The sequence below is a fragment of the Callithrix jacchus genome, chromosome 1 (genome assembly GCF_049354715.1).
Source record: "Callithrix jacchus isolate 240 chromosome 1, calJac240_pri, whole genome shotgun sequence".
NCBI classification, from domain to species: domain Eukaryota; kingdom Metazoa; phylum Chordata; class Mammalia; order Primates; family Cebidae; genus Callithrix; species Callithrix jacchus.
This window is the reverse complement of record NC_133502.1, coordinates 27,695,129-27,767,066: the sequence shown is the minus strand read 5'-3', so window position 1 is coordinate 27,767,066 and position 71,938 is coordinate 27,695,129. Positions and strand designations below refer to the sequence as shown.

The 71,938-nt window shown below is 50.2% G+C and overlaps 1 long non-coding RNA gene across 1 annotated transcript; it reads left to right on the top strand.

The window, feature by feature from the left end:
• The first annotated feature begins 48,422 nt into the window (after positions 1 to 48,422).
• LOC144577155 (uncharacterized) lies at positions 48,423 to 66,207 on the top strand. Its single transcript, XR_013520507.1, has 2 exons — positions 48,423 to 48,904; positions 65,563 to 66,207. It is a non-coding gene; the product is annotated as an uncharacterized LOC144577155 (long non-coding RNA).
• The last annotated feature ends 5,731 nt before the right edge of the window (positions 66,208 to 71,938 follow it).

The following is a 71,938-nucleotide window of genomic DNA, read 5'->3' as shown; positions in this document are numbered from 1 at the left end:
CGTCGGGGTGCTGACCCGACATATCCACCACGCTTTCAACTTCCCAGGCCAAGCAAGTCTCGGGAGTTAGGAAACAGATGAGGGCAGGGAGGCCAAACTGTCTGCTGCTTTGCTGCTGACTTCCAGCGCGGTTTCAATCAACGTTCAGGTGTGTTGAGAATGATGGGCTGTCAGCCCTGTACGCCTCAGAATGATGCAATTACATCGCATGACAGTGGTGAATTTGACTTTGACATTATGGAATATGAAGTAACCACTGTAACAGGAATAGTTTTTTAAAAAGAAAGAGATGCAGAAAGGAATGGTCATTGATATTAATTTCCTCACAGAAATGGAGGCTTGGTATAAGAAAAAATTGCATCCAAAATTATAATTCTGAGCATAAAACAATGATTAGTATTGCAGTCATTGGAGAAGGCATGCAAAAAAAATACCACGAACATTTCAGGAGACTATTTTCCTCATACGAAGCTTATTCTTATAATATTACTGCATTTCAAAAAATACAATTTTAGAAAAAAAATGAACTCTAGCTCTTTGCAGTGATAGGCGACAGGTCAGAAAAGCATTTCAGAATAATTTTACACCTTTTAACCTTAAAAAATACTTTGCTGACAATTGAGAAAGGGCCTTAAAAGAAGCTCTGATAGGCATTCTCACAGCGGGGTTGCCTGTCCCATCACAGAGCTGGCGTCTGCATAATGCACCCCATAATAAGACGTGCTGCAGATCACTCGGCAGAGGAGAGGCTGTGAGAGTCAGCCTTGGCAAGAGCGGCTATTAGTCATGACACTGAAAGTTTGTTACATAAAACTCTCGGGAAGACATAAAGGAGGTAAACTCTTTAAAATTTTGATTTTAGCTGGGAAATAACGACTTTGTCATAGGATTTTTGTCTGCATTTAAATATCGACTGAGCATTCTCTGTTTCTCATTTCTGCTCATGCTTGGGCAGTCTTGCTAAGTGGAAACTCCACTCTGCTTTGCTAAATGAAGGTATCGTCCTCAGATTCTATTGCTCAAAGTGGTAATTGTTAGGAAACTGTGGCAACAATTCCTGGTGATAGTTATGGATGCTAATAACGATGGCTGATAGTTATACATTTCCCAGTTGCAAATCCCAGTCAAATTTCGGGGAAACTCAGCAATATTTCATCACAACAAAAACAAAAAACATCCGTCAAGGAAAGATACACCCTTAAATCACCTTTTAATGCCATTATAAAAGGAATGGATTCTGAGTCAGGTAAAACTGGCCTCCTGGAACTGTGGCAGGAAGGGAGAGGAAAGAGGAAGACAACAGCATTTCTTGTGACTTTCAACAAAAATCTTACTGAAGAACAAGAGAGGGGAAAGGACAAGACTTGTTTTTCTGCGGAGAGATCAAATTCATGATGTGTTTAGTTGTCCTGGGGATTGCTTTCAGCTGTGCTTTCGTGAAGAATGACTTAGCTGAGGTTCCTGTCTTAGGTGAGGTGACTTTGATTAGAACAGAGCTAGCTGATCTCAGGACTGGCTCTGACCAGCTACTCAAACACGGTGCCTTCTATTGTTTCAGAGAGGAAAGAAGTATTTGGCTGTCAGGTCTGGATCCTACTTGAATCACACTTTAGGAGGGTGCAGAGAAGTTGCAGCTAATGCTCTTTCCCTCCCTCCCTCCCTCCCTCCCTCCCTTCCTTCTTTCTCTCTTTCTTTCTTTCTCTCTCTTCCCTCCCTCCCTCCCTTCCCTTCTCCCTCCTTCCTTCCTTTTTCCTTCCTTCCTTCCTCCCTCCCTCCTTCTTTCCCTCCCTCTTTTTTCCTTCTCTCCTCTCTCTTTTTCTGTCATCCTTTTTTTCTTCTTATTTTTAACTTTTCCAGTTTGAATGACAATTTCTCTTTCAAGTCACACAAAAGACTTTCCAGATTTTCTTATTCTGGCTCCATGTGGCCACTCTCTGAGCAGTTGTCCTTGGGAACATGATGTGATCTCAGTGTCTCTTGGGAAAGGACTTTCTCCTGGTCTGCTCCCTGTCTGTGAAGGTGATGGGGGTGCCAGAGTGCATCTGCAGTCAGGGTACAGCTGGCAGCATCCGTGTCCCATGAGACATTTGCTCCATAATGAGCTCGTGGCTTCTTTTCAGCAACTAGTTCAATTAACAGCGGGTTCTGTACATTGTAAACAGAGAAACGGGGACCCAGAGGGGTGAAAAGGAATCCACTTTTGGTGGGAGAAGACAATGCCGTTACGGGGTTGCCCTGACTGGGTTGAGGGGTTTACCCACACAACCATCGGCCGGGGCCTCCTAATTTTGTGTTGTTTTGCTGCTAAGAAAAGGAAACTGATGAGTGAGAACTGTGATTTTACAAAGTGATTGGTGATTGTTCTTTGTTATTTACATTATATTTAGTAAGTTGTTTTTTATGCTGTTCTATAGATTCAGGCACTTTTAAAATTTCTATCATGGCTTATCCCACCCCTCAAATATGTAACTTGCATATGATTTCATTTTAATATTCTCAAAGCTCAGGTTCTACATGTTTGGTCAAATGTGGAGACAAGGAGTTGACTTGTGGAGATGACTATTGAGAAATAGTCAATTAAGTGACTGGAACTAGCAATTTTTAACCACATCCGGACACTGTGTGAATGTCACCCTAATCAGATGAAACACTCACTGACAAGATGAATGACAGTCACAAAAAAGTCCTGCCATCTCAGCTTTCCACAGTGTGTGGACCATGGTGGTTACCATGGTAATTACTGTTTTCCAGAAAAATGGATCAGTTTTCCTTGTATTGTCAGGGAGCGCCAGATACCCATGCACACATGCAAACACACAGAAACATGCACGTAAATGCATAGCAACACACACATAAACACACACGCACACATACAGGCATACATAGCAACACACACGCACCCATGCTTGCATACATGCACACACACAAATACGCATGCATACCAACACACATGTGCACCCACACACGCACACATGTAAAAACACACTACATGCATAGCAACACACATGCACATGTGCAGACACACATATGTGCATGCATAGCAACACAGACAAGCACCCACACTTGCACACATGCAAATGCACACACACATGGGCATACATAGCAACACACATGTGCATCCACACATGCACACATGCAAATACACACAAATACACACGTGCATTATAGCAACACACATGCACACAAATGCATACATGCAGACACATGTGCATGCATATCAACACATGCACCCACATGTATGCAAACACACACATGTGCATGCATAGCGACATACATGCATGCAAGGCAACACACGCACGCACCCACACTTGCACACATGCAGAAACACATGAAAGCATACTAGCACATATATGTACATATGTATGCATGTGTGAAAACATACATGTGCAAGACACCCTGATAGGAAGCCCTCCATGACTGCTGGGGTCTCCAGCTGACCTTTCCCTGTCGGAGCAGGCTGGGGAGCAGCACACTCACATTTGCTGGAGTGGGGAAACTGCAGCTGCACCCATTCATTCTTTGCTAATATTTTTATTTTCCAGAGAAATGAAAATGATGCACGGCACTTGGTATCTATTCTCCGAGAATTCTTGGATCCTGAAAAATGCCGGTTTGCTCTGACAGCATTCTAATCTCATGAATAGTCTCTGTGCTGTTAATGAAGACATGAGGGGGAAATCACTGGGGGTGAGTCTTTTCTTAGGGCTAAGCTCCTTGCACAGGCCAACAGCCAGAGAAGGAAGGGGCCCCTCCAGTTTGCCAGCTTTTCTCCTGCTTGCCCTCCATTTCTGATGTCAAACTCACCTGTCACTTTCTGACATCTCCCACCATGTCAGAAGTAGACAGAGAATTGGCTGGACTTGTTTCTTAGTAGAAAGTGTGAGATTTGGGGTGCTCATAATTTTTATTTGCTAACGGCATATAATTTTGACAGAATCACAGGGATGAATAATTAGCTTCAGGAGGTAAAGCGCTGACAAAGGACCATTGATCAGACGTTGATCGCACGGCCTTGCTGTGGGTATTTTCCATGCTCTCCCTGCTCTGCGGCCTCGCCCCTCCTCACCCTCTAATGCCTGGGGACTTGAGAGAGCTCAAAAGTGACATGAGCATCAGTCCGTTTCTGTATGTACTTTTCTGTATTTTTCCCAATATTTTTAAAGGGTAGCCATTACTTTTCTCTCCTAGTAATTTTAATGTGAAAAATAACAGAATTTTAAAAATGCCCCAGCTTTCTTTCCTATAGTCGCTTGTCTCTCCTGCCCCGTGGACCAGACGCTGTCAGTGCAGCCAGCGAGGCAGTGGGTTCAGCAGGATTTTCCTGGCTTGCGTTTTCCCTCCAGAAATGTCTCCTGCTCCTTTCACGCCCTGTGTTTTCTCAGTTGCACCATCCTCCCCACCTGGAATTCTGTCCTCCACCTGACCAAGTCTGCAGAGCTTTCAGGACCCAGCTGAGGTTCCTCCAGGTCCCCGAGTCCCCCACCCCCTCATCTCCCACCACAGTCTCCTGGGCACCTGCCTCATCTCCCTCCCTGCTCCAGCCTTCACCACCTGCCTCCTCTCCAACCCTGACCACCTCCCTCCCTCCTTCCTTCCAACCCTCTCCATCTCCCTTCTCTCCAGCCCTCTCCATCTCCCTCCCCTCCAGCCCTCCCCATTTCCCTTCTCTCCAACCCTCCCCCTCTTCATCCTCTCCAGCCCTGATCATCTCCCTCCCGCCTCCATCCCTCTCCATCTCCCTCCCCCTTCCATTCCTCCCCATCTCCTTCCCCCCTCTAGCCCTCCCCATCTCCCTCCTCCCTCTAGCCCTCCCCATCTCCCTCCTCCCTCTAGCCCTCCCCATCTCCCTCCTTCCTCTAGCCCTCCCCATCTCTGTCCTTCCTCTAGCCCTCCCCATCTCCCTCCTTCCTCTAGCCCTCCCCATCTCCCTCCTCCCTCTAGCCCTCTCCATCTCCCTCCTCCCAGCCCTCCTCATCTTCTTCCCCTCTCCAGCCCTTCTCATCTCCCCCCCACTTCAGCCCTACCCATCTCCCTCCTTCCTCCCCTTCAGGATCTGCTGGAATACTGGGCAGGCCAGTCCACTGCCTGTGAAGGTGCCAGAGGTGCCAGAGTGTACCTGCAGTCAGGGCCCAATGGAGAGGTACCTATACCTGATGGAGAGGTATGCGTGGAACTCAGGTATCTTAACCTCCATTGGTAACTGAGTGGAAGCGTGCTTGGAGCTCTGTGCACAGTGCCCTGGGTCCTGTTTCTGGGCTCCTTTGTGTCCTCCTACTGGCCTCATCTCTGCAGAACTTAATTTTATCTTTTACTTTATTTGTGCAGCCAATTTGGGAGCAATGCAATTAAGTTAAACTCTGTGGACACTGGAGACCCTTCTGTGCAGAGGGCTTTAAACAGACTGCTGGTGAAGGTGAGGACTGGGGCAGTGTGTCTACATGTTTGGATAAGGGGTGTATTTGAGGAAGGCGCTCAGGCCACAGGCGCCTGAGTCACCGTGTGAGGGCTAAGTCCCAGCTTTTGCCCCGAGTCCAAGAGCCGCGGGTCTGTCTCCCTGTGGCACTAAGGAAGACGTACCTGTGCCCATCTTTTTATGGGAGCTCAGGAGGACCCCATGGAAGCACAGAGGCTTCATCCAGAATGCGGCAGTGTGGGCTCACAAGGGGCATGAGCCTGGCCCCCACCTCACCTGCGTCTGCAAGGGGAAAGGAGCCATAGAGAAAGCAGATGGCAGGGCCTGCAAGGAGGGACTGGTGCAGCCCAGCCACGCCATCGCAGTGGCCCCGAAGCCCCCAGCTGTGGCCAGACAAGGAAGGCAGGAGTGGCGGCCTCTTGTCTTGCTCTGTGGTCTGTGGGGCCTACTGCGGTCTGTAGCACATGTGGGGTGAGGTGACGGATGATCTGGTCTCAGAGGGTCAGTCCAGGACCTTCCATGAGATGAAGTGGGTCGTGGCAGCCCGCAGGGCCCTGCAGGACTGAGGTCATCGGTGTGAGGCGCCCCACACCTGCCGGGCAGTGACTGACATGAGCCAGGAGTGCCTGTGTCCACCCTGATGGCATCATTCATGAGAGATCAAATTCGAGTCAGGGCCATTACATTTAAACACATCGCATGCTGCAGCTGGATTCCAGTCAGTGCTGTATATTCAAACGCACTGCATGCTGCTGCTGGATTCCAGTTAGTGCTGTATATTCACACACGTCACACGCTGTAGCTTGATTCCAGTCAGTGCTGTATATTCACACACACTGCACGCTGCTGCTGGATTCCAGTCAGTGCTGTATATTCACACACACTGCACGCTGCTGCTGGATTCCAGTCAGTGCTGTATATTCACACACACTGCACGCTGCTGCTGGATTCCAGTCAGTGCTGTATATTCACACACACTGCACGCTGCTGCTGGATTCCAGTCAGTGCTGTATATTCACACACACTGCACGCTGCTGCTGGATTCCTGTCAGTGCTGAATATTCACACACAGTGCACGCTGCTGCTGGATTCCAGTCAGTGCTGTATATTCACACACACTGCACGCTGCTGCTGGATTCCAGTCAGTGCTGTATATTCACACACACTGCACATGGTTGCTGGATTCCAGTCAGTGCTGAATATTCACACACACTGCACACTGCTGCTGGATTCCTGTCAGTGCTGAATATTCACACACACTGCACATGGTTGCTGGATTCCAGTCAGTGCTGAATATTCACACACACTGCACATGGCTGCTGGATTCCAGTCAGTGCTGTATATTCACACACACTGCACATGGTTGCTGGATTCCAGTCAGTGCTGAATATTCACACACACTGCACATGGCTGCTGGATTCCAGTCAGTGCTGTATATTCACACACACTGCACGCTGCAGCTGGATTCCAGTCAGTGCTGTATATTCAGACACACTGCACGCTGCAGCTGGATTCCAGTCAGTGCTGTATATTCACACACACTGCACGCTGCTGCTGGATTCCAGTCAGTGCTGAATAGTCACACACACTGCACACTGCAGCTGGATTCCAGTCAGTGCTGTATATTCACACACACTGCACGCTGCTGCTGGATTCCAGTCAGTGCTGAATAGTCACACACACTGCACGCTGCTGCTGGATTCCTGTCAGTGCTGAATATTCACACACACTGCACACTGCTGCTAGATTCCAGTCAGTGCTGAATAGTCACACACACTGCACGCTGCAGCTGGATTCCAGTCAGTGCTGTATATTCACACACACTGCACGCTGCTGCTGGATTCCAGTCAGTGCTGTATATTCACACGCAATGCACACTGCTGCTGGATTGCAGTCAGTGCTGTATATTCACATGCACTGCACGCTGCTGCTGAGGGATGTGTGTGTGCCTTTCTCCTGTGTTGTCCGGGAGGACTTATGATTGCAAGAAAAAAGTCACTCCTTCTCAAGCAGCAGGATAATGGCACATTCAGTTTCCTCCAAATCCACATGAGCGTGGCACCGGGAAAGAGGTTGCTGGGCCGTGTTGGAGGTGTGTCCATGCCAGGGTGCACGCAAAGCTGTGGACACTCACACAGGAACAGTCATGGACCTGACCGGCTGTTTTCTGTGCAGATCTCCCCTGGCTAAAGGTGTGTTGCTGGGTGAAATGATCTCAGACTCGGCCTCCTGCTGCCCCCTCCACCCTGGAATGGGGCAGGTGCCAGGTTGGCGTGGCTGCAGGTGCTGGGGAGGTGAATCACAGCCACAGGGAAAAATGTTTCAGAACTCAGTGTCCGTCCTTCAAAGTGGCTTCTAACAAGGAAATCACTGCCTAATCACTGGCACTAGTCAAATTGGAACCTCATTTCCCAAGGACCCACCTAATCTACATTGCTTTCCCTAAGGCAAACGGGGGCAAAGACAGCCACAGCCTCACACCATTCCCTTATGTTTTTTTAAACCAATACTCCTCTAATCAGCTCAAAATAAAAAGAATGATTTTCAGAAAGCTTCTGATTAACTTGAAAGTCAGAGCAGGTGTACACCCAGTGACTGGCATGAATTAGGTGTCCATTAATTGCTGTAGGAACAGAACTGAAAATCCTGATGAAAAAGGGGGAATTCTGTCACTTAACTCAATGTCCTCCACTTATATCCATGTTGCAAAAAGCAATAGTATTTCATTCTTTTTTATGGCTGAATAGTATTCCACTGGATATACAGACCACATTTTCTTTATTCTTTCACCTGTTGTGTGGTAGGGTGACTATAATTAACAATATTGTATTGTATGTTTCAAAATAACTAGAAGAGAGGATTTTGGATATTCACACCACAAAGAAAAGATATGTGTTTGACATGATGCATAAGCTAGTTACCCTGATTGATCATTACACAGGTCTGCATGGACTGAAACATTACGCTGTACCCTGTAAATAACTGCACTGTTATGTGTCAATTAAAAATAAAATAGAGCTTAAGGAAGATGAGGGCTGGAGGGCAGTGGCATGCACAGGTGGTCTGCCCGGGCCGCCGCGCTGAGGGCGTTCCTCAGGATCCCCCAGGCTCTGAGAATGAACACGGGCTCCACGGACCTGCAGCCGCCACCGCGCTGCCCTTACTGATGTCCGTAGCAACGCATGCAATCCGTCACTCAAGCGTCCACTCATTCACTGATTCAAAAGCCATCGAGTAAATTAAACTCCCTCTTCTGTGAAAGTTCAATTTGACTTCTGGCCTCCAGACAAGACCACTGCTCAGCAGCCTGGAGACCCTATTCCGTTCCTTGGAAATGTTTAATGAACATTGATTAAGCAAATATTTGCTGAATATACCAAGATCTCATTTTTCATCTGTCAGACAAAAATGTAAACACATGAAACATATTCTATTTGCTCACATGTTGCCCGCAGCAAAATGGTGCAACCACTGCCCAGTGAATCAGGCAGGATCTTGGAAAAATCCCGTGTCCCGTTTCTAAGAATCTGTTCTGAAGCAGATGAACGCGTGTCTGTACTGATGAGACGGTTTTCAAAATAACATAGGAGGCTTTGGCAGAATCGGGTAAGAGTGGTCGGAGGAGGTGGCTTTGTGGTGGTGATTACGGCGCTGGGTGATGAGTGTGCGGAACCTCGGAACCTTTTGCACTTTTCTCTCTACTCTTGGTCGTGCCTGATTTTTCCGTAATAAAAATTAAAGACGTGTTGAGGGGGTCAACTTGCCTGAGTGCTGGCCAGGGATGCAAGGCTTTTATTTTAACTGCATTTCTGCCTGTAGACTCTCACACAGCGTCAATGTCTCGCCTCACACCGGCACCCGGCCATGCTGCCTGCGTGGTGCCTCTGTGTACACGGGGAGTCCCTGCACTCAACCCATAGGCTCACATTCACCACTGCCCACCTCAGATGCCCAGGGACCTGCCCGGATCACCCACCGTAAGCAACAGGGACTGAGCTTGTGGCATCACTTTCTTCCTTATCAAGTACCTAATTGCACACCAGCCACGGCACGCTAGGAATTTAGCACAGTGTGGAGCCCAGCTGGAGGCCAGAGCTCTCATGGAGGCGTGTCCCCGACTGTCTATGCGTGAGTGTGCTGTGGCCAGGACCTTCTCCTAGGCCCTCCATGCATGTCCTCGTAAAACCCAGTTTTACTGAAAAACCCTGCAAAGTCAGCTTAGCAAGGACCCCACCCTCGGTGTCTGAGATGCCTCCCAGGCCTCCTCGGCCTCCACCGTTCCTGGTGAGGTCAGCACCCTGTTGTCCTCCACAGGAGCCCACTGGGTCTCCTTCACCCCTGACATTCCCTCTTAGCCATCTTCCACCTGCTGCAGGGCCCCGCTCTGGGCTCTTCCACCAATGCTGCTTCTCTCTGTGCTGTTCCCAGGAGCCAGCTCAGTGTATCCCTGTGTTCTCAGACCAGCGTCCCCCACAATACCCCCCCTCCCCCGGCACATCATTCAGCAATTGGCTCAATGAAAAGGAGAAAGGAGAAACGGCCATGTGCTCCCTCAAATGCACAGGAGGGACAGGGATGCCCCCAGGAGCCTGTGGAATGTGGCAATGCCAGGCCCTGGAGAGGCAGGAGGCAGGACTCGACTCAGAGGTGGAGACCCAGACTCTGGACGGGACTGAGGTCTAGCTGAAATAGGGAAGGGGCGAGAGCACCTCTCCACAGGACACGCCCACCAGTGCCACGTTGGTTTACCATCTCCGTGGCAACATCCAGGTAGCTCCAAAGTTACCACTCTATTTCTAGACATTGCTGAATAATCTGCCCCCAACTGCATGTCATTAAAAGTAGGTATAAATCTGACTGCAGCACTGGCTGCCCTCAGCACACTGCCTCTGGAATTGCCCGCTCTGCAGGAGCCTCACGGAGCTGTGCCACAGCTGCTGCCATGGAGCCAGCTTCCACCACCGGCTCGCTCTTGAGCACTTTCCAGAATGAAGCCAAGAGCCCTCCCTGGCTAAGCCCCACTTCAGGGCCTGCCTGTCCTATGTCCCTGGGACCCATGTGCACTCTGAACCCTGAAATTTACCCAAAGGTAACTGTTCACGATTTGAAAACTGAGTCTCCTACACTGCCTTATGTATGAGGAGGAACCGTAGTGAGTAGCCACCACATTCTGGAGGAGAGGAAGCCTGACCTAACTGTTTAAATTAGTTAAAGAGACACAGCAGCTTCCCATGGCTGCTGTAACAAACTGAGTGGCTTTCACCGTAGCATTTGATTCGTTCCCAGCTCCAGAGGCCCCCAGTGCAAGACCAGGATGTGGGCAGGACTGGCTCCTCTGAAGGTCTGTTCCAGTCTCTCCCAGCTCCTCTGGAGCCCTTAAGGGTCCGCCCCAGCCTTTCCTAGCTTCTAGCTTCTCTGAGGCCTCTGAGGGTCTGCCCCAGCCTCTCACAGCTCCTCTGGGGCCTCTGAGGTTTTGCCCCAGCCTCTCCCGGCTCCTGTGAGACTTCTGAGGGTCTATCCCAGCCTCTCCCAGTTCCCAGCTCTGGTGGGGCCTCTGAAGGTCTGCTCCAGCCTCTCCCAGCTCCCAGCTCCTCTGAGGGTCTGCTCCAGCCTCTCCCAGCTCCTAGAGCTGCCTGCTGTCCCTGGTGGTCCCTGGCTGGTAGCCACACCCCTCCAGCCTCTGCCTCCCACATCATGTGGTTTTTCTGCTCTGTGTCCAATATCCTCTTTGTAGAAGGACACCAATCATATTGATGTAGGACCCACTGACTCCACTGTGGCTGCATGTCTGCAAATGACCCCTGCAGCAGTCCAATTCCCAAATACACTTCCCGCCTTATCCCCAGGTTCTGCATCTATGGACTCAACGAGCTGCAGATTGAAAATATTAACAACAATACAGATAATACAGATAAAAAGCTAGCACAACATAACAACCATCTCCACATCACATACACCGTATGAGGTGCTGGAAGTAATCCAGAGCTGACTGAAAGCACACGGGAGGAGGCGCCCGGCTTCCATGCGAACACCATGCCATCCTATGCAAGGGGCTTGGGCATCCCTAGGTTTGGCACCTGAGGGGGTCCTGGAACCACTGTCTCTCGAGTACGGTGGGGCCTCCTTCCACGCTGCCTGGGCTCGCACTTCAACTGTGAGTTTTGGAGGCTTGCAGTCCAGCCTGGGAAAGGAGGCTGCAGACTGAGATGCCTCGGGAGGTGGCCAGGGAAGCTGGGGAGGGAATGATGCTGCAGAGTGTAACAGATCTTTAGACGAGGGCACCAGACAAGAGCCTTTGAATTGGCATGCACGGCTGTTGGGTGTCAGTGAGACACACACACGTTTATAGCGAGAACTCTTCCCGGGAAGGGGGTCCCAGTAACCCTGAAAAAATGAACATCACCATGGCTTTCCTTGGGGCACTTAAAAATATTCTTTGTCCATTTAAGATGACCCAGAATTTCACCCAGTTTGCTGGATGCAAAGCGAGACCCAGGAAGTGAAAGGGACGAGGCAGTGGCCTGCAGGCTTCAGGACCCAGCCCCGGCCAGGCCGCTGTGCTGTCTGCGCTGTGCTCAGCCTCCTCTTACCTGACCGCCGTCCCACACCCCATCTTGTCTCCTCGCTACTCTCCACGGGGTCTCACTCTTTGGATAACTTTCTGGGGACATTGGGTGGGTAGCCAAAAACAGAGGCATTTTCAGCATGGAAAAAGCCCTCAGAACTAACACTTCAGTTCATTTGAATTTTAAAAAAACCCAAGATAGCACAGGCTATTAAACGAGATCATCTTTCTAAATATGATGCTCAGATAATCTGCAAGGATGACGCCGAGGAGCTCTCGAGAGAGGTGGCTGCGACCCCACTGAACTGGTGAAGAGTCGGGGCAGAAGTAGAGGAAGGAGCAGGAGTGAGGATGAACGATGTCTTGTTACGTTTCACAGCACGGTTAACTGCCCTTCAACTTCTCTTTCACAGCCGTAGGCCTGTAAGCTGGATCTGGGAGGCTTTGTCTCTGGAGACTTCTGCTTTCTCTGGAAGTCAGGCTCAAACCCTGTCCTCTATACAACTGTCCCACATTGAATCTGGCCGGTCTGAAAACCCAGCCGTGCTGGCGAGTGAATGAACATCACGCGTGTGCTTCAAAGGCAGAGAGCCGCGCTCTCCGAGTCGTTCTGCACCTGCCTCCTTCCTTCCTTCCTTCTGGCCTGTGCTGAAAAGAAAGAGAACATCCATCATCGACAAAAGAAATACCTAGTTTCTATTTTTCTCTGTCCCGGCATTTTAAAACTTGTTTTCCCGTATATAGAGAGCAGCTCTGGACACGGACATTCTGAGACTGTTTAGAAAGATGACCAGTAAAAAAGTCAACAGGAAGCTCAGCTGCAAAACGTTAAGGGTGCAGTTTTGGGCTTCATTCACTACTTCCAGTGTCTTCAATTGTGAGCCCAAGAAACCACCTCCTGCAGTAGAAGTAGCATTGTAAAAAAAAAAAAAAAAAAAAAAATGATGTCTGCAACGTCTCCTAAGTTTGCAGAAGGAAGAAAATTCAATGTGGATGAATACAATTCCTGAATCTTTTTTTTAAAAAAAAAAACTGTTAATGATGATATATTTGCAAAACCGTCCCAAAATGAGTTTTGTGAGAGAATAGTATACTCCTGTACTCTTTATTAAGTTTCATGAAACAAGGCATAAACTTTTAAAGATTATTTTAGAGGTTTTCCGGAAAATATGTGAGATAATTGCTTTTCTCCCACATAAAACCAAGCTCACCACCTTGTTCTTTTAGTTTCAAATTATAAGTAGCAGAACAAAGCCTGAAATCCTGCCATTGCAGGGGGACAGTGTTTGGGAAAAGAACATAGATCATGGATGGGAATCGTGTTTTTAGTTTTAAAACTATTTACACACAAAAATTTTATTAAAACCTGCTTTTTTTCTCATACAAACTAAAAGTGTGAAGCATGAATGTGTCAGGCACTTCCTGCTCCGCCAGCAGGCGTCTGGAAGAAATTGCGTTGTTCAATTTCTCTCTAAATTGTACCTGAAAGCAGAGACTAGAATTATGCCGTTTATCAGCAACACGAAGAGTGCTCCTGGGAAACAGAAGCTGCCTGCCCTGGAAAGGCAGGACTTTCCCACTTTCCAAAGGACGCTCAGAGAATGGTGGTTCCTGCTGCAGAGTGCATGTCCATCGCCGTCGTCCATCCCACAGACACTGGGGACATGGTTTTCTTGCTCAGGGACCCAGGGCCACCGCTGTGTTATTATTTTTAAAGTAAAGTGACCTGTAGGGAATTTTTTTTTTAACACCTTTTTGTTTTAAGGGGAGAAAAGGATGTTTGGCTGTCAGAACAGAGTGGCCTTTTGTTGTCTTAAAGATCTGTGTTACATCATCGGAAGCTCTTCTTTATCAATTTGGGGATTTTTATTGGTAGTGTTCTACCTCCACAAGGATTTTTCTTTTTAATTAGATTCCAAATAGATGAACACAAACCGTCGAATCAGTTATGTGAAGTTAAAACATGCTCTTAGGAAGTGGAAACTTCACAGGATGAAGTCACAGTGTTGCAGTTTCTCTTTTCCAGATGTCAGCGTCAGCAAATGTTGTTTTCGGAAACACTTTTCATTGTTCTAAGCAACTTGCTGAGCCCGTGTGTCCCGGCACTTCCTAGTGGGATGGCGAGGGCAGCCTGGAGGTGCTCAGAGGAGGGGAGAGACCCCTCCCTCTGGAGGTGCACTTGCTCAAGCTGGGCAGATAGTTCATTCATGGCTCCCAAGACTTTCTTGCATTTTTTTTTATCGCAAATCAGATGAGACTGGAATGGATGTTGACTCCGGCCGGAAGGCTTGGTGCCTCATGACTCTGAAACAACAGGTCACTTCTCAACTGCGATTCCGCTTTAACCTGAAACGATCTTTGTGCTTGTGAAGACTTGCTTCCCTCCGGAGTTCCAACTCTGATTTTCCTCCTCAGAGCAGGGTTCAGCGCGTAGCCACTTTCTTCCCACACACACAAGAAAATGAAACACGCTTCTGCGCTCAGGAAAAGCACCCTTCCTGCCCTTATGTGGATGATTCTGGAGCAGAACGCATTGTCTCGGTTTGCAGAGCACAAAGGAGGTCACCGATGGATCGGATCAGGGTGGAGGTGTGCCCCAGATGAGGTCAGAATATTTGCAGCAGAAGAATGTCAGCTCTTCTCTGCCAGGAGCGGGCCTGACACTTCTATGCTGCGAACTCCTCCCCTACATTCTTCTGGTCCGGTTCCCACAGACAGACGGGGCACGGGAGGTCAGAGTGGACGGAACAAAGGGGACCCCCTGTGGCGAGGCCGTGCTGGGCTGTCCGCACCACTAATTCATGAGTGCACCTTTCATCTCGCAGATCCATTAGGGGTTAAACAGAGACCCATTTTACAGCTGACAAGATTGAAAGGGCTAAGGAGTGGGAGGGAGGCAAAACACCCTAAAATTTTTAGTGTTCTAACCACCTGCTAAAAATAGACCCATGCAGGTTCTCCTTTCTTTCCGCCTCACATAATGGGATGCGTGTTTCAGAGGCAGGATAATAAACAGGCAGTGCGTGGTCCGGGGTGTTTTCACAGTGTGTGGTTAGAGAAGGAGAGAGGAAGAACTGGAGGAAAGAGAAAAAATGAGGCAAAAACGGCAGCTCCAGCTCCCGGAGGGCATGGGGCTTTGGGCCGCTCGCCCACAGCCGAGAGGCCAGCTATGCATCTGAGCCTTGCCACACCCAGGAGGAAAGGAAGACCTTACAACGTCAGGAATGTGAGAATGGAGTGTGCACTGCAGCATCCAGCACTGTGCACATGTGCACGTGTGTTAGGTGTGTGTGTGCGCCATGTTGATGGAAGAACAGCACACAGGGAAGAAGCCGTGTGGCTTTTTGAGAGATCCTATTTGTAACAGGGTTTCCCCAGCGACTCCTCATCTGTCTGCTCCGAAACCAGCAAATGAATCAAGTTAACACACGTTTAACTATGATGGACATGATGTCTCCCACAATAATTCCGTCTACTTTTCTTTTAATCAATAGAGCCATCACCTTCTGTGAGGGGGTTTGCTCAGTGTTTCTGGGTGGTATTTTAAAGGAAGTTGAAGGAGGCGGTCTCCCAGTGAAGCAACATTTGTCAAGGGAAGTAAGGGAGACCTGTGGGGATCGCTCCTGTGTGAGGTCCCTAGGAAATGGGCCTCGCCGTAAGGTGAGCTTGAGCCCGGACACAGATCCCTGGTTGGGGGAGTTGAGCTGAGGGAAAGCAGGAACCAAGAGAGGAACTATATGTTATTCAAAATAATCAACCGTCATTACTTTATGGATATGAGGACTTGGGAGGCATTGTGTCTACTTTCGGCTTCTTATGGTTTATTGTCTCATCGTGTTCATTTTGGACCCTTGTTACCTTTATTGTAAAATATTAACTTAAATATTTACACTTGGTAACTTACTTACCGTAACTTACAGGGCGTAACTGTAACTTACTTACCATAGCTTATAGGGCGTGACTGTAATCTACTTACCTTGACCTATTGGGCGTAACCTACTTACTGGAAGTAACCTACTTACTGGGCATAACTGACTTACTGGACTTAACTTACTTACTGGGCGTAACTTAGTGGGCGTAACTTGCTTACTGTAACTTAAGTACGTTAATCTGGCGTAAACACCTTTAACTTCAGAAAAGTATATAATGAAACACATTGCAAAAATAAAATTGCTGCATGAGCATAGCGCATGTAGCCCTCCAGACCTCGCCTTTTCTATCTCCTTTTTTCTGGCGCGCGCTCTCTTCCAGGTTTGGGACCCTCTCGCAGGACGAGATTCCCGGGCTCGCGTTCAGTTCACAATAGGAAGGAAGTCACAAGGCACAGTGTGTGCATGTATGTTTGTGTGTGCACACGTGTGCTCACTGTGCATGCATGTGTAAGTGTGCACTAGTCCAGGCCTATGTGTGCTTGTGCATAGGCAGGTGTGCACTTATAAGTGTGTACATGTGTGTTGTGCGTGCACATGGATGTTGCCTATATGGGACACACGTGTGTGTGTGCATGCATGTGTGTTTGTTTGTGCTTGTGCAGATGTGTGTGTGCATGTGTACATGTGTGTGCTTGTGTGATGTGCACACACATATGTTACCTGCATTGGGCACGGGCATGCTGCCTTAGGGGGCATGTGTGTACTTGTGTGCATGCATGTGGGCATTTGTGAGTGTGCTGTGTGTGCACATGTATGTTGCATGTACTGGTGCACACGTGTTTGTGCATGCATGTGTGGGTTTATGTGTATGCATGTTTGTGCATGTGTGTTGTATACATACATGTATGTTGCCTTATGGGACACATGTGTGCTTTTGTGTTGCATGCACATGTACATTGCCTATATGGGTGTACATGTGTGTGTATATGTGTGCTTGTATGCATGTGCTTGTGCATGTGTGTGCTCATGTGCATGTGTGTCTGTGTGTCTGTGTGTGTGTTAGCTATTAGTTTAGCCCAGGGCAGGGTGAAGATTCCCCGACTCACAAGTGGATTTGGACTTGCCCTTGGCATGCCACACGGGGCCGCATGGAGTCCCAATGCTTAGTCCTGTGTGCTCAGCAGCTCCGTGGGTGCTGCCTGGGGATGTGGTCCCTAAGGAGAGTGTGCCAAGGGCCTGGCAGCTCTGATGCTCATGGGGGGTTTGTCCATCATCAACTCCGAATTTGGTGAGTTTTCAGAGTGGCTGCACAGCCCTGGCAGATGCTTCCCCAGGATGTCACGGCTCCCAGAGCCTCAGGATTTCACTGCAAAGCCCCTGCTTTCTGCCTGCTACATCTTCACTTTGGGGGCACAGCTGATAAAACAACAGAGGCCAAACCTTGTGCCTCCTCTTTTCTTGGCAGAAAGGACGGGACAAGGAGGCCCACAGGAGGGACCCTTGCTCTTCCTGCTGGCAGTGATTTCTCTCAAGTGCACGCATCCTTCACCCATTCCCTTCCCAGAGGCCTCTCTGTGATCCCTTCCACAGAAGCCCACTTGGGCTCAGCCTGCATAATGACTTCTGTTTCTTCTGGAAGGCCCCACAGCCTTCACCAAGTGACACTAAGCGCACAATGGGCTTTTTGGTGTGGCCACACACTGGTGCTTGGTCAGCAGGGAAGCTAAGGACAATGTGGAGCCCAGGTACTTGGGGCAGAAGCACTAGGATGAATAGCGACCCCCACATCTGCTCTCCCACGGGGTCCTTGGGGCCAGGTGGGCCTGCCTCCAGCAGGGCAGCCCCTCCGGTCATTTGTGTTGTAGCAATGCTCCCGCCTGCAGTGGAGGCTGTGGGGGGTGGCACCTTCCCTACACCCCCCACCCCTTTGTCATCCGTGGAATCCCCGCCGGTTGCTTAGAGAGGAGGAGTTTTAGGGGTGAGTGACCAGGGCTCAGATGTGGGAGCTACAGAATGAAGGTCAAAGGAACCCTGTGGTCTGCGCTTCCCATGTGACTGGTGGCCGCTGGGCAGGCAGCCTGTGAGTGGAAGCCCTGCCTCTGCATCCTTCGCAGTTCAGGGTCTGGAGGACCTGCCGGGACCTAAGCTAATGCTGCTGAGGCCTGGGAGCTTTGAGGACAGTGTGCCCCCAGCAGCTCAGCTGTCCCTGTGCCAGTTAGGCTGCGGGGCAGAGATGGGCGTGCTGGGTGGGCAAGCGATAGAGATCCAGAGAAGCCCCCGTGTCACCACTCAGTGTCTTCCTCCAGGAGCCGAGCCTACTGTCACCAAGATGCCACTGTGTGCCTGGCTGTGGATTGGAGCAACGTGACTGTCCTCCGGACACTGCGGATAGCACCACATGGTGCTCACCACTCAGCCCTGCCCCTTCATGTCGACACAAGGAAACGCATCTCTGCACAGACACCGCTCCTTAAAGTATCCAGAGCTCCTGAGCGCTGACTCACATTCCCCTGCCTGGCGTCTGCAGCTGAGCTCACCCGCCAAGACCCTCAGGGGCTCATGGGCCCTTTAAGGCAGCCCCTCCCGGGAAGCCTGCCCTGGGTCTCCTTCACAGCAGCTGTCTGGGACACTTCACTGGTGGCAGAGATTCTCAGGAAGAACAGTTGTGACCCAATCACCAAACGAGAGGGTTGTTGGCCACTGCGGAGCTGGGAGGAAGGGCTCTGACTTGCAGGGGTGTCTCTGCCACTTGACTCCTCAGACATGAAGAACTTGGTGCCACCCTGCCCTGGCTGAGAGGGCAGAGAAGGGCCTGGATGATGCCACAGGTCTCCGGTGGGAAATCGTCTCCCTTGCCCCCGGTCCCTCCCGTGGGCCCAAACAAATGACAGGCCCAGCTTCCAACACGTGCGCAGGCTGCTGGGTGGCCAGCTGCCCAGGGACAGCCTCTGGTCCCCGATCAGTGTGGTGATGGAGGATAAGGCCCTTGGCTTGTGGCGGAGCACCGGTGTCAGCAGAGGAGACTGACTGTAGAGGCCTGTGTGTCCTCCCAGCTGTGTGACTGTGGGCAGTCCCTGAGATGGGGGATTTGTTTGTTCAATTGCACAATGGAGGCCTGGGCAGGCTGTGGAAAGAGCTCAGTGCCCGACGTCCTGGCATCAGTGGACGCTGGGTGGCACACGGTGAACAGACAGGCACCAGATCCCTTCCTGTTAATCTCATTTCACAGGGAGGATGAAGCAGGACCCAGCATGAAGGCCTTGAAGTTGGAAATGGAGGTGGAGGGAAATAGCCCAGACGAACTGGAGGTGCTGATGAGGGCTGCCTAGGTCTGGTCCATCAGCCATCCTGGGTGGGTGGGCATTTAGGACATGGCCGGGACAGAATATTCACACCTCATGTTTGTAATCACCAAGTCCCTTTGCTTTCTGTGTTTTTAAACCCGTGACCATTTTGAAGTATAGGCCCAGTGGGCAAGTAGCTTGTCCCATTTTATGGATGAGGAAGCTGAGGCCCAAGGGACCACGCTCGCTGCTACCAGGTAATAGCAGAGCAGAATGAGAGCTGGTTTTCCTCTGTGCCACCTTCAGAGCCGGAGTCCTCCAAACCTGGGGAAAGACACATGCTCCCGGGATAAAAATCAGTACAATAAGTTTTTATTGTGTGATCTTTAAGGTGAAGTAAAGTTGAAATCATGTTGAAGCACAGTTAGCATGAGTCAATTCTTTTAATTGAAAGGCATTTAAAATACATTGCAGTTGTATAGCTCTTTAAGAAACACGGGGATGAACCTTTTGTAAAGTGGCAAATCCTTTTGACATGTGAACAGTCACTCTTAATGTATCTTTCTTTTTTTTTTTGAGACAGAGTTTCGCTCTTGTTACCCAGGCTGGAGTGCGATGGCGCGATCTCGGCTCACCGCAACCTCCGCCTCCTGGGTTCAGGCAATTCTCCTGCCTCAGCCTCCTGAGTAGCTGGGATTACAGGCACACGCCACCATGCCCAGCTAATTTTTTGTGTTTTTAGTAGAAACGGGGTTTCACCATGTTGACCAGGATGGTCTCGATCTCTTGACTTCGTGATCCACCCGCCTCTGCCTCCCAAAGTGCTGGGATTACAGGCTTGAGCCACCGTGCCCGGCCCTTAATGTATCTTAATGTGTGGATTTCATTTTTTCAAATATCACGTTTCTTGAAGCAGGTCACGCCTTGGCGAAGGGTCTGGAAGGGAGCGGGTTTGGCAGCCTTTGCATCGGTTGCAAATCTTGCACATAAATCTCCTTAGGGGCAGATCACATGGGGAGAAATGCCAGTTACAGGTGGGGGGGGGTGGAGGAAGCAAATCACCTTGCCAAGTATGTACCTGTGCAACAATCCTGCATGATCAGCACACGTACCCCAGAACCCCAAGTACAATAAAAAATGAATAAATAAGAAATAAAATTTGTAGCAGTGTTTCTCTCCTGTTTTCTTTCTTGGCATGTCAGTATGTTGATGGCTTGGTCCCTACGAACGGCAAATCATCCCATAATCAGCCAAAATGCCCCGGATGTGTCTCCCTCAGCGGTAACTTCTTCCTTAACGACAGCAGCCAACCGTTGATTGGTTATTTGATCTGAGAGACACACTTCACCCAAAGCTTTTCAAAGAGCGAAGATGAAGGGCCAGCCTGGAGGTGGCTTCCTGCCCTGGCTCTGGTGGGCACCCTGGAGCTGGGAGCCACTATGAGGGTGGAGGCGCGGGTGCTATGGGCTCCTGATAGCTTTAAAAAAAATACGGTACTTACCTCTCAGATGACCTTTTACAACGGGATTCAAGAAAGCGGATTTTCATTTGAGAACTGTGTTAATCCATTTGGAAATGAATTTTGTCGGTTTGATGCCAAGCTGTGGTTTTTCAGAGACCTGAATCTCACCTATCGGCCTGAGTCCTTGTGCAAACTCATTCCACAATAAAAGCAGCACTGGCCACTTGAGGAAGGAAGGAAGAATTGTGAGGCTTTATCTTCTCCTGTTTTTATGTCGATAAGTAATGTCCTTGGGTGCTAAAGTCTCTCAGGGAGTCTTGGAAACCCAGCTGTGTGCGTTTAAACGAGATCCAGGCACAGCACTTCTTGTCCTTCTCTGGTAACTCCTGCCACCCCAGCATGAAAGGGACATGGCGGGGTCCTGGGAGTTCACAGGTAAAGGAACTCAGCTCAACCACCTTACTTTTCAGGTAGAGAAATTGAGGCCTGCAGAGGGAATGACATGAATTTCTAAGCTGCTGAATGATAGAAGAAAGGTTAAACTGGGCCTCAGACTCCTAGAAATACAGCTATCCCCTTGCCTTTTGGGACACTCCTCTGTGACCTTGTACCTCAGGGAGGCTTGACAACCAAGCAGCAACGCCCCCAGCCATCAGCTCCAGGCAATGCCACCCAGCCATCAGCTCCAGGCAGCAACGCCCCCCAGCCATCAGCTCCAGGCAGCAACGCCCCCCAGCCATCAGCTCCAGGCAATGCCACCCAGTCATCAGCTCCAGGCAGAAATGCCACCCAGCCGTCAGCTCCAGGCAGCAACGCCCCCCGGCCATCAACTCCAGGCAGCAACGCCCCCCGGCCATCAGCTCCAGGAAGCAACACCCCCCCGGCCATCGGCTCCAGGCAGAAATGCCACCCAGTCATCAGCTCCAAAGCAGCACCAGCTATATACCTTTAACTCGTCAATTCTCTGATGTGTCCTGGGTGCCTGGAACTGTAGTATTCATGGTACTATTTACCTGTGATATTGGCAGATGGGTTGATGGACAAGACAGATGGAGCAATGCTGGGATAGATTGTGGATCTATCACAGACTCCAACAGGGATTCAGTCTCCTGGAGCAGCCACGGGGCAGCTGGGTCTGGGCTGCCCTCCCTGCTTCCTGCCAGTGTGCCCAGGCCCCGCACATCTGGCTGACAGGGGCCATCCTGTTGAAGGAACGTGGTGGGCTGGATAGGGGGCTGCCCCAGCCTCTGGCAGTGTGGGAAGCATTGGGAGCTGCCCTGTGCTATAGTCTGAATGTAGGTGCCTCTCAAATATGTACATTGGAACCTAAGCCCCATGAGATGGTGTTAACAGGTGGGGCCATCTGAGAGGAGGCTGAGTGAGGGGGATTCCTCCTTCGTGAACAGGATCCATGCCTTATAGTGGAGGCTGGAGGGCATGCCCAGCCCCTTTTCCTCTCCCACCCCTTTCCCATGCGAAGATGCAGCTGGAAGGTGCCATCTTGGAAGCAGAGGCTGGGTCCTCATGGGCCAGGAACCAGCTGGTGTCTTGATCGTGGACTTTGCAGCCTTCAGAACTAGAAGAAATAAATTTCTATTGTCTATAAATTGCCCATTCAAAGGTATTTTGTAATAGAAATGTGAATGGACTGGGACACCTGGGCTTCCAGTGTGGCTTCCCACTGAAGCAGTGTACCAGGTCACAGCAGAGGTAACAGGCCACTTGATGCTTGGATGTCTTCCTCTTTCAAAAGCCTCTCTCCACCCCTTTGTCTTCCCGTCTCTGTCTCTGCCTTTGCACAAGAGTGTCCAAGCCCCTTGGTGAGTAACAATGCCTGAAGATACTTGAGATCCACCATTAGTGCTTTCACCATGCCTGTGGCCAAAGCAGTGGGGCTGTGTGAGGCTGTGAGTGGCTGCGTGTGGCTGCGTGACATAAGGGAGCTGGGGCTGGGGCCACGTCCGAGGGCATCGGCTGCTGGCATCCTGCCTCTAGACCCTGAGCACACCAACGTCCGTGTTATTCAGCCTGTGTTAGCCAGGTGAGGACCCGTGAGCATCGAGAAGGTATAGTCTGTGTTTGAAACGGAACGTGACCAAACTCTTCTCCTTGATAGGAATTTATTTTATTTCACTTTATTGTACTCGAAGATCTCAAGCCCAGCAGCCACATGGCACATTGTTAGGGTTATTGACGTCTCCTTCGGCAGCACCCTGACAGGAAAAAGATGACTTAATTCCCATTTGTTTTCCTTGCCAAAATAATGAAGACCGTGATGAGTGTGTGTTTAATATGCACCCCTCACACTTTTCGTTTTGGAAGAGAGAGCAAAGAAAGATCAAAGGAGGAGGAGCACCCATCACCTTCATGGAACGGGAGGGGCACATGCATAATAGATGTGGCAGCCATGGGAACAAAAACCAGGGCACCAGGGCACCAGGGAACCAAGGAACCAGGGAACCAGGGAACCAGGAAACTGGGGCACCGTGGAACCAGGGAACCAGGGAACCAGGGCACCATGGAACCAGGGAACTAGGAAACCGGGGCACCAGGGAACCAGAGAACCAGGGAACCGGGGAACCAGGGAACTGGGGCACCGTGGAACCAGGGAACCAGGAAACTGGGGCACCAGGGAACCGGGAAACCAGGGCACTGGGGAACCAGGGCACCAAGGAACCAGGGCACCAGGGAACCAAAGAACCAGGAAACCAGGGAACCAGAGAACCAGGGAATCAGGAAACCAGGGAACCAAGGAACCAGGGAACCAAAGAACTGGGAAACAGGGGCACCAGGGAACAAGGGAACCAGGGTGCTGAGGAGGCAGGAGCAGGGAGGAGGGAGGGAGGGAGAGAGAGTGTAAGGGTGGGAGGAGGGAGGAGGAAGTAATGAAGAGAGAGGAAGGCAGGGAAGGAAGGAGAGAGGGAGGGAGAGAGAAAGGGAAGGAAGAAAGAAAGGAGGGAAGAAAAGGAAAGAAAGAAGGAGGGAAGGCAGAGAAAGAGGGAGGGAGGAAGGAGGGAAGGAAGGAAGGAGAGGGAGAAGGAAGAAATGAAGAGAGGAAGGCAGGGAGGGAGGGGAGGGAGGGAGGGAGGAGGGAGTAGAGAAAAAGGAAGGCAGGGAAGGAGGGGAGAAAGAAAAGCAAGGAAGAAGGAAAGAAGAAAGGAAGGAAAAAAGAAGGAAGGGAAAAGGGGAGGGAGACAGGAAGGATGGAAGGAAGGAAGGGAAGGAGGGAGGGAGGGAGGGAGGAAGAAGAATTGGTATAACATTCCTGCAGTGCCCAGGCACTCTTCCCCTAGTGGGCAGGGCAGAGAAACTGCAGGGTGGAGATGAAGGAGAGTCCTTGTCATTTCACCGTGAGAAAGAACGGAGCGGGCTGTGTAGAAGAGTTGGGGTCTGGGATAAATGGGAAAGGTATCAAAAGTTAGGAGGGGAGACATGTTTCCAGCAAGTCTCCTACTGCTGCTTCCTCGAATGCAACCAAGGTAAGATTTATGTCTTTATTAACTGGGGCTTTGCTTTCATGTTGATATTGAAAGTGCATATCTTTTGAGTTACTTTTATTTTTAGGGAGGAGAAACTCATTTTGCATTTTCCCGGTTCTCAGGAGCTGCTTCAGCATGATAGAGTCTTTATGGATAAAAACCTCCTTCAGGTCAGAGGAGCTCTGAACCAGCATTCGGGGCAGAAACAGACACCGGGAGACCCCGCTCACCTCCTGGGAATTGGAATCAGCCTTCACAGCATCAGGGGGTGGGCTGCCATGTCTGTGAGGTTTTAAAAAGTCAGAATGCACACAGTTCTTCCAGAGCCTGTTCTGATTCCTCCTGCTTTTTGTTCATGTGAGATAATATCCACCTGGAGAAGTCTTGATGGAAAGCCAAGGATCCCCTGCTGGCTGCAATAAGGCAGAATGCAGCCTCTTCGGCATGCGCCGGACACCAGGCCGGGATGCAGGGGCCTAGTCCACGCCCAGCCAGGGCCTGCAGGGACAGTGGGGTGAGCACAAAGATGCCAGCGTGTGTGTGGGTGTGGGTGCATGGGGGCGGAAGGAAGCTTACTCTGGGGTTCTGTGGGTCTGTGCTGGCCACACAGATGCGCTGTGGTCACTGAGATGTGGTTTCTGGGACAGTGGTCTGGTCCCGCTGAGCACCAGGGAGCCAGCGAGAAAGGATATGAGCCTCGGGGGCTTCCCTCTCTTATTTCAGCCGAAACAGAACTTTACATTGGAAAATAACACTGATTTGGGCTGTATCCAGCCAGCACGTGCTGCTGGGAGAGTCTTTCTTCCATGGGGGCTTCACTGGTTTCCCTGAAGCACAAGCCACCTGCAAGTGTTAGATTTCGGACTCCGTACAACGTGTGTGGGACTTGGACTCTGTGCCATGTGTGTGGAACTCCACATGTGCCATGTGGCATCTCTGTGTGACCCTTGTGGCTCTCAGGCTGGTGGGGCATTGTTTCTTGCCCCTTTGTTTCAGTCTGGGCATCGGCCCTGGGGTTTAGGACGCAAAAGAGGACAGGGAGAGTGTTCCACCAGGGGCTCTGGGGCTCAGGACACACAGGAGGATGGGGAGAGTGTCCCACCGGGGGCCCTGGGGCTCAGGACACACAGGAGGATGGGGAGACCGTCCCACCAGGGGCCCTGGGCCTCTGGGTTTACAGGAGGACTGGAAGAGTGTCCCACTAGAGGCCTGGGGCTCTGGGTTCACAGGAGGACGGGGAGAGTGTCCCACCAGGGGCCCTGGGGCTCGGGGTGCACAGGAGGACTGGGAGAGTTGTCCCATCAGGGTCCCGGGGCTCTGGGTTCACAGGAAGACCAGAAGAGTGTCCCACCAGGGTCTCAGGGCTCAGGACGCACAGGAGGACGGGGAGAGTGCCCCTCCAGGGGCCCAGGGCTTAGGACTGTGGTATCCATCCCATCTCTGTGTTGTTTCCTGCTTGACTTTCATAGGTCTGAGTGTCAGTTAGTTTATCTACAAAATGAGGAAGGTTAGGTCACATCATCTGCTAGGAGTCATGGAGCAATGATGGGTGTGTTTACAATTTTCAAGTGCAAGGTGCCTGGACTTTATTTTCGGTAATGTGATGGATTTGCTTTTCAAAAAAAACTAGCTCTGGTACAACACACTTAACATGCCAGATAGAGGAAAAGAAACAAAACCTCTTTTACTGAATGGCTGAGTATGAGGAAAAATAACAGAATTCATCAGAGTCAGAAACACAGTGAGAAAAGCAAGGTGTTCATGTAAACTAGCACTCTTCCCTGAAGTATCTGCAAGCACCTGTGGTCCCGGTCATCTGACTTTCAGTGGACCTCATGCTCGAAGGAAACAGAGCCTGAGGCCTGTGTGGGCAGCCAGGACATGGTACCTGAATCAGTGGAACAGAGACTTCTGCCCACAGACGGTGGCTCCAGCCTCAGCTCTGAGAGTAGCACAAGAAAAGTCTTCCCTTAGAATTCCCAGCCATCAGCCCGTGCTCCTGGGCTTTGAGGTCCAAATGTACACTAAATACATGATTTTTAAGAAAGATAAAAATTGGGCCAGGTGTGGTGGCTCAAGCCTGTAATCCGAGCACTTTGGGAAGCCGAGGCGGGTGGATCACGAGGTCGAGAGATCGAGACCAACCTGGTCAACATGGTGAAACCCTGTCTCTACTAAACATGCAAAAAATTAGCTGGGCACGATGGCACGTGCCTGTAATCCCAGCTACTCAGGAGGCTGAGGCAGGAGAATTGCCTGAACTCAGGAGGCGGAGGTTGCGATGAGCCGAGATCACGCCATTGCACCGCAGCCTGGGTAACAAGAGCGAAACTCCATCGCAAAAAAAAAAAGGAAAGAAAGATAAAAATTGAAGTGTCCCAGAATTGATAGTACTCCTGAATTCTTGGAAGAAACAAAATAAAATCCTCTTTGAAGAAACTCACTTTTAAGTTCTCCAAGAATTACTATAGATGAAATACAAAGACACATGGGCTCATAATCAACACCAAGAAACACACAGGAAATAAGATGTGAAGAAAAGAGTCAACTCCGAAGAACTGAAGATATAGAAAGTATTAGATACAGAACAGAAAAGAAGAATGTTTAATACAATGAAGGAAATAAATGAGGATATTGAAAGTATGAGAAAGCAACACAAGGTTGTCAAAATTGACCAGGAAGATTTCAACACCGCTCAAAAGCCCTAGAATTTTAAGACATATATTTGAAATTAGACTCAACAAAAAGGATAAGCAGCACATTTGATACAACGGCAGAGAGACTCAAGGAGCTGGAAGACAAAGTTGAAGGAATTACTCAGAATGCAGAGCTGGAAGAAAAAAGAGAAAGGAAATAGATACTAAGAGGCTGTAAGGATCAAGTGAGGATGATTGACACATTTATGATGAGAATGACAGAATAGTTATGGGAACAGTGGAGACAGATTGGGAATTTTCCAGAACAGACAAAATATATCCATCCTAAGAGCCGGGAAGTCCCCCAAATTATGGATTTTTTATAGATATGGAGAACCAAAATTTAAAATTTACCTGGAAAGTCAAAGAAAATAGAATGGCCAAATCATGTGTGAAAAAGGTGAATGAAGTTAGAGGATGACACTGCTCAGTTTTAAGGCACCCTAAAGACGTGCTGAAGGAAGCAGGCCGTCACAGAAAGGGTGCCCACCAGAGGGTCTAGAAATAAACTCACACAAATACGGGTATTTGGTTATTTACACTGTTACGAGGCAATTCAAGGGGAAAAGATGTCTTTTCAAAAATTGTGTTCGAACAATTGAACAACCATATGCAAAAAGTTAAATAAATAAAAAGAGACTTGACTTGACCCTTACATCTTTTACAAAACGAAACCAGCTCTTAGAACTAAATGTAAAACACAAAACTAAAAATTTTTGGAAAGAAGTAGAAGAAATTCTTTGTGACCTCGGATTAGGTAAAGAGCTGGTAGACATGACTCCAAGAGCATACTTGATAAATCAAACACAATCATTATTGGACTTAATCAAAAGTAGAATCTTTTCCTTTGCAAGAGGCACCACTGAGCAGATTAAAAGACAACCTACAGACTGAGAGAAAATGTTTGCAAGTCACATATCTAACAAAAGACTGGTATCCAGAATCTATAAAGAACTCTGAAAATGCAACAGTAGGAAATAAGCAACAGACATGTCACCAAAGAGAAAAAATGGAAAGCACCTTAGCACGTGAAAAGATACTCAGCATTGTTAGCCCTTTTGGAGATGGAAGTTAAGGCCACCGTGAGATATGATTGCACACCTATGAGCACGCCTGAAATACAACAGGTTCCAAACACTCAGTGCTGGCGAGGATGAGGAGCAACTGAGGCACTGGTGCACTGCGGGTGGAAATGAAGAATGCTACAGATGCTGTGGAAGACTGGTCACTTCTGACGAAGCCACATGACCTGCAAATCAAAAAGAAACAAACACGGTAGAAATGGACAAAGGACAGGAAAGAGTGTTTCACAGAAGACACGAATAGAAACATGAATAGTAAAAAGGGAAGAAAAAAAGAAAAGATAATCTCTTTAGTAATCAGAAAAATAGAAATGAACCTTTCTCCTGTTTACAAAAAAAAGAGCAGCTCACTGCCAGTGCTCATTTGCTTTTACATAAACACGCTCTTTGAGGCTGAAGCAAATATGACTGATTTTCAATGTGAAAATAAAATAGAAAAACTGTTGTTGGAATTATCTCTAAACAGAGCTAACATCAGAATAATCTGAATCATCAGAATCATCTCTTCTGGAAGACTTGGATTCATCAAACGAATCTTCGGCCAACAAATGTTTAAGAACGGTGTTAACATTACATGTAGGAATGCTACGTTTTCTAGGATTTGACATTTTCAGCAATCTACAATTACTGTATGTTGTAGATGGAAATACCACTACTAAAAGCAGAACGGCGGCAACGGGGTCTTGGGAAAAGTGCTGCAAACACAAGTAGCAGCAGCAAGTTTTCTTGGGGCAAACGGGAAAAGGGAGATAATAATTCACATGCACCTGATTAGCAACATTAACCCGACGACGAACATTGTAAGGATAGACAGTAAGTGCAGTTCTCAGAACTCATGTCATGAGAATTCAGTAGTAAAAGTCCCTTTTGAAAAGCACTTGGTATTATCCTCTCTACTGGGTTGAATAAGTCCCTCCAAAAAATACTTCTGTCTTAACCCCTAGTAACTATGAATGTTACCTTATTCACAAATGTTTCATGAAAGGATCTTTGCAGATAAATCAAGTTAAAGATCTTGAGATGAAATCATCCTGGATTTGGAGTCCACCCTCAATCCAATGACAAGTACCCTTAGGAGGACAGGACACAGTGACAAGGAAAAGTTGTGTGAAGATGGAGGCAGAGGTTGCAGTGATGCAGCCACAAGCCAAGGGATGCCGGGAGCCACCCAAAGCTGGAAGAAACAAGGAAAGATTCTCCTCTGGAGACTTCAGAGTGAGCATAGCTGCTGACAGCTTAACTTCTGACTCTGCATCCAGAACCGAGAAACAACACGTTTTTGTTCTTGGAAGCTACCTACTTTGTGTGATTTGTTATGACCACCCCAGGAAACTACACCTCTACTCATGTTGACGAGTTTTGCATTCCCAATGATACTGTGATGCTACTTTTAGGTAAAGTCCCATTTTGAAAAACATTGACTAATTTTTTTTAACTGTGTTCCACTGTATATTGGCTCTGCCATAAAGAACCATCTGAGACTGGGTAATTTACAAAGAAAAGAGGTTACATTGGCTCATGGTTCTGTAAGCTATACAGGTTTCTGCTTCTGGGAAGGCCTCAGGAAACTTACCACCATAGCGGAAGGCAAAGGGGAGGAAAGAACGTCTTCACATGGCTGGCAGGAGAGAGGATGAGCGAATGCGGATGTGCTACACACATTCAAACAAGCAGATCTCAGGATAACTCACTATCACAAGAACAGCAAGGGGAAGTCAACCCCCATGATCCAGCCCACCAGTTCCCTCCTCCACCACCAGGAATGACAACTTGACTTGAGATTTGGGTGAGGACACAGAGACACACCATGTCACACTGTCAGAAGACATTTCACATTACGATCGGTACTCAGATGTAGGTAGCTGGAATAAAAGTGCTACTTCTGCTTTAGGGATGCTCCTTGTATCTTGTTTTTTTTTTTTTTTAAATTAATTATTATTATTATTTTTTGAGACAGAATGTTACTCTTTCTCCAGACTGGAGTGCAGTGGTGCAATCTCGACTCACTGCGACCTCTGCTTGGGTTCAAGTGATTCTTCTGCCTCAGCCTCCTGAGTAGCTGGGACCACAGGTGTGTGCTACCACGCCCGGCTAATGTTTTGTATTTTTAGTAGAGACGGGGTTTCACCATGGCCAGGATGGTCTCTATCTCTTGACCTCGTGATCCGCCCGCCTTGGTCTCTCAAAGTGCTGGGATTACAGGCGTGAGCCACCGCGCCCGGCCTGTATCCTGTTTTCTTATGCTTCATTCTACACCTTTTTCATTAGAAAACAGAGTTCTGGTTGTGTTTCAAAAAATTGAATTATTAATCCACTCTGGGTAACTCGTCATTTGAAAACACTGTGCTGAAATACTCTCGCACATCTGTACATCAGGACCTGAAGTTCAGGAGTGCTCGTGACTCCGAAGCTTATTATGTGAATCAGTGGAAACAGCACAACGTCCATCTGTAGCTGAAATACACACGTAGACAAGGCGAATGAAGGAGACGGGAACATGAAAACAGAGTGGAAATGGACGAAGTACAGCTCTTTGAATCAACATGAATAAATCTCAAAAACATAACAGTGAGTGATCAAAGGAAGTCATGGAAGAGCACATACGTGATGTATTTGCATAAAGGTCAAAAAGAAGGAAAAGAAAATTAGTTGGTACTTGGTGACACAATCATATGCAGGGAAACGTCTTTAAAAGGCAAGAGACAATAAATCAAAGTCCAGGCTGGAAGTCAGTGCTGTGGCCTGGGGAGGGGGTGCTGAGGAGGGGCACCGGAGCATCCACCAGCGTCTGGCTTCATTCCTCTCAATTCCGTGCTCCCGGGGCAGTGCCCTGCACTCCATTTGCTCACTGGGTGGAGTGGGTTGCATCTTCCTCTTGTGCCTGGTTCCTCTTGATTCCGTGCTCCCGGGGCAGTGCCCTGCACTCCATTTCCTCACTGGGTGGAGTGGGTTGCATCTTCCTCTTGTGCCTGGTTCCTCTCGATTCTGTGCTCCCGGGGCAGTGCCCTGCACTCCATTTGCTCACTGGGTGGAGTGGGTTGCATCTTCCTCTTGTGCCTGGTTCCTCTCGATTCTGTGCTCCCGGGGCAGTGCCCTGCACTCCATTTGCTCACTGGGTGGAGTGGGTTGCATCTTCCTCTTGTGCCTGGTTCCTCTCGATTCCGTGCTCCCGGGGCAGTGCCCTGCACTCCATTTGCTCACTGGGTGGAGTGGGTTGCATCTTCCTCTTGTGCCTGGTGGCAAGCCGCTAGTTGCCAATCTCATGTGCATTCTCTTCTTCCTCACAAGTGACCGTGACTTCTTCTGGAGCAGCAACTGTCCCAGTCTCAAATACCCTGGAACAGGGGAGTCTGGCGCACTCACACCGGAACGTTTCTGCTGAAGTGAAATCCATTTACAGCGCCCCCAGAGGCACCCTGTGCGCCTCTCACTCCTTCATTTCTTACTCACACCTGCTTCATGCCCCACAGGCACAGCAGAGCACTGCCAGACCCTGACCCTGGGCAATGCTGAGAGCAGGCAGGATGGGCTGTGTCAAACCAAACGGGCACAGTCATTGCTCTCACAAACATGACGAAGACCCCAAGGGAATGTTCTTCGATCTCATACAGGAAAGAATTTGGGGCAAGTCCACAGAGTAAAGTGAAAGCAAGTTTATTAGAGAAGTGAAGAAATCAAAGAACGGCTACTCCAGGGCAGAGCAGCCTAAGGACTCTGAGCCCATACAGCGTAGTGTCCTGACGCTGCCGTGGCGTTTGTAAACTGTCATAGCGCTGGTGGGAGTGTCTTCTCACATGCTAATGCATTATAATTAGCATATAATGAGCAGTGAGGGTGATCAGAGGTCACTCTTGGTTTGGTGGTCACCGTTTGGTTTCAGAGGGCTTTAGGCTGCTTTCTGCACCACATCCTGTTTGATTAGCAGGGTCTCTGTGGCCTGTATCCTGTGCTGACCTCTGATCCCATCCTGTGACTAGGAATGCCTACCCTCCTGGGATGCAGCCCAGCAGGGCTCAGCCTCACTTTACCCAGGCCCTCTTCAAGATGGAGTTGCTGTTGTTCCAGTGCCTCTGACGTGATGACCTTGTGCTTCTGTTATTAGTACTGCAGCAATAAAATTAACATGTGTTTTAATTCTATGGCTGCAACACAGGAATTATTTCACATTTTCTTAATAATTGGAAACTTTAAACATACAAACACATCTTTCAGGGTAGCAGTGTCTGGGCTCCGTTTTGTGATTCTGGCTGTTTTCCTTACTGGTCTCTGTCCCTGCTTGTTCCAGCCATTGGACGCCTGAGCTGTGTGTGTGGCAGGAACAGTCAGGTGCTCCTTTCACAATGGGCTCAGGCTCTCAAGCCAGACCAGAAGTGAGAGGCGGCTGCCTTTCCATGCCTGCTCTTGCCTGGCTTTCTCTCCACCCGGTTCAGAGTGCAGTTTTGTATAAACTTAGAAATCAACCCCCAACACACACACACAAACACACACACACAAACACACACACACAAACACACACACACGCTCCCCACACACCCTGCAGCACACACACACCCTGCACACATACACTCTGCACACACACACCCTACACACACACACCCTGCACACACACACACGCCCCCCCCACACACCCTGCGTGCACACACACACCCTGCACACACACACACCCTGCACACATACACTGCACATACACACACACCCTACACACACACACCCTGCACACACACGCCCCCCCCACACACCCTGCGTGCACACACACACCCTGCACACACACACACCCTGCACACACACACTGCACACACACACACCCTGCACACACACACACACACACACCCTGGATTTCTTTATTTTAGTTTGGGATGATTTTGAGCCTTGTGTGTTGGCGACCTGCCACTCACAGGTTGGGTTGGAGCAGCTCAGTAAAGACTGTCCATCAACGTCAGAGCAAAGTCTGCCTCTCAGCAGAGCATCAAATCCCTTCACAATTGGGAGCTAGCCCCCAGTCCCTCTTTCCTGCACTTTACGCACCAGCTGTGCCAAGCATCCTGTGAATCAGCAGTTAACTCAAACCTCTATCCAATATGTGGTCAACCAACGGGCAAGCTGATGTTTACCGAACTGAGTGCAATTAATGACTTAAATACAGAGGGTGGGCCAGACGCTGCACTGGGTCCTGTGACAAACGGGATGGAAACTACAGGAAAACCTTTGATTACTGTGGACTGAAGGAACCAGAACACTTGTCACAGAGGCGGTGACAACAGAAGTGTTACCCTGTGTCTGCTCAGCATTTCAGTACAACACGAGGCTGGCATCTGTTGTCCTATTTTACAATGAAAACATTAAACTCTGAAGACGTCAAGAGATTCTCCTGAATTACGGCAGTTCCACTCATTGGTTCTGGACTCTCCGATGGCCCGGGAGCGACACGCATCCAGCAGAGACTGTACTTCGAGTGCCCATACAACTGTGCGCGTCTCCCTTTCAGTACGGCACTCAGAGAATTACATGGCGCCTTCAGGACGCTACTGGAAGAAGGGCTTTCTGTGAGATGAACTGGCCGAACCGCAGGCTAATACGAGCGTTCTGTGCGCATTGAACACAGCCTGGGCTGGACCGTGATATTCCACAGTTTAGGTGCATTTTTACACTTACGATATTGTCAACGGAGGATGGTTGCTTGGGACTTAACCCTCTTGTAAGTATAGGAAAAAGTGTGGAGGCAAATGCAGATACCGGGGTTCCAAGTTTCTGAAAGTCCCTCTTCTCTGTTCCATCGATGACTCACTGAGCCAATCAATCAGTCTGCCGTGAACAAACGCCTTTTGAGCTCGGACAGGCACTGTTTTCGGGGCTAGGGCTGCAGCGGAGGACATGGCAGGTGGGGCTGGTGGACGGCAGGGCCTGTGTGGAGGACTGGGGGCTTCTGTGTGTCTAGCTAGAGAAGACGCCAAGGACAGGTCTGCAGCCCCACGCCTCAATCTTCGCAGTGCGCCAGAAACCCCTGGGAGTCCTGGCTGTCTGTCTTGTTCAGCCCTACAATTCCCTCCCAGACTAAGACGTTGGCAGGCGCCTCCAACCCACAGCTGGGTTCCAGGTGCTCTCCCTGGAAAGTGGGCACCTTTACCCTAGATTCCCAGAAAAAAATCTGTATTTGCAATATTTTGTATGCACATCATACAAATTCATTGAAGAAAAATTTAAAGACAAATGTTACTCATAATTTCACCATCCAAAGATGACCAGTATGGATGTATTTTTCTATGGCCTTTTGTAGACACGCCCACACGCCCACAGGAGGGGCTCCTACATCCTGGTTGTGACCTGCCTCTGTCCCCTCATAAATCAGCATAAATATTTGCTTACCAATAACACGTCTGGGGTTGTATTTCACTGTATGGACATATGTTTTATTTCCTTCTTCATTTTTGCTCTTAAAATAACTCTGAGAAATATTCTTGCAGTGTCTTTTTGAGCTTGTCTTTTTATCCTTTGTTGGTGGATGGTCACAGGACAGTGGCCTTAGCTCCAAACAGCAAGGTCTCAAGGAGGAGGGTAGGAGGTAGGTGGAGAAGGAAGCTCCTCTCCGGGAAATACTTTTGTTCATCTGGGAAAAATATTTTCCAGAGTATCCCTGCCCAAGTTCCTCCTACATTTACGGCATAGGCACACATGGCCTAACCTGGCGGCGTGGAAAGGGAGCCCCAGTGCTGTTTTAGAGTCACCGCAGGCTTGAGGAAGGAGCTGGCCTCCTCCCAGGTCTGGGACTTTTCAGCCACTATCCGAGCAAAGCTGTGGCCGCACTAGCCGAGAAGACCTGGGAGAAACGGCTGCTGGGCAGGCAGCAAACGCCGTCTGGGTAGTGATGCACCACGTGGGGCTGGCTGGCTCCTTCTGCCTCACTTACTGTCTCTTCACGCAAAGGAAAACAGCTTCCCAAGTTTCCTTTGTAGAAAGGCCTCCTTCGTCTCTCACAGTCTATAGCGACGCCTATAGCCAGTCCTGAGTCCCAGGCGTGGCATCGTCTTCGAGGGTGATCAGCCAGCTGCTGGTTCCCTGGGCCACTTCCATCGTGGACAGGGCAGTGCTGTGCTCTTACTGGAACCGACACTGACTCTGGGTGCAGATTTGCCTTCCCTGCATGCAATGCTTCTGGGGTGTCATGCAAAAGGGGTATCGGAGGACTTACAGCCTGCCTTTCCCGGTGTCACGGCATTATTCCACACAGCATGGCTCTGACCAAGAACTCGCTTAGCAGGGAAGAGGTGCTGCAGTGAGCCATGCTCATGGGCTCCCTGGTCTCACTGTTCCCGCTGTCCTGGAGGAGCTGGCTTGACGGAACAGAGGAACGGCCTTCTGAAGACCCAGCTACTCTGCCAGCCAGAGGGCTGGGGCAAGGTCCTTCCCAAGATTGTACATCTCTAAGTCCCCATCAGATGTGGCGCTCTCTCCTGGGCAGAATTCACCAGCCCAGGAACCAGCGGCTGGAAACGAGAGTGGCACCACTCACAGTTACCCCTGGTGATCCACTGGCACCAGGTTTGCTTCCTGCCTCTGAGACCCCTGCTGGCCAACAGCTCTCTGTTCCCAAGCGAGGAATGCTTCTGCCAGGAGGCACAGCCGGGGCGACTCTCATGTAGATGCCTCCCTCACTTCTGCTGCTGGACATCCAGGAGAAGCGTGGACATCGCCCAGATGTTCATCTTCTGGGGAAAGGGAGTGTGGTTTCAGCAGCACGTGGCATAGATGCATGTCAGGAAGAAGGGTGACTTTGCCAGGTCCAAGCACCCTACACATTGGGCCTGGCATGGACACCCTACACATGGACTGCGATGGCCAGCCTTGGGAGACCCCTGGCCAGGCCGCCAGTCCAGTTACTTGGTGCTGCCATGAACACATTCTGTAAATGAGACGAACACCCCCCATTACCCTGCCGTAGAGGAGATCATCCTGCACAACCTCGTTGGGTTAGGAGGCCGACTGGTCAGCAGAAAGGCCTGGAGAGGGGAACCAGGGTCTCCCTGCAGAGGGGGAAATTCCTGGAAGGGCCTGCTCCTGCCTCAGTTTCCAGCTACCCAGGGAGTCAGACTCACTTACCCCAAAACTGCGCAGGACGGGTCCTTCGACACACTCTCCCTTCTCTCCGTCTCCCTTGAGATGTATTTGGATGTAGACTTGGTTTTATTTCTCTTGCTTTTATTTCAATACAGCTGCTACATCCGGCATCCAGTCCATGGCTCAGAACGTTGATTCCCTGTCTCTTCTCTCTCGATCCACCCGAGGCCAAATGCATTCATTTCACACTCTTGAAATGTTTCCATGTGAAAAGAGTAGCATAGCGGGTTTAATAATTTTCTGTATATAAACTAGTAATATAGAGAGAAAATAACATTTCGGGATCCGATATAGTTGCCTAAACTCTGGGGCTAAGTTAAGCCCCACACTCCCCAGCATCTGCCATGCCTCACACCGTGGGCCACATTAGACCCCTGTGCTTTGGTACAGGAGGATGTTCTCTGCCTCGACAGTGAGGACCCCACCCCACCCCAGGCTTCAGAGCAGAGAAATCGCCCTGACAATTAAGCAGCTTCTGACGACCAATTCCGCTGAAGGTCTACTAACCACAGGGATCCTTCCAATTGAGGAATAACGGATATGACTAGTTCCCAGCAGGGAAAGTCTCTCCTCCAGGCTACCTGCACCTGGTGCAGAACAGATGCTCCATAGATGGCAGCCATGAGGCCAGCAGCAGGTGCTGTAGCCAGCAACACCTAAGAGACAGGAGATGGAAGAGATATTACGCAGAAAGAACTCTCCTTACCAAATTTCTGTTGAAAGTATCAGCATGACTGGTTTAGACCCTTTGTGCTACTAAAACAAAATACTATAGCCTGGGTAATTTCTACACAGTAGAAATGCATTTGTCATAGCTCTGGAGGCTGGGAAGTCCGAGACCAAGACACCAGCAGGTTCCAACCCTGTGAGGACATGGCTCTGTGTTTCCAAGACAGCACCTCCAGTGCTGTGTCCTCACATGACCAGAGGGATGGAAGGGCAGGAATGGCCGAGCCAGCTCCCTCCAGCCCTTTTATAAGGCTGCTAGTCCCCTTCATGAGGGCAGAACTCACATGGTTACCATCTCCTAAAAGCCCCACCTCTTAATGCTGCTGTGTGGGGGATGAAGTTTCATGTGAAGTTTGAAACATTCAAACCGTAGTAGCCATAGCTTAGAAAGACATGCTACACTTGACCTCCACACTCCAGAGCCCCAGGCACTTCGCCTAACTATTAATGTCATAATAATACCCAGTGCTTATATCTCATAATGGTTTAGAAAGCTTTTCACATAATCTCACTTAATTTTCACAAATTCCTAAGATAGAAAGTGACACTCCTACTGATTGTATTTGGTATTGATTTCTGTGGGTCAGGAGCGGGGCGAGGTGCAGCTCGGGTGGCTCCGCCCTGCTTCCTGAAGTCTGGTCCTCAGCAGGATGACAGGAAGCTCCTGAAGGCTCATCGACCCACAGGCCTGGAGGGTGACAATAACTGCCAGCTAGGACTGCAGCAGGGATTCTCACTAGAATGTTACACCTGGCCTCGCCCTGTGGTCAAGGCTTACTTACAACATGGTGGCTCAGTTCCAAAGGTGAATGCTGGGAGAGAGATGGTGACACAGAGGGTGGGAGGGGCACGGTGGTCATGGGAGGGAGAGAAAGAGAATGCACATGCCAGGCAGGGGCCCACACATTTCATGACCTAGATCGGCAGTCCATTGGTTGGGGGAGCCATAAGGAGTCCCTCGGTGGGAGGGGTGTCATGTGCATTGTAGGAGACCCTGTGGCTTCGGTTAAACATACCAGGGTACCCATCACTGGGAAATGTGCCCTGTCACATTCAGGAATTAGGAAAATTAAGCTTTTGATGTTAGTGACTTGCCAAGGTCATGCGGCTGAGACGTGTCAGGATTAGATGGGATTTCCAGCACCAAGACGACTTGTTGTCAGGCTACTGCACGTCCGCCAGGCATCACGCCCTCTGAAAGTGTCTGCCAGCTCCTTTGGGTGTTTCCCTCCTCTGCTCCGCAACACTCCGACCTGCATCCCATCACCCCTCCCCTCCTCCTCATTGGGGCTGCCTCTGTGGTTGAGTGAAAGGTGCCTGGCAGCCAGGCGGGAGCTGCCACAGCTGCACAGGCTCCTGGTGTGCAGGTCTGAAGCACCCCTGGAGCCCACCTGGGTGGAGATCCTGGCTGGATCTCCATCTGCTTGTGACCCTGGGCACATTGTTTGAGCCCTCGAGGCTCTGGTTCATCCTTGAGAACTGGGGAGATTTCATGAGGTAATTGTGAGAGTGAAATGAGTGAAGGACACAGACTCCTTAGGACGGCACCTGGAGCTAAGCGAGTGGGAAGATTCTTTTATTATTATGAATTATCTCACTTTCTCCTTGTGCACATTTACATCAACTCCCGGGGGCTTCCCTCAGGTCCACAAGCCTCTGCGTTGGAACTGCTGAGCGAGTTTATAGCCATGCACTTTTGGGGGCCGCAACGCCCAAGCATGCCTCGTGTGCCTTAAGGTTTTCTCTCTCCAGCGAAAGCCCCTGATGGGCAGTGAGCCTCGTATGACAGGGCATGGAGAAGAGAAGCCCACTCCTGCAGCAGCAAGGCCAGCACGGGGGTCTCTGGCCTGAGCCTGGGGGCCTGGGCTTGGGTTGTTTTGCCGCCTGAGTGCGCAGGTCACCCGACCTCTGCGCTTTGTCTCTGCCTGGCAAGGCTGGCATGGTCCTAGGCCTGAGCGTCACTGGCTCCCCTGTGCCCACTGCTGCTGGTTCTGCTGCAGAGATGGGCTCTCCACGGCTCAGCTCTGTTGCAGGCACACGGCAGCCCCGGGGGCCACAGCCACCAGAGTGAATGGAGCACTTGTCAGGAGAAGCCAGTGCTGCCTGCCGCGGAGGACATCCCGTGGATCTGCTCTAGCCCCAGGGGTCAACGTGGCCGAAATTTGTGCTTGACTTCTGCTTTCTCTAAGCACGGTGAGCCTTTGATCCAGTCTACCCGAAAGCTGCACCCAGTGATGACAAACCCACAGAGAGAGCAGAGCTCCAGTCTTGCTCTCCTGGTGACTCTGTGATGCTAAAAATGATTAAATTTAACTGATGCCTTCAAGAGACCACCAACTCAGCCGAACAGGGGGCAGTCTGCATGAGTGCCAGCCAGCAGTGTGCTCAGCTCTGCGGAGCTGCGTCCCCAGCTGCGTCGCGAACCCCCGCTTCCGTAGGCTGCAGCCCTCAGCACCAGGACCTCCTAATGGGACTGCATTTGGCAATAGAGTCTTAAAAAGATCGCTGGGTAAAATGAAGTCAAGGGGTGGGTCCTCATCCAACAGGACTGGTGTCCTTATAGCAAGAGGAGATCAGGACACAGACACACAGGGACGGCCATGCGAGGACACAGGCAGAGAGCAGCGTCCAGAAACCTGGGAGAGGAGCCTTGGGAGGATCCAGCCTTGCCCACACCTTGCTCTGTGACTTCTGGCCTCCAGAACCGAAAGGAAGTAAGTTTCTGTGGAATTTTTTATGGCAGGTTGTAACAAAGTCTTTCTGAAAAATACAAACATTTCAAGCAGAGGCCCGTCACAGGCTGTTACACAATCACTCAAAGCACCCACCTTGTCTTTCACAATTTCCCCTGTGTTGGGCACCAGCCCCAACCCCATACGTGGGTGCCCTTGGTCCCTGCAGTGATGAGGGATTGAGAAAAGGAAATAAAGTCATAGACACAAGAGCAGAATTTATAGCGTGGGTCCAGGAGACCAACGAAAGCGTGGGAACCACGTTGGCCCCGAGTTCTGGGCTCCACACACTTTTATTATGTGCGTAATCCCACTGATCTGATGGCTGTGGAAGGGGAGGTTGAAGGGGTAGGTAAGATAGCTGGGGAAGAGCACTTGAGATCCTTCTAAGACGTGCTAAACTACTGCTCTGAGTTCATCACCGACTGTCACCAGGCGCCGCGCGGCTGCATCAGCAGTATCTGTAGTGGATGAGGAGCCACCCGGTCTGACCACACCCAACGCATCAAGGGGCTTTTATCCGCCGAGCATTGGGGACACAGAGCAATTAAAGGCACTCCTTATTCCGGGAACATAGGCAGAGCCTGAGGCCTTCCGTGGTCTCTGCCCTGCAAGGCTTTTCTCCTCCTTGCCAGCTCCCATCCGCAAACACCCTCCCGGATCTTGTGAGCAGAGGTCGCCTCGATTCTCAGAGATCTTTGCACAAGGCCTCTTTACGAGGCCCTCATGCAGTCTCCATGTTGAGAAGCGTTCGTGGGACCACAGCAGTATTCCCTGCTCTGCAGCCACCCGAGGTGTCCCCAGTGTCACTGCGCTCTCTGATGGTCTTTACCTTAGGCCTCCTGTTGCTGCTTGATTTCTAATTAACTGCACCAATAATACAGTTTAGTCCAGTGTATGAACTTCAGTGTACTCTGAGCCAAGCAAGCTTATAATTATTCAGCTGGAATTAACATAGGTCTCCCCCTGGCCATCTTGACCCACAGCCCGGAATCAGCTGTGTCACTGGCATTTGTGCCTGGGTCGTCCTGGGTTGGTCCTGAGCACTGTCTCCCTTTCCCTGGGTGTGGGAATGGCTGCCTGTCCCAGTGGTGCCCACCTATGGCCACACCTCAAGGCCACCCAAGCCTGGATATGTCACTGAGGACTGAGCCAGAGACACTGACCTCAGGGACCTGGGAGGATGCACACCAGCCATGGCGAAGGTGACTCTCACGTCACCCAGGTCGAGAGCCATGGGCCCCGCACGTCCTCTCCCTCCCTGTCTCCCAGCTGCTGGCCCAGACTAAAGGGCTTTGGCTGAGGACCCGACGCAGGTGGAGAAGGAGGCTAACTGTGGAGCCCGGGCGCTCCAGCCTTGAGTGAGCAGAGAAGGAGAAACCGCCCTGAGCTGTGCTGCAGCCGCGTAGGGGGATTTCCTCTTTGCTTTCATCCAAAGAAAGTGCATCCAAGGAAAGCCTCTGCTGAATGCTCCCAGCACCCCCTGATTCTATGTAGATCATCCCTACCGCCAAGCAGGTGTGTGAGTTCACCGTCCCGGGAGGGCGGCGCTGGAGGAGGGACGTCCTCTCCAGGGTCTCTTCGGTGTCTGCCCTTCACTGCACACAGGGACGTTGTCAGTGAGGGGCAGCCATGCAGCTGGGAGCATGGAGCACAGGGTTAGCGCAGGCCTGTTCCCTGTGCCAGGGTCGCTCTGCTTCGCCCTCACTAAGCTGCCTCCTGGGACTATGGGGCCTCACAGCCCTGGGTGATCTGACAGACTGCATTTCCTCCACTGCAGATGCCTCCTGCCCCCTCCCTCCCTGCCGTGAGCCCCTGGTCTCCAGGCCGCTTCTGGCTGTCTCTGGCCCCTGCCTCCTTCACAGCGAGCCTTGAGCACACCTGCTCACTCAGCCCAGAGACCCCTGTCTCCCCAGCTTTGCTCCTCACCTCCTGAAGTTGTTTTCATCTGGACTTCCTTAGGCTCAGGGCTGAGTGGGACTTGTGGACCCTCCCACCTATTTCTAGCACTTGCACCTGCACACAGGTTGGGCCTCTGCCTGCAAAGGTAAGTGAGACTGCGAGGGGTCACTCCACATTGCAAGCAAAGCCGTAAACACACATGCCAGCCAGGGACAAAAAGAGTTAAACCAGTTAGCTTATTCCCCTCGGGAGGGTTTAAGCAGAAGTAGGAAAAGAACTTGAGCACCAAGTGTCAGACAATGAACGGGTCTGGGATACTGTGGGAATGACTGCCAGTCTCAGCGGCTGGGGGGCGGGTTTGTTGTATTAGTGGGCAGTTTTTTCCTCCACAGAGAAAGACACTAAATGGATGTCATTTCTGGGCACTTACATAACTGGCTAAGGATGGTCTGAGCGGAGGCAGCCGCTGACCCTGTCCGCACACACGTGCTGACCCACGGGGCCACTTGGAGATCGCTCTCCTGGCCTGATCCAGTGCTGTCTACAGGCAGGACTGTGGAGCCACTTCCCTGGCCTTGCCTGGGGGCAGGCAGCTGCCCTCCCTGTGGACAGGAGTCTCGTTGAGACACTGGGCTCTGCCCTCACCTCCTCCTCCAAGTGAGCTCAGCTGCTCCACACAGACGGGCAATGCAGTCCTCAACAGAGGGGACAGTTCTCGTCGGGAGGGAGTCTGAGACACCACACACTGTGCCCAGGCTTGATGTGAGCGACGTGGAGAACCACCCACTGACGCAGGGTTCACCCTCTTCTCCCTGATTTTCCTTTTATTCCCTTCCCGGTTTCACGTCTCCATCTTGGATTGAGCATCGCCTAGGAGAGACTCTGGTGCTCTTTTAAATACCTTTCCTTTCTGCCTTTGCCATGACACAGCACAGTGGGAAACAGGGGGGGAATGGTCACCCCCAGAACACCGGCCACTTGGGGAAAATGAATATCCTCTCCTCCGTCTGGAAGAAAGGAGAGGAGACTGGCTGCAGTGAGGCTTCCTGGAGGTGCAAGGCGAGAGGTGCACCTCTCCAGGGGAGAGACGGAGCGTGGCCCAGCCCTGCCTGAATCAACGATCTCACCTGAGTTCTCCTTTGATTTCCCTGGGCACGGTGTTGCCCCAGGCTGTGTCCCTGGCAGTTTTCCATCCAGATGCATGAGCCAGAGTTCCTGATGAAGACGTGGCTTCTCCTGAGCTCGGGGATCCCGGCCGCTCCGGTGCCCACCCCTGGGTGCCAGTGAGGTGCAGAGGGCTTGCCAGCCACTTCCTGCTCCCTCTGCTTGAGCCACGAAGACCAGTCTGGACCAGGTTCCACAGAGACTGTGTCCCCATCAGGGGTCTCCTCCCAGTAACCCTTAACCAAGCTTTGTAGTCAGCAAGGAACATGCCTCCACCCCCAGCAAACCTCACTGAAAACACAGAGGTGCATGTACATCCACCCGAATCCTACCTGCCACGCCTGCTCATGGTTTCCTTCGAAAATCTAATTAGCGTTTAAAAATCTTTCCCACACCACGAGCCACAATAAATAATAAATACAAATTATGAAGTTTATAAAGAAAATGTGCTAAGTGTAAGCAAAGTCACAGGGTGGTAACACTGACTCAGTGGTGTTATCGAACGTTTTGGATCCTCATTGGTAGCAGGACCAGTGACAAGTGCAGGAGGAGGCGGGTGGGGAGCCCCAGGGCCAGGCTACAGGAGTAGGTTGAGGTGCCAAGTGGGAACCTCGAAGGCCCTGGGCCGCCCTTCCTTCCACGACATCAGCTCCTGCCAGAACACCACCACGCTCAGCTGCGCCACAGACATCGAAGCTGCCCAGGACTCAGAGGCGCCAGTCACTGCCCTGTGGCAATGGCATGGGTGGCTGCGGCATGCATGTGAAGTAGACGGGAGCTCTGGATGCCACATGCAGGCTGGAACCCGGCGGGAAAGAGCGGCATTGCGTGTTGTTGGAAAGACAGTGGAAATCCCCTTAAAGAACCCCAATCCCCCGTGCTCACTCTGCAGGGAGGAGCGCTGGTGTTTTTCCTGAAAAGACTGTGAGTCCATTTTGCTCTTTAACCATGCTCAATTATAACTGTCACAGAAATGAAACATTTAAAACCTAAACAAATGCACCCTGATCAGCCTGTCCGAGGGCAATGGACTCACCCTGTCCCAAGAGAACACCTTCCAAGAGCTTTCCAATGGAGGTGATCAATTACTCAACAAACAGCTATTGAGCACCTGCTGTGTACCAGGCACTGGCTCAGATGGGGCCAGGCGCCAGGTTTGAGCAAAAGCACACAGGAAACCTGGCCTCATGGTGCCATAACCCAGCTGGGAAGACAGATGCCAATTCACCTACACACATGCAATACGTACCATCTAAGATGCGGAAGCCCACTGCCCCTCAGGCTCACAGGGAGGGATGTCCCTTGGCTGACACCTGGGGAGGAGAGTCCCACCCATCCTGACCGTGGTCCCACCTGCCCTCCTAGGGAGGAGCCAGTTACTGCCACCCACAAGGAGGGCAATGACCCCATCACCGCTCGGCCTTAGGAGACTGTGGACCTGACCTTGCTTGGGGCAGGGCTGAGTGTGAAGGTCACCCTGACTCTGAACGCTTGGCCACAGCCTTTCCTCAGCAGAGGCCCAGAACCTCCATCCACAAGACAGTGTGAGAATGTGAAATCAGGGAAGTGGAGAAGTACCTTCTCTCCAGAGGGAATGGAGTGAGTGTGTGCACATAGAGGCTGTGTGACAGGCCAGTGCCTCAGCTTCTATGTGCCTCAGTTTCCTCCTTTATAAAAGGGGGACTTAAAAACATCTTGCAAGATTGTCAAGGTAATTAGATGAGTTCATGAATATAAAGCGCTTTGAATAGGGTCTTCCAATGACGGTCACCCAAATAAACCACGTGAGCCAAGGACACCGGCCACCTGGGGCTGACCCTGCTGAGAGATGAGCTGGCCCACGTGTTGAGCCACTTCTTCTGATATTCAGCCACGGGATCATACAGGGGACCCAAGAGCTGTCAGCAGTGTGCCCGCTTCCCGCCCGTCCCCCCACCTGCACTCAGCCACCTGCGGGGGGGCCTCCTGTATGGTGTCTGCCCCCATCGCCAGACCCACACTTGGCAGCCCCACTCTCAAGCCCTTTCGTCCACACTCCACGCCTGGTGGACCTCATGGTGACTCTGCTCCTCTTCTTCCTTCTCTCTTCTCTCAAAATCTCCATCTTGTGGCCAAGGAAGAAATAGTGTAGGCGGGGAACCTGACGGGACGCAGGAGGAGCTCCAGCGCTAACACGTGAACGATCATCTCCATGCTCCCCACCTCCTTCCCTACTGACCGTCTTCCTCCTTCTCCAGAGCCTGTGCTTTCAATTCCTGTGACTCAATTTGAAATCTGTGTGCGGAAATTACAATTATCAGTCTTAAGGAAGACTCACGCCTGAGAGTAGAAAGTTCCAGCCCCAGCAACTTCATCCGAGGATTGTTCTGGGAGCTCGCTCTCAAGGCAGCTTTCCCTTGGCTGTTGGCCCAGGAAGTTATTTATAATCCAATAAAAATTAAAAGGACTTGTGGGAAGGATTTACTTACAGAATGGATTGGTTCTTGCATTCAATTCATTGCTAATGTTAATTCCTGTTCATTCTAAAAATTCTGAATATGGAGACTTTGCCTCTATAGAGAATTCAGCAAGTAAACACACAGCATGGGAACCTTAATTTCTATTCAGCACTGGCTGTCCAGCACAGCATCTAGGACACTCATAAGGAGCCGGAAAACAGTTAACGAGTGTTAAATGTTGAGAACATTTAAGAAATGATAATGATAAAAAATAACAAAGGAACTCAGCAGGCATGACCGTCTCCGCCACAGGTGACGTGTGTCTGTGCACAGAATGCACCAAGCGCTCAGGCTCCCGCAGAAGAAAAACCCCACCCACGATCAGAGCTCCTCGAGAGGAGCAATGGCCCTAGAGTTTATGGGGCGGCTCTTACAGAAACATGCCGCCCTCAGTTTCTCCTTTCCCTGCATCCATTTGCTCACTCATTTGTTCACTCTTACTGTACTTGAAGTCCTAAAGGACTTTAAATGCCTTATAAAGCACCTAAAACAAGACTCGGAGAATGGATGCAAGTGGTAACCCAGGTGGGCTAAAATAGAAGCATCCGGGTGGGAGGGTGGGGGCTCCTCACAGACACACACATGGAGACTGATGTCACACAGCAGTTCCCACCTTCTCGGCATCGTGGGGCACAGGATGTGCTGGGGCTTGTGCAGGAGACCACTCACCGTTCCCCCGAGGTGCTGCCACTGTCCTGGGCCCTCCAACCCCAAAGATGCAGGCAATCCGGAGCTCAGAACACCTGTGACCCACTCCTGGTGACACACGGCTGGCAGGAGTGATGAGCGCGTTTTGTGGAACCCGTGTTTGCCAACACCGAGGGATAGAGAGGACACGTCCTCAGGGAAGTCTCCAGAACACAAGTACAGCTTCCCTATCGCCTGTTCCCCATCGTGACCCTCAATGCAGACTCTGTCCGTTCCTTAGGGTTGCTGTAATAGAGTGTCACAAACTGGATGGCTTCAAGTATCAGAAATTTATCTCTCAATCTGGAGAAGTCCACACAGCCTGTGCTGGCAGGCCCGCTTCTCTCTCAGGGGTCCTTCCTCCTCCTCCAGATGCTGGCCACACCTCTCCAATCGGCCTCCGTCTCCACGTGACCTCCTTCCCCTGTGTCTCTGTCTGCATATGAGGACCCCATCTTGTCGGATTAGGGCCCAGCTGACTCTGGGGCACCCTTGTCTTAGTCCAATTACATTGGCAATGGCTCCATTTCCAAAGAGGTGCTGAATGTTAGGACTTCAACATGTATTTTTTTGGGGGGGGATACAATTTAACCCACATTACAGGCCAGTGAAAAATGCAAAGGTGAAATTGAGAAAACCAAGTCTGTGATGACTCAAAATAATGTAGTCTGTACATGGAGGCCTCTGATGTGTGGCTTCATCTGAAGACAACACTCCTCCAGGACATCATCACAAATACCCAGTCCTCTGTGGGGCCTGGGCAGCCGAGGGCTGGACGTACGTTCTCCACCCTTGATTATGAGAAGGTCAGTGAAGTAGGGGCAGGAAGAACATCCTTCTGTGAGAATCAGGACTGGCTAGAGGGTCTGCTCTGGTCTGTTCCAATTCACTGACACATGGGCACTTGAGCTCCAGCTCCTCTGTCACGGAGCTGCAGCACATCAGAGCCACGGAAATGTCCCAGGGATTCCAGTACTCAGCATCAGAGCTATGCCTTCCACAGAGCATTTAGCTCCCAGAGAAGGTGAACAGCCACAACAGCAACACACTTCCTTTGCTGGATCATTTGTCTGAAATTTAAAAATCAGTCTCCATGTGGCTTGGCTAATCTCCCTCCATTCCTCATTTTTCATTCCCCCACCCTCATATATATCACTTAGATTACATTGGCACATTTTGTTCAGTTTTATTTTGTATCTACTAGTGTAGCTGCCTTGCCTTGGATACTCTCTGTTCCTTGAGAACAGTCCATTCTTAGAATCTTGGACCCTCCTCAGTGACTTGTTCATAGAGGCACAGTGATGACTTACTACTGCTGTCAAATGAGGATGATTCATAGTAATTCACGGAATGCTAACTCTGAGAACCCTGGCCCTTACTAACCAAGAGTCCGGTCATTCAGCCAACTCAGTGCATTGAGATGTCCATGTTGTGAAGGTTTCCTGAAAATTTTCATCTCAGTTCTTCTGTTCTAGAGATCTAGGTAATACTTTTGGCCATATTTTTCCTAAGACATAACAGGTCTTGAAATTGTTGGTCAATACTAAGATGTTCATGTAGATTTGTATCTACTTTGCTGGAATCATTTATGCCACCAAATGTAGCCACTAACAGAGCAGGATTCAGTGAGAGTGGAGAGCCACCCTGTCCGCTATTTTCCTAGCCTCCTTGCCATTGCATTTTCATTCCTCCCCATCACTTCTTCATCCTTAATATTGTCATTTCCTCTTGTCTTGAGTTTTTCAGTGTGTTTAGGGGACACATGTTGCCATCCCTCCTAGCCTAAACATCCCTGTGGGAGGGGAATTCCTGTGTTTTCAGAGCCCAGATTGCCAGGAGTGACCTTCTGTAGATTCCTGGCAGACTTAGGGTTATGGAGTTATTTAGGGTGGTGTGGGGGTTGGGGGGACAGAGAAAAACGGTTCTTCAGCAAATTTTGTGCCTTTGCTCTGTAAGCCATGTTTGTAAGGATCGCATTGGTAAAAGTCCTCCCAGTTTCAGAAGTCCTAGAGCTGTTTATTAGACGCTTCCCCACTTTGTCCTAAATCTGCAGCAAAGGCTCCGTGTGACTTGTCTTCAGTCAGAAAACTTTCAACACTCTTAAAAAATGCCAACAATATTAGAAGTACCTCCCCCAGAAGACTAAAATATATTTCCATTTTAAAGAAAATGTATTCCTTGAAACATCCGATTGCTGTGATAGGAGGGTGAAATCCAGCTGTTACCATCAATTCTAAGCCCCTCTTTTCCTCCGAGTTGGTGGAGGCATTTTGTGTAATTATCCTGCTTGTTTTTCTGTGTTTTAACGATTTTCCCGGTAGCTCCTTGGGTATTTTTTCCTGGTTAATTGCTTGCTTTGCATCTCGTTTCACCATGATTTCAGGGGGTGGTGTGCTCCCAAAAGGACTCGCGGTAGCTGCCCTTCACTTGATCCTGATGCGGAGGACTGTCCTCAGGACGGGAGGGAGGCCGTGGCCACAGCCCACTGATTGCAGCCCGCTGACCACAGCCCGCTGACCACAGAAGGCTGCCTCTGAGTTGTGGGTGGTGGAGCTCTTGGCAGCTCACTCTCCTCGACACCCTTCCCCGGGTCAGCCCTCGTACACCCACACAAGGACACAGTGTTTGCTGCCACACTCAGGGTAAAATACTTCAGCCACCACAGACCTTAAATGAACCCATGGAGAGGCAACAAAAATAAAGCCAGGCAGGAAAGTAGGAGGCAGCTCCAGATTCTTATGTAACGAGTCAGCTTGCTCTGGAGCTTCTCATTAGCCCAAATTACAAATCTGCAGGGCATTCTTCGGGCTCCATGCCATCTTCTGCCCCGTTCCTTTCACCTTCAGCTACATTGCTGGGTAAGCAGCTTCTCTGGCAGTTTGGGGTGACGGGGTAGAGCACTGTCTGTGTGTGTGGTCCCTGCATTGTCCCAGATGCCCGGCAAAGTTCAGCGCATGGGCGGCTTGGCTGGCTGAGGAAGGGCGTGCTTTTCACAGAGTGGGCTCTGAGTTGCCGATGGTGGACCTCTTGGTGGGCTCAGGACACTTCCTTCCTGTGCACATGCTGGGGAGAAGTGCAGGCTCCTGGGCAGTGCTCATGGGTGAAGAGGGGCCCCGACGAGCTGCGCCAGGGACATGCTGTGCCACCCACCCATGCACCCAGGCACAGATGCACCTGGGAAAAGGCAAAGAAGTTGGACAAGGCAGCCATCAACATAGGAACAGCAGGTGAGGACAGAAAGGCTTCTTCCCTCCCGAGGCCGCCTCTCACCCAGGCTGCTGCTTCGTAACCAAGGAGTCTCAGTCCCGTGTCGGGGGCGTGGTTGGTGTAGGGATCCTGAGCTCGGGACTGTGGGGACTCCCCAGGTGGTTGGAGGGAGGGATGTGGGGTTATCAAGGCATGGCTGGAAGAGGAATCTATCAAGGCATGGCTGCAGAGCTGGAAGAGGCAGGGTGTGGGGGTCATGGGCGTGGCTGGGGGTTGGCTGCTGAGGCTCTGGCAGGGGCCTGACCTTGGCTCCAGCTCTGCACTCAGCTGTGAGCAAACCTGGTGCCCTCAGAGACTGGCTTCCTTGTCTGTGGGGGTGAGGGATACCCTCCCACAAGGGCCTTAGACACTCCTGGCCTGGAGTTGGGCTCCAAGTGGAACCCCAATGGCACAGGCTTCTCGGTGGTCCAGGCCTGTGTGTCCCTACAAGGTGCCCCATCTCTGTGTCTCCCTCATCAGAGCCTGTTTTTTACCCCTGGCTGCTCAGTCGCCAGTGACCACCTCTTTGTGGCCTTCCTCTGCCTATCTTGGTTGTCCGGGCATCTCTTGGGGAAAATCCTGAGCTAAGGGATATGATGAGCAAGACTCTCTCTCATCTGGCTCAGGTCAGGCGAGGATGTCCTGGAACCATTGTGTCCTGGCAGCGACTGTCGGTGCCGCCTTCCCAGAGGGCACAGGCGGGGTGACGCCTGGCCTGGGCATGCAAGGACCCTTGTGATGTTAGTAAGCCAGGGGCATTTAAATGTAGTTAACTAAGTAAGTAAACCAGCAAATATCATTCAAACTAGCACCTCAGTTTTTAATGGCAGCCCTGTGCATTTGGAGTAGCTGCATCAACCCACACTGCTGGAGCGGCTTTCCCTGAGAACACCAAGTGCAGAGCAGAGGCCAGCTCCGAGAGGGAGGGAGACATGAGGGGCTTTCAACCCAGCTGGCCAGGTCTATGGATAAATGTGAAGAGGCAATAAACGGGAACTGGGGGACATCACGCCAGTCACCGCTGCCGTCTGAGAATCGAGCACAGTCTCTAAAGTGCCAGGCACTCAACAGATACCCCTGAGTTAATTAACTAGGTGATGATTAGCATAACACATCATGAGGAGGGAATAAGAAATAGCATCAAAGAGTGATGCACCCTGGCTTTTTGATTGATGGAGGCCACATACAATACACAGTGGAAGCCACGTGCAGAATGTGATAGAGGCCACATGCAGGACATGATAGAGGCCACAGGCAGGGACATGACAGAGGTCACGTGCAACACACATTAGAGGCCACATGCAGCACACGATGGAGGCCATATGCAGAATGTGATAGAGGCCACACACAGAAGGTGGTAGAGGCCACATGCAGAACATGATAGAGGCCACATGCAGAACGTGATAGAGGCCATGTGCAGAACATAATAGAGGCCATATGTAGAACGTGATAGAGGCCACATGCATCACATGATAGAGGCCACACACAGAACAGGATAGAGGCCACACACAGAATGTGTTAGAGGCCACACGCAGAACAGGATAGAGGCCACATGCAGAACATGATAGAGGCCATGTGCAGAACATGATAGAGGCCACACACAGAACAGGATAGAGGCCACACGCAGAATGTGTTAGAGGCCACACACAGAACAGGATAGAGGCCACATGCAGAACATGATAGAGGCCATGTGCCTCACATGATGGGGTGCACACAGAACATGATAGAGGCCACACACAGAACATGATAGAGGCCACACACAGATCAGGATAGAGGCCACACACATCACATGATAGAGGCCACATGCATCACATGATAGAGGCCACACGCAGAACATGATAGAGGCCACACACAGAACAGAATAGAGGCCACATGCAGAATGTATTAGAGGCCACACGCAGAACAGGATAGAGGCCACACGCAGAACATGATAGAGGCCACACGCAGAACAGGATAGAGGCCACGTGCAGAACATGATAGAGGCCACGTGCATCACATGATGGGGTGCACACAGAACATGATAGAGGCCACACACAGAACATGATAGAGGCCACACACAGAACATGATAGAGGCCACATGCATCACATGATAGAGGCCACATGCAGAACGTGATAGAGGCCACATGCAGAAAGTGATAGAGGCCACATGCATCACATGATGGGGTACACACAGAATAGGATAGAGGCCACACGCAGAAAGTGATAGAGGCCACATGCATCACATGATGGGGTACATGCAGAATAGGATAGAGGCCACATGCATCATGTGATGGGGTACACGCAGAATAGGATAGAGGCCACATGCAGAACGTGATAGAGGCCACGTGCAGCACTACTACACCATTTTCCTTTAGGTTTTGGTGTGGGCATTTTTACACCTATTCACATGCGCGAGCAGAAAGGAAGAAAACGGTGCCTGTTAGTCATAGAGAAAGCTGTTTGACGCAGGCTCGTGGCAACGCCTCTTCAGCAGTCACTGCATCCTCTTCGAGGACTCATTTCAAACAATTATACAAACAGCTCCCGCTTCACCTGGCAACTAAGACAGATCGGTTCTCCTCACTCAGTGAACTGTAAATGAACTTTCCACATGCTAGTTATTGAGCAAGATGCATGTGTGTATTTTCTAGGTCCATGCGGTTTCTGAGAGGACCTTGTCCTTAGGCAGATTTTATTTTAAAAAATACCTCATTTCATGTATGGTTCTAATGTCTTGCTGAAATGAATGCAGTTGCACATCTGGGCAGACTTGGGCTGGTTTGGACAGTGAAAGGCCAGGACCCCAAAGTGACTGGAAGAAACTATTAAGACACACCTGACAGCTCTGGCTCCTCAGTCAGGACTTGTGTTCTCCTCCCAGAACCTCCATTTACCCACAAGATGGCCTTATTCAAGTTACCGAACCTCTCCAAGCCCCCACTTCCTCAGTTATAACATGAGGAGAGCAGCAGCGCCACCCTCACCAGCCTGATGGTGAGAGGCCCCCTTGATCACATTCTGCATTTGGCCTCTATCACGTGCTGCATGTGGCCTGTATCCTGATCTGCATGTGGCCTCTATCTGCTCTGTATGTGGCCTCTATCATGTGCTGCATGTGGCTTCTATCCTGTTCTGCATGTGGCCTCTATCACATGCTGCATGTGGCCTCTATCCTGATCTGCATGTGGCCTCTATCTTCTCTGCATGTGGCCTCTATCACATGCTGCATGTGGCTTCTATCCTGTTCTGCATGTGGCCTCTATCCTGATCTGCATGTGGCCTCTATCTGCTCTGCATGTGGCCTCTATCTGCTCTGCATGTGGCCTCTATCACGTGCTGCATGTGGCTTCTATCCTGTTCTGCATGTGGCCTCTATCTGCTCTGCATGTGGCCTCTATCATGTTCTGTCTGTGGCCTTTATCATGTGCTGCATGTGGCCTCTGTTGTGTTCTGCACGTGGCCTCTATCATGTGATGCATATGGCCTCTATCACGTGCTACATGTGGCTTCTATCCTGTTCTGCATGTGGCCTCTATCTGCTCTGCATGTGGCCTCTATCATGTTCTGTCTGTGGCCTTTATCATGTGCTGCATGTGGCCTCTGTTGTGTTCTGCACGTGGCCTCTATCATGTGATGCATATGGCCTCTATCACGTTTTGCACGTGGCCTCTATCACATGATGCATGTGGCCTCTATCATGTGCTGCATGTGGCCTCTCTCCCCTCCAGGCATGTGACAGGTATACATTGGCTGTGGCTACTGTTTTTCTCTGATATTACTTACACTGAAGCAGAGACTTTAGAAAGAAAATCCATCTCTACAAATAAAATCTGAGCTATGCTTCAACAAATGGCCCAATTTTGAGAAAGCCTAAAAGAGAAAGAAACAGAGACTGAAGCTGAGAGACAGAGAGAGAGGACAGAGGCGATCCTGAAACACCTTGGCTCCGCACTGGCGTCTGCTCTTTAGGCGGACTCGATAGCCCCACTTTGTGTCTGTATTCATTATTCTCTGCCAGCTAAGTAAATTAGTGACACATGAAATCAAATTAAAGGGCAGCGTCTACATTTGCAGCTTTTCACATGACATTCGAATGGTCGTCAGTACACAAGCTGGGTTGATTGCTGCGGCTTGAGTGTCCAACTCCTGTCTGGGGTGTGTGGCTGTGGCCCGTGTGTCCAGCCCCCTCTCTGGGGTGCGTGGCTGCAGCTTGAGTGTCCAGCTCCTGTCTGGGGTGTGTGGCTGCGGCCCGTGTGTCCAGCTCCCTCTCTGGGATGTGTGGCTGCGGCTTGTATGTCCAGCTCCCTCTCTGGGGTGCGTGGCTGTGGCCTGTGTGTCCAGCTCCCTCTCTGGGATGCGTGGCTGCAGCTTGTGTGTCCAGCTCCCTCTCTGGGGTGCGTGGCTGCGGCTTGTATGTCCAGCTCCCTCTCTGGGGTGCGTGGCTGTGGCCTGTGTGTCCAGCTCCCTCTCTGGGATGCGTGGCTGCAGCTTGTGTGTCCAGCTCCTGCCTGGGGTGCGTGGCTGCGGCTTGTATGTCCAGCTCCCTCTCTGGGGTGCGTGGCTGCGGCTTGTATGTCCAGCTCCCTCTCTGGGGTGCGTGGCTGTGGCCTGTGTGTCCAGCCCCCTCTCTGGGATGCGTGGCTGCAGCTTGTGTGTCCAGCTCCCTCTCTGGGGTGCGTGGCTGCGGCTTGTATGTCCAGCTCCCTCTCTGGGGTGCGTGGCTGTGGCCTGTGTGTCCAGCTCCCTCTCTGGGATGCGTGGCTGCAGCTTGTGTGTCCAGCTCCCTCTCTGGGGTGCGTGGCTGCGGCTTGTATGTTCAGCTCCCTCTCTGGGGTGCGTGGCTGTGGCCTGTGTGTCCAGCTCCCTCTCTGGGATGCGTGGCTGCAGCTTGTGTGTCCAGCTCCCTCTCTGGGATGCGTGGCTGTGGCTTGTGTGTCCAGCTCCTGTCTGGGGTGCGTGGCTGCAGCTTGTGTGTCCAGCTCCTGTCTGGGGTGCGTGGCTGCAGCTTGTGTGTCCAGCTCCTGTCTGGGATGCGTGGCTGCGGCTTGTATGTCCAGCTCCCTCTCTGGGATGCGTGGCTGTGGCTTGTGTGTCCAGCTCCTGTCTGGGGTGCGTGGCTGCGGCTTGTGTGTCCAGCTCCTGTCTGGGGTGCGTGGCTGCAGCTTGTGTGTCCAGCTCCTGTCTGGGGTGCGTGGCTGCAGCTTGTGTGTCCAGCCCCCTCTCTGGGGTGCGTGGCTGCAGCTTGAGTGTCCAGCTCCCTCTCTGGGGTGCCTGGCCGTGGCTTCTGTGTCCAGCTCCTGTCTGGGGTGCATGGCCATGGCTTGTGTGTCCAGCTCCTGCTCTGGGGTGCGTGGCTGCAGCCTGTGTGTCCAGCTCCTACTCTGGGGTGCGTGGCTGAAGCCTGTGTGTCCAGCTCCCTCTCTGGGGTGTGTGGCCATGGCTTGTGTGTCCAGCTTCTGCTCTGGGGTGTGTGGTACAGTTGCAGTCCCCGCCTGTCTGTGTGCATCCTGGCCTTGCTGTCCCACAGGTGTGCTACTCCGCTCCTGGGAAGAAGTCCTGGGGAAAGCGGGGACAAAGACAAGCAGTTGTGAGTGTTATTTTGTGTGTAAAAGACCCTCAACTTTCGACACCACTCTGTGGATTTGTTCTGAAATTTGCTGTGCAGCTTTTTCCTAGAAAAGCTTTCAGAAAATGGTCACACCTAAGTATGTCCTGTAAATAGAATGCGTTGGCTGGATGGAGAACGTGGGTGAGAGCGAATGTCCCCCCCACCCCCCGGCCTCTCAAAAGCCACTCTATGGCAAAAATGTATGTTTGTTTTCATTTTTTCCATAGGAAGCCTTCTTATTCTCTTGAGCGATTTTAATCTACTTCTTTCTTGTGTGGACATTCTTCATAATGAAAACTGTCACTCATTATAGCGCGCTGGGTGCTCTGTAGACTTCTCCTGAGATATTTTCCGTCTATGAAAAAACACTGTCATTATCCCCATTTTACAGATGATAAAAATGGAGCTTAGTAAAAAACACACAGAGAAAAAAACCTTTGGCCTTTTAACACCATCGGTGTCTCTCGTCAGACTGCATCCCTCTGTGGAATCCTCCCTGGAATTTGGAGGAGGCTTTCTCAGCAGTGAGAGGAGGAAGGGATCCCAGCCCTCCTGACCTGTCAGGTTTAGCTTGCTGTGTTGTGATGTTGGAAGCCGTGGCTCAAAGTTCAGAGCACTGGAAGTCCCAGGGTGGTGAAGCCCCACACTCAGTGACCAGAAAGTGCTCCTTTCAGTGTGTTGGGGCCTAAGGACTTTCTGTGCCCTGGATCTCCTGCCAAGCTTTCTAAAGATGCTTTTCCATGATCGGAAAACATGGCTCACACTGCCGTAGATACTCAGCAGCTCGTTTTTCTTAGTGAGTTACAGTCATTCACTTCTGTCTACTCTTAAACCTCAGAAATGGCAGTACGCGTCTTGGCCCAGTGTAAGTTTCATTACGTGTGCATCATACGATGCAGCCATCAAGGGCTTTTCCCCCATGGAGGGTTTTCATATAGAGCCCTGCAGACGCCACAAGAAACCGTCAGCTGAAACTGCCTTGACCTGTTAACTGGCCAACCCATAGGAAGCTGCACGAAGAAATCATTCCAGGCAGCAGCCCCCACGCAGGGAGTCCGCATCTTGCTCTGGACTTAAAATGCTGTTCTGCCCGTGTGTGTGTATTCATATCTTGTCTGTGCTGCTTTCTACAGCTGGATGTGGATAACCTGCACCCTCCCACTGCCTCCATGACGGGGCTAAGGTCAGACCCTCGGCACCCCAGACCCCAGGGGCAGACCCTCAGGGCGGTGCCAGTCCCAGGCACGGTGTAGCAGGACTCTGTGACATGATGGAGAGACCGGTGAGGCTAAACATCGCGTATGGCCTCCTTCCTCCACATGTGAACAGGAGAGGGCCTGCAATTCAGGAAATCATACGTTTGGAATTTGCCTGAATAGAGTGACGGTCGGAAATAATGAGGAGCAGGCTTCCAGGAGGAGGCCTCTGCAATTTCCTTAGCTGCCAGGCCTGCCTGCGCCCTGGGTGGTGACCCAAGTTGTGCTGCTGGGCCACAGATGGATCCTCAGGGCCCCTCACCACCACCTGGGCAGCGTCCTTGGCTCCTTCCGGCGGGTGTTCCTTTGCCGACACGCACTCTGAAGGTGAGAGTCGTGCTGCAGCGAATGGCTGCTGCCTTGGGCACGGGGGCAGGGGCACAGAAAGTGTGGGGTGAGGAAGGAGGTGGCCAGTCCTGCTGGTCTCCACTGTCAGCTGCTGCGAGGAGGAGGAGGAGGAGGAGGAGGAGGAGGAGGAGGAGGAGGAGGAGGAGGAGGAGGAGGGGAACGAGGAGGGGCGGGGGGACGAGGAAGAGGAGGAGAAGCAGGGGGAGGAGGAAGAGGGGAGGAGATGGAGGGGAGGGGTAGGAGAGAGGAGCTCCAGGGGGCATTCAGGGAAAGGACCCTGGCTGTGCTCCCAGTTCTACCTCTGCTCTGTCTCTGTGACTCTGGGTGAGGCTGACTAGTGTAAACCCTAACATTCCATGATTTGAACTTCTCAAGAACGTGAATGAGTTTTAACATGTCATTGTGGTGCTAAAGTGTTTCCCTTTATAAGATCATAAAAAGGGTTTTCGCATATACAATACAAATTTTTCATAAATGCATTGTGCCAGCTTGACTGATTTATTGTTTTACTTGAATGAGTTTGAGTTGGCAAATGGTTTGGGTGCTACAGACACAATCTGAATTTTCTAAATTAAATCATGCTCTTGATGTCGGCAGTATTTTCAGATTATGTGATTTATCGAAAGCAGTCCTGTCAATTTAGCCGTTCACACTGACTGGGTGTCCACTGGCCGCCGTCTGACGGCAGTAACGGTTGCTGTTGCCTCCATATGCAAGGAAGAGAGAATAAAAAGTTGAGTGATCAGCCCAAAAAGCAAGAAGTAACGGGAGAAATACAATTCAAATCTCAGCCCCAGGCTCCTGGTGCCCAGACCTGTATTCAGACATAACACTTTGCTTTGACTGACCTTTGAAAACCTGTGACATTAAGAGAAACCTGGCATCATTGGCTTCATCTGGCTTCTAACCTCAAGCTGTCTCTGGTCACACCTGGGCGTAGGCCAACCTGACTTCGGGAGGAATGTAGTTTATAATTTAACCTTAAAGTAAGGATGATAGTACCTCTTCACAAAACCACCTTTTAAAACGAAATAAAAGGCCACAAGGTTAGGACTGGGAGTTCTGCTAAGGTAACGTTCAATGACGACCAGCCATTGTTCCCGAGGCCACAGGATGGCTGCTTCCCCAGTCACGCCGCAGACAGCATCACCACTGCAGAGCCTCAGGTTGGCCTTCCGAGATGTGTTTTCAGGCTGTGAGCTTCTGACCAGCTAACTCTGCCTGGATGGGTGACCCGAGGTGCAGCTGCTCTGTGGATTCCGCCCAGACATGGACTCAGGGTGCGGAATGTTTCCACACCCCGTGCCTTCAGCACCCATTCCCTATCTCCTCACCTCGAAGCTATCTGAAAACCCCTAACCTCCAAGCCTTTGGGGAGATGGATTTGGGTGGTAACTCCGTCTCCTGGGTGGTGTGGCCGGCCTCCATCCATTAAACTTTTTCTTTATAGCAATGCCCTGACGTTCTGTGCAATGGGCAGGAAGAACCCAACAGTGGTGTAGATGACCGCTTGTATGAAGTAGGCTTCGGAACAGCCAAGAAGGGTCTAGAACATTTATTTTTGAGCACCTTAGTAAGGATAAATGCTCACTTTGCCCTGCACATCCTCTGGTCTTAAAAATAAAAGTTAGAATCTGATGATGACGATCAGCTGGGCAAGTTAGGAAACTCGAGGTGCTCAGGGCCAGCCTGAGGCTACCCCTGTCCTCCCGCTGTCTCAGCAGCCACTCCCCATCCTGCATCTTTTGAGTCTGAGGTTGAAAAGCCACATAATAGTCTAACTTGAGACTTTGGAATCTCATCTCGTTCCCACTCACCTGTCTTTTGTTGTAAATAATTCAGTGTCATATTTGCTCTAATTTCTTTTGTTATATCTTTTTTTATTTTTTTTGAGATGGAATTTCGCTCTTGTTACCCAGGCTGGAGTGCAATGGCGCGATCTTGGCTCACCGCAATCTCCGCCTCCTGGGTTCAGGCAATTCTCCTGCCTCAGCCTCTCGAGTAGCTGGGATTCCAGGCACGCATCACGTGCCCAGCTAATTTTTTGTATCTTTAGTAGAGACGGGGTTTCACCATGTTGACCAGGATGGTCTCGATCTCTTGACCTCGTGATCCACCCGCCTCAGCCTCCCAAAGCTTTCGCCCTCCTCCCATTCACGGACCTTACTTATTGGAAGGTCTTTAAAAGAAAGGTCTCTTTGTCGTTTTCTGCCTTGGTTATTTTGTTGTCCTTTTTTTTTCTAAAGAGATTTTGGATTCAAATAAAAGTTAAACTTAAAAAAAAAAAACCCTACCTAAATATGTTGGCATAAAAACTAGAATCTAGAAATAATGCTTTTTTAATGCAAAGAGTGGCTTTCTGAACAAATAACATTACTGCTAGTATTAAATGTAAACACCATATGGTGTAAATGCGAACTCTTCAAAATCCTTTCTGGGAAAAAAAATCATGGACGTCTGAAATTAGCAAATGAAAACATTGCGTCCAGGGATATTGTTTCTAAATATGCCTGAAGTCTGTCGTGATCTGTTTTCCGGGAACAAAAAGAAAGTGGTTCGAAACCCCCATCACTACCATTTTCTAGACAAAGGTTATCTGTGCATTATACTGAATATAGAATTTTCAAATTTTGAAACATTTTATTATTACAGTAATGGCTATTGCTGTTTCTAACAGACACCCTGTCAGAAGGTTTAAAAATGTATGCTTCGGTTCATGCAAAAAAAAAAAAAAAAAAAAAAAAAAAACAAAGGTCAAAACTTTTAAAATGTCACTTCTTCTGCGTTTTGCATAGAAATACATTGGATCCGTGGGAGGGCTCCTGCCCACAGAAGGGGCTGCGGGAAGAATGCTGCCTGCCGCTGAGTCTCCACTTTCCTGCAGCTGTGAGCTAGGCAGAAAGGCACTGTGGGAGTCCATTGTTGCCCCAGCTGGGTAATAGTTTTCTTACTTTACAGTCAGCAGCCAAGGGGGGTTGGGGTGTCTCCGCAAAGTGCCTGAAAAAATACAGAACTCCTGCAAATAGATCACTCTCTGCCTCCTCCATGAGAAACAGGAGTCTACAAATTGTGTGCTTCGTTAGGACCTACCAGCGTAATTAAATGTCACAAACAGAAGCCACCCCTCAAACCACGAGAGCAACAGATACTGTGCATTTTCCCGACAAACCCGGGCTGTGAGAAGCAGGGGCGCCGGGGACACGATTGTCTCTCCCGTCTCCCCTCGGCCAATTATTCTTTCCCGTTCACTTTGTTTGAAAGTCACCTGCCGTATGTTGAAGGACTAAGGCATGAAACTAAAATTTTAATCTCAAGTGTTTGCAGCAAGGGGCTGGCGGCGCACGGTCCCGCTCAGCTTCTGCAGCAAGGGGCTGGCGGGCGCACGGTCCCACTCAGCTTCTGCAGCAAGGGGCTGGCAGGCGCACGGTCCCGCTCAGCTTCTGAATCCGCTTTTGTTCAGCAGGCGGACCGCGGAGTTTGTGTGAACCCTGGTTAGGCTGCCGAGTGTCAGCGGCTGAAGTTTGAGCAGTGCCTGGACTTTGGGCTTGTTTCGTTTTGTTTTGCACTGCGAATTGTCCATCGTGGTTTTGTTGTCATGGAAACTCGTTTTTAAAAGGGGTCTACTGGGGGGAATAGGGGAGGGACAGCGGCGGGGTGGGAGCTGGGGAGGGATAGCAGGGGGAGAAATGCCAGATGTGGGTGAAGGGGAGGAAGACAGCAAATCACACTGCCATGTGTGTACCTATGCAACTATCTTGCATGTCCTGCACATGTACCCCAAAACTTAAAATGCAATAAAAAAAGAAAAATAAAAAAATAAAAGGTGAGAAGTCACTGACCTTTTCCCATTGCCACTGCAGGAATGAACATTCTAGCGGGTTGGGAGGAAGGAGATGTCCTGAGCATAGGTGAGGCCGTTTCTGGTGATGTCCTCACAGTGAACTAACTTCCGGCCTTAGAGTCACAAGGGAACCAGGCTTACATGTTTTATTACACAAATCACCCCCAAATCAGATGTTTCAGAACTAACGAGGCTGCTTTGTGCAGAGACTAAGATGAAGCTGTTAGGACTTTGATTTTTCAGAGCGACCAAGAGCGTCCGCTCTCTCATTTCTTAGGAAGGTGCCGTGGCTGGGTTTTAAAATGTCACTTTGATTATCTGACTCTGTGGACACCCAATGAGTGGAATTATTTGTAGAAACTGATAGCACACAGTCCCAGAGTGAGCCGGCGAGTAGAAATGGCGTCCTGACCGCGTGGAGAGCCAGTGCCGAGGGAAGTGACTATGGACGGGCTTCTCTTTTCAGCGTGCTGAATCCATGAGGTCTCGTGTTTATCCTTTCAGTGGATCTGAGGGCAGTGTCAGCTTGAGGCTCTGTTCCTGGAAAGGGAGAGAAAGCCACTTGCCGGGTCACTGAGCGTTGACAAAGCGCCTAGTGTGGTGGCGAGGAGAATGCAGTAACTGCTCAACAAACGGGCGCTGAACGAGTCGCCTCTGACGGTGCTTCCGGAAGCTTCAGCCATATGCTCATTATGGCAAGTCTGACAGATGGATCGACAGCAGCTGTCCACCAGGACGCATGTGCTCGGCCTTCCCAGGGTCTGGGCTTGTGCTCATGGGATGGTATCAACCCAAGAGAAAGGGTCTTAACTTGCAAACCCTCGAATACCAGAAAACGGCAGCTGCAAAGGGAGAAGCTAAGAACAGGGGAAATTTTAGTATTTTAACTTTTCACTTCTGTATGGGTAAGCTCAGAACCCCAGAAGCAGAGGGCAGCTTAATTGCGTGATCAAAGGCCCAGGACAGGGAGCACGCCAGGAGCTGACAGTCCTGTTAGCAAAAGCATGTGAGCTCGGGAGCAGCTGTCCCCAGACCCCCGAGGTGCAGGATGCAGGGTGTTGCAAACCACATGGGCCTGCATTCTCCTCACCTCTGGGCAATGACAGTGTGGACAAAGGCTAACATGCTTTTCCTCTGTCAATCTTTCAATGACATGTGCATGCTGGTTCAGAACCTGTCTTTAAGGCGGTGTGAGAACAGGCCTGGGGAGAGATGTCCTGGAAGCCTGCTGTATGCCAGGCACGTGGCTTTAGACAGACACTAACTAAACCATCCCAAACAAATGAACTCGGAGTGAGGAACATGGCTGAGTCCAGGCCTCAGCACCCAGATGTGGCTCCAAGAGAAGGACTGGTCTGCATCTCAGGAGGGCTAGAGCAAGTTCTGAGCTGCTCTGTGGCCAGGGTGGGCTCATTCATCCCTGCATCCCAACTCCCAGCCCTGTTCAGAACCATCTATTGAATGAGCACATGAATGAAATCACGGTATATGCCCTATCCCTGGGTCTATGAAAAACAGAGGGAAAGGAATTCCAGGGCAACCCCTTCACCATTCCAGCCTTTCCTGTTCCACCCCAGGCCTCTCGACTGCGCTCGGTGCCCCCAGCCCTGCCTCCTGTCTGGCAGTTACTAGCAGAAAGATGTGAAGTCCAGGCAAAGCAACTCTCAGTTCTGAAGGAACAATGAGACACAGCGATGAAAGGAAATACATGAATTTGCAGAAAACTCGAGTTATGTCTGCTTCATCTGCCTATTTTATGTACGTTCCCCTAAAATCAGTGTCTGCATTTCAATTATCCTATTATTTCTGTCAGGGCAATGGCCTCTGTCAGTGACATTTATCCTTAAAATAGGAACACCCTCAGAGACTACTTTTGGCAAACTAGAAACCCCACTTGTCCTCCCGGGAAACAGATTCTGGAGGGTGGGCTGGGGACAAACTCACAAGATGCGATTGTGGTTCAGCTTTCTCATCAGTGACATGGGGCTGGTCCCATCTCCCTTCCTGATTCCACAGGGTCACCGTGAGAAGGATGCATCGACAGTGCATGTGAGTGCTTTGGAAAGACTCAGGTAAAAGGCACAGTGGATTGTTCACCACCCAGGGGAGAGAGGATGGGGAGCTCTCCCCAGGGCAGAGTTCCAGTGCCTAGGGCTGGAGAGGGCGCTGAGCCACATGGAGGATTTCTTCTACTCTACTGACCAACATGTCCTGTCCTGGTTTACCAGGACCTCCCTGGTTTAGCTTCTAAGTCCCATGTCCAGGGAACACCCACTTCCTGGTTGTTTGAACAGTCACACCTCATTCTGCATTTACCATTTCCCAGCAAGATGAGGTGGTCTCCTCAAGACGCTTTCCCTGGAACAGGAGACTGAGGTCAGAAACCCCACGGGAACTTTGGCAGCCTGAGGCGTGACTTCACCCACACGTCCTTTCCATGCCCAAAGCTGACATTACAAGTAAAGCCAATAACTATTCAGCAGCTCTTGGTATAGGCAAGGCCTTGTACTTAAGGGGCAGACTTTTGCCCTTAAGAGGTCTATAGCATGGGCTAGGAATTAAAATACCTGTGACAGCGTCTTACTAAAATACAGGCAAGTTGTAAAAGTGTGGCAAAAACCAAAAACAGAAATTCTGGGAAACTCACAGCAAAACCGTAACAGAGTGAGCTAACAGCCTCCAATGATCATTCACATAAAATTCATCTCCACAGCCATTTTGGCTTCCCAAATTCTCTACTGACCCATAACACACACACACGCACACACACACACACACACACACACACACACGTGGGCATGCATAAATATATGCATGCACCTTTAGGCTAGCAGGAAAGGGTTTATGCTAATAGAGTAGAATCTGATTAGTAATATAGAGATTAAGTTAGAACATAGACTATTAAAAGGTAATTAGTGATCATTATAATTTTTTGTAGTTGGTTAGAGGTAACACAGTGTTGTTTTATTTTGTCTTCATTAATAATGAAATTATACCCACATCTATAGTTCTGAAGGGACTATAGAGAATAATATGAATAGAACAACTTGAGGGTCAACCTATCTGTTGCCAATTTAAAAAAATTATATAGTAAATAAGAGAAAAAAATATTGTGTAGCCATTAGCTTGCAGCCTTTAGAGTTAATTCCAAATTAATAATAATAATAAAGGTTGAAAATTAGCAATGAAAGACTGATTACAGTGTTTTAAGAAGAAAAAAGGTATACTTCAGGGAAAATTCTAATAATGTTTTTGAACTAAAAATGCTAAACTATCTTAGCTATAACTAGAAATTATTAGGAGAGAACAGAATAAAATAATCCAACTGTTTTAAATTATTTACTTTGCCTGAAGGAAAGAGTAATGGAAGAGAGCACTTTGGTTTCTGGTTTTATCCAGCAATTTAAAAAAAAGTGTATGAATTATAAGAATGAGGAATGGGAAATAGGAGCTGAACAAAAAAGTACAGAAATGTCAATTAACAATTAACAGAGGAAAAATGGAAATAAATGTTAAATGGATCAAACTGTCCAAAATGAAGAAAAACAAAAAAAAAGAGCTAAGTATATTTTAGTAAACATAAAGTAAGATAGAGGAATAAAGTCAAGCATATTAGTTAGTACACTAAATGTGAATGACATAAATTTCCCTATTAAAGCAGAGATTGTCAGACTGTGTTTTTTAAAATCCTCTCTATGTTGTATTAAAAAAATTATTCCTAGCAAAGTGGTAAGAAAAGTTGAAAATAAAGTAATAGGCAAATAGATATTAGACATGAAAATGGAAAGAAAAAATAGTGATATTAATGAAAAATAATGAACGTGAAGGCCCAACAGCTCTAAATGGGACAAAAGCAGGTATTTTGTAATAATAATAAAAGTCACATTTTATTAACGTGAGCCACTAACCCAAATGTGCCAGTCCACATAATGACTGAATATAAACAACAACAAAAAATAAAAGAGGTTAACATGACAACAATTTCTATTATAATGAAACTAAAACATCCGAAACGAATGAACATTCACCTATGTACTTTGTTACTTTTAGTGAGAAGCTTCATATTCATTCAGCGGCCGGTAAGTAATAAGAACTTTCTGAAATAAAATCCCACCTGCACTCTAGTTTAGACTGTAAGAGTCAGTACAAGAACTACCTTGGGCTTCTCAGGTATCCCAGAAAGTCTCTAATATTAACAGATGCCCCAAACAACTCAGTGGCCCTTTGTTGACATGGTAGGTTAGTGGTTGGCTCGTCCAAAGTTAAGGCCTGGGGAAGCACTGTGTTGGACGCCCTCTCATCACTTACTTAGCGGTGACTAAAACTCACAGCAGGGTTTTGCTCGCTTACGAGAACGAGGGCCATCACTAAACATATTCGTAAATAAGTGCAGTTTTCTTTCTCAGTAGAAACTACGTTGCTTCATGCATAGTCATGTTTGCGAGAAGTTTTATGTAAATCAAATTCTATTTTCCAGTTGACTAGCTTACCATTTCAAATTTGTTTTATTTCGTTCTTGATTGATTCTCCATTGACAGCGAGTCTTACATTTTAGCTTTAAGGCTTTCTTCCCTCAGTCTTTCCACTGAAGCATTAATGATCACTAAACAAGTGATTAGCTGCATTTAGAGACAACTGCTTTAAGGAAGCCTTCAGTGAATCCTCCTCTGAAGGACCCTTTTGTTAAGTGAAGCCTCCCTTGTGATACTAATAGTAATCTGCCAGTTTGCCTGTTTGGGAAAGTGTAGTGGATAGCTCTTTTATTCTGTAGCATCTGCAGCCCTCCTCTGGAGCTACTTTACAGGTGGTGGAAGCTCTGTAGAATCGCCCATTCCCAGTCCGTGTGATCCCAGCATGCAATGCCATTCTCAGCTCCAGGGATACATGACATACCCAGGCCTAGCCAGGACCCCAGTGCGTTCTCTGCAGCTCCAGTGGTTCACTCCGAGATGGGCGCCTGACTCAACCAGAGCCAAAAAGATGTCATGAGACCTTGTGACTTTTGGAAAAAAGAAACTTGTTCATTGGAGCTGAACTGCAAGAAGAGGTTACAGATCGAATCACTGACTCCATTTCTTAGCACTCAAAGATTAAAGCCTAACCCAATTTAGCAGAAATCAGAGCAAAAATTGCCCAGCTCCTGATGATACAGTTTGATATCTGCACTTCTCACGCCAGAAGCCAGTCCTACCCCTGAACTTGTCAGCTTAGGTGAACCAATACATTTGTTTCTACTTAGCCCAAGTATAGAGAAAAACCATGTGTTTCCTCTCTTGCAAGCTCAAGCATCCCTTCAGACACTGAAAGTCTGAATTGTAGTTGCCGAAGGTTAGAAATGACAATTTAGCTTGTGTCTTAAAAAGAGCATCCAAAAAATGCTTGGAAAATGTTAGCAAAACAAATTTTTAAAATATGGCTTCAGCAAACTGTGATCTCTCTGCTTAAAGCCTGTGTAATCTATGATTACCAACATGACTTCCTATTTTCAAAAATATCAATCACAGAAAAACTACATGCTCCTTTTTTGTGCTATAGAATTTAATGTAAGATAGTATGCATTTTTGCCGACTGAATTTTCTTATGAGGAATCATCTACTTATCTTCCAGGAATAATGGCTGACATCCCTTCAATCAACACGGCTGCTCGGGGCAGCTCCTGAGAGCTGGTTATCTCCTTTACAGTCTTTCCCAGAACTCTGAAATCCCCAGAGGTTACAAATCTGTGTTGGGAGCTTTCTCTGCTAAAGAGGAGTTTTCTAATGGCACTGTTGAAATTTCGAAAAAGTCAGCTTTGAGAACTTTTGTAAGTACTAAATCACGTATTCAGTGCCCTGGAAGCATTGGAAAGAACCCACTGTGCACGAGAATTCTGAAGCTGGGGGATCTGTGACTGGCTGGATGCTGGAGCCCTCCTTTAAAGGACGGAGGCAACTCAGCCAACCGCATTTCATTTTCCTTGGCAGTGGCCCCCACTGTTCTCAGGCCATGAAACTTGGGAGCGGATTACGGCTTCACCCAGAATCAAAGAAATGGATTGGCCACGTTGCTCTAAGACTGTCATGCTTCTCAGAGCTCCTGACTCCGGACACAGTGCCTCTGCATTCTGCTGGCCAAGACATGAGGGGTATAAGACCAAAAGTGAAAATGTGTGAGATTGAATTTCACTCCCTGCTTAGCAATTGAAAGTGTATTTATCATCAGCTCCTTCTCCCTGATCTATTTCCCCATTTAAAAATAAAGACTTGGCTTCTACTAGAGCTCTGGGATCCCTTCTATGGCAGAGACTCTTGGCTGTGTATATGTGAGTTGTAAGGTGCCCAGAAGATCCCTCTATCTCCAAATACTGCCAGACCCGACGGTGGCCTCTTGGAAGATCCCCGCACCACACACCCTCCCTCCTGTTGCTGGGCTGACCCTGTGGTCTCTCCCCATGCCCCACACTTTGATCTCCCACATTTCTCTCTCCCCCCAGCCCCTTCCCTGCAACAGCTCTCTCTAGGGGGCCACACACCTGCCCGGAGCCCTGCAGCGCCCACACCTATGTTTCCCTTTCCACCTTCTCCTCCTTCCCACTGGTTATTTCAAGATGACCTCACAGACCCAGTGATTCTACGGGGCCCTTTCTCTGCGTGGTGTGGTGGAAGCACCTTCACTCGTGTAATCTGACTTGCTTTATGCAGCAGCCGTGGGATGTGAGTATCACTACCCTCACTCTTTATTGGAGAATGTTGACATTTAGATGGCCTTTGCAACCTGTAGACTCAAGCGGTGGCCAGGCCTAGTGGCGGGCAATTCCCACAGCATGGTGCCGTCTGCTGTGGCCCCTCATGGAGAGACCCCTGTAATTTGAGTCCGCGTGAGCAGACCTTGGTACTGCTGCCTGCAAACCCCCCTCCCTTTGCAGTTTCCTGTGCTGGTGACCAGCTCGTGGGTCCTGCCCCGCCAGTGGGAACACCTCCCAGCTGCCGTCCAGGTGCAGATGCTGCTGTCCTCTGGGCCAGGAGCTGGCAGCAGCCCTTCCTGAGTCACTCATCTTCCCCTGCCAACTTCAGATACTGCCCATCTGGTGGCAGATGAGAAGCCCCTGGCAAACATTCTTTTATATCAGAAAAAAAAAATCACATCCAGAGATTCCGGGTGAATTGGTGCATGGTGGGACTGAGCTATCAGGGCTTTCTAGAATCGCCGAAATGATCCTAAGGACGGCTGTGCTGGGGACCCGCCCCTGTGCTGCAGGTGCATGTGACACCCTCACCGACCCCCAATGTTTGCAGAACACAGCCCTGGCCCCAGCAGAGCAGCCAAGACCTTCCTTGATGCAACCCACGTTTGCAGGCAGCCCCATCCTTGGTTGCACACGTTCCAGACCGCGTTTCCCCCCACACCATTTACTTACCGGCCTGCTCCCAGTCACAGCGTGCGTGCGGGGCACCTGTGTCAGGAGTGTGCCCGGGACTCACTCGGGACATAGCCCTGCAGGGGCACACAGAAAAGCCACCAGGCAGACTCACACAGGACACAGAGGAGGGGTGCTGACTCTGGGTCACGGCTGGGTGGCAGGGTTGGAATCCAGAGGCCATGCTTCAGCTGCTTGGAAGGAGGGCAGAAGCTTCCTGGATGGGGAAAGGGCCCAGCCTCCAGGAAGCAGGGCGGGTGCTGTGCCGGGATAACCATGAACAACTCCGGGTGGATGGAAAGTGGGTGGAGTGTGGGCAGTGCGACGCACACAGGGTCCGCTCAGTAAAGGCCTCCACGCTCCACACTCACCCAACCCTCACCCACCCTCTAGAGCAGGTGCTGGTGCCCACGTTCATCTATGAAGACGCAGGGGCTCAGGAGAGATGAGTCACCTGCCCAAGGTCACCAGCCAAAGACGGCAGAGCCAAGATGTGAACCATGCTTGTTTGTTTCTAAAGCCCTAAAGCCTCATCGGAATGTCAGGTGTGGGCGGCACTCTTCCTCCTCCCTTCTCCTGCCACAGTGGGCTTCTTCAGCTCTCTCCTCCCCAGGGTTCTGTGCTGCTGGCTTCTGTGGCGGGTGGCTCCTCCGCCTGGCCACAGCACACACCCACACCCTCTCCCTGGTCAGGGCCTGCCACTGTTCGAGGCTTGCTCTAAGAGTCAGTTCCTCTAAGCAGCCTGCCCTGGGTGATGCCTGGCGGGCATCAGCCTCCACACTGAGGCTCCACCTCTCTTCCTCACTTTTACTTTTGTGATTTAAGAAGGCAGAAACTCTGTCTACACCCTTATTCTGTGCACCTCCCATCTGCAGATAGTCCGTCTTTAATAAATGTTTGTATAATCCATCAATCTACCTCTGAGTTTAAGTCAGCAGACCACCCAGTTTATCACCCAGCATTTATTGTCTCCCTAGAGAGACTGGAAGGAGGGTTCCTAGCCCCACCTGGGGCAGACGAGTGTGTACCATGAAACAGTTTCCAGATCTGGGGGATTCTTCTTGAAAACTGGCTTTGAAGGAACTTCTTCAGCCTTACACTTGGAAGTCTTGATGGCTGTGAGCTCCATGAGCCAGGACAGGCAGCCGGAGAAGAAAGGAGAGAGCAGACGAGGCCCAGGAGAAAAGAACAGTGGTCAGTATTTCCCTGCATGATTCTAACTCAGCTCCTTAAGAGACATAAACTGGCTGGGTGTGGTGGCTCACGCCTGTAATCCCAGCACCGTGGGAGGCTGAGGTGGGACAATTACTTGAGCCCAGGAAGCAGAGGCTGCAGCGAGCTATGATCATGCCACTGCACTCCAGCCTGGTGACAAAGTGAGACCCTCTCTCAAAACCAAAAAGAAATTCACAGTTGAACTCATGTTTCTGAATGTTATGAGTTCAACTGTGAATCTCCAGGTGCTATGAGTTCACCTATGCCTCTCAAAAAAACATGCTAAAGTCACAAACCACAGCATCAGCGCACTCTTATCAGAGAGATGGGAGGCCTGGGGTGAGGAAGAAGACTTCAGCAGATTCACTCAGAGTACAAGGGTTACATTTGTGTCTTGAAGAGAAGCGGGAAGAAACAGAGTGGCCTTTGCACCAGAGCGCACATTTGGGAAGAACACGTAGCCCTGGAGAGGACATTTGGGGCGAACATCTAGACCCGAAGTGGACATTTGGCTGGGATATCCCAGGGCTCCATCACTCAGGGCCTAAACACGGTGTGGGTGAAAGAGCAGAGCAGGTTAGGTCAAGAAACCTCAGCCTCACAAGTCCTAAAATCCCGGTATCCTGGCATTCCTTTTTCCTCTTCCTCATCCTCTCATTTAACATATAGCTGAAAACCCGTCAGTGCTGACCCAGAGTGTGACACTGAACTTGTAATCACAGCTATCTTCGGAGGAAGGTGTTAGGGAAGTGTTCGATTACGCATCACACAATTGCGAAATACCTGAATGCTTTTGTACATGTGTATGGCTCACCAATTCACTGTGGATAATCAACAACGTATCTAAAAGGAAGTCTAAACAATTTGGGAAGAGTTGGGGCAAGTGTCAGGAAGCGCCACAAGCTCCCGGCCTCCAGCAGGGCGGGTGTATCCATCGCCATTGTTCACCAATCTTGGGGGACCTGGTCCCTTCTGACCCTGGCAGGTGTGTGTCTAGAACACGTTGGGGGTGTGAGGAAGGTGCACCTGCTCCGGGCAGGAGGGTGGGGCTTCCTGCCAGATCCATGGCATCCACTTCAGCTTAGTGTGCACCTGAGGCTGGCCCCCCGACTCTGCTCAGCTCAGAAGTGGAAAGCTTCTGCGGGGGTGCGGCTTCCGGATCTCCAGGCCAGCAGGGCTTTCGAGGTCACTCGCCAACCAGCCACATGGTGACAGAAATCTGAGGCTGCTGCAAAGTCCACTCTGTTTTTTCCTGCCTCTCTTTAAGACCCCGAGTGAACCTGCTGGACGGCTGTTTCCACTTCGGGCCTCCCACCTCCCTGGTATGAGTAGCTAGTGCCCTGGCTCAGGACTTAGCGTATCTATTTGAGAGACACAGCTGAACTCCTAATACCCAGAAGTGCGAGCTGTCACGGTTAGTACGTAGCTGGATTCAGCACTCCCGTCTTGGGTGGAATGCAGCTCTGTTTGCTTTGAAAGGTTTTGTTTTCTAGTTACCTTGACCAGAGGCTCATCTTGAGCATGAAATACTGGGAAAATTATTTCACCTGCTGCAGGCCTGGCTGGCTCCTCTCTGTAAACCGGGGTGCTAACGCCACCCCTGCCTCGAGATGCTGTACAGACAAACCCTGGAGGCAGTGTGCTTGCTGTACGTGTGTGTGTGGCAGGGGTCTCCATCCCCGTCTTCTCAGGGAATGCGAATGTGATGATTACCCAAAGTAGAAAACAACTTTTGGAAATGGTTCCGAGGAATTTTAGACCCAGTGGCACTCAGAGCAGGATGTGGGAGCTGAAGGACTTCACATTTTGTTCTCCGAGTGCCATTGAGCAGCCTCTCAGAGGCGGGATGGACGCGGTGATGCCGGCAGGAGGGAGCCTGACGGTGGATTTCTATTTCTAGTTCCTCCATTACCTTGAGGCGTGACCTTGCAAAAGCTTCCCTTTAAAAAGAAGTATCTCTGTAGCTGATTTCTTCTTCATCTTGAAAGTGCAGGTGGTAGTCATGAATATTTGTTTCCTGCAGGTTGGTTTTGTAAACCTCGAGGGAAAGTACCACACAGCTGCAGAGCATTGTTCTTATTAATCACCTCATCTTGGCACGCGCTTGCCGGCTTCTCAGGCTTTATACTAATATTCTACTGCAGAAAATATGCCACAATAACAACTTATCTGAGTTCTCTGTCTTCTCTTTTGGAAGCTGACCTCTGCACAAAATAGTTAAATTGTCCTAAACAGAAAACATTCTCCCTTTCCACGTCAATGTCTGACCACGGCCATGATGTTTCCCCTCTCCACGTCGACGTCTGACCACGGCCATGATGTTTCCCCGCTCCACGTCGACGTCTGACCACGGCCATGATGTTCCCCCTCTCCACGTCGATGTCTGACCACGGCCATGATGTTCCCCCTCTCCACGTCGACGTCTGACTACTGCCATGATGTTTCCCCGCTCCACGTCGACGTCTGACCACGGCCATGATGTTCCCCCTCTCCACGTCGACGTCTGACCACGGCCATGATGTTTCCCCTCTCCACGTCGACGTCTGACCACTGCCATGATGTTTCCCCTCTCCACGTCGACGTCTGACCACGGCCATGATGTTTCCCCTCTCCACGTCGACGTCTGACCACGGCCATGATGTTTCCCCTTTCCACGTTGACGTCTGACCACGGCCTTGATGTTTCCCCTTTCCATGTCAATGTCTAACCACGGCCTTGATGTTTCCCCTTTCCATGTCAATGTCTAACCACGGCCATGTCTTCTCTGTGGCGGCATCAGTTGGGTCCTCGTGGTCCAGCTGTCTGTTACCAGCTGTGTTAGTCATCTTGGGGCTGCCATGACAGAGGACAGTAGACTGTGTGGTTCGACCCACAGGAACTGATTTTTCACCGTTCTGGAGGCTGAAGTCTGGGATCAGCCTCTAGCATGGCTGCTTCCTGGTGAGGACTCTCTTCCTGCCTTGTAGTAGCTGCCTTCCCATTGCGCCCTCACAGGGGCAGGGAGCAGGGTTGGGGAGAGAGAAGGCTGTTGTCTCTTCTTCAGAAGGCACTGGTCCTATGAGGAGGGCCTCACCTATGACCTCCCCTAAATTTAATTGTCACCCCAGGCCCCATCTCCAAATACCATCACACCAGGGTCAGGGTTTCCACAGATGAACTTTGGGGAGCCACAGCTCAGTCCAAAGCACAGTGGTAGACGATCCTCAAACAGGACTGTTTTGTACCAATCTGCTCACAATTGCTTATAGCTCAGTCTGTTGGTGTGTTGCGGGTCTTTGAAGCTGATCTAGGGACATCAGGATGATTGGGTCCTGATGCTCAGACACCATCGTCTGGGGCTGCCTCAGGACATCCCAGCATGAGTGCAAACCA